Source organism: Camellia sinensis, chromosome 11 (genome assembly GCF_055761805.1).
Source record: "Camellia sinensis isolate YWXY chromosome 11, ASM5576180v1, whole genome shotgun sequence".
In the NCBI taxonomy this organism is placed as follows: domain Eukaryota; kingdom Viridiplantae; phylum Streptophyta; class Magnoliopsida; order Ericales; family Theaceae; genus Camellia; species Camellia sinensis.
Genome location: NC_138971.1, coordinates 174082810 through 174151880, shown reverse-complemented (window position 1 = coordinate 174151880; position 69071 = coordinate 174082810). Strand labels below are relative to the sequence as shown.

The window sequence follows — 69071 nt, the reverse complement described above, 5'->3', positions numbered from 1 at the left end:
TAAGGTTTGATGAGATTTGGCTGAAGCGAAAAGTTATCACTTAGATTCATCGGTCCCTTTGATATCATTGAGCGAGTAGGAGAGATTGCCTATCACCTTGCTTTACCTCCATAGTTATCCGGGATACATGACGTGTTCCACATCTCAACGCTCCGCAAATATGAGCCAAATTCTTCTCACATTCTAGATTGGAAGATCTTAGAGGTAGACAAAAATGTTTCTCATGAGGAAAAACCCATAAAGATCCTAGACTCCCCCAGGAACAAGTATTGAGAGGCAAGAGGATTCCCTTAGTCAAAGTACTATGGCACCATCACAGAGTAGAAAAAGTAATTTGGGAAAGAGAAGTTGAAGTTCGAGAGAAATTCCCTGAGTTGTATAGAAATGTGTAATATTATTGACTTTATGATGTTGATGTTTGTAATACGGCATAAAGAATGTGAATAAACTTTTTGGTGGGTAACATGTGTTGTAATTATGAGAAGTTCACGAGTTTGAGCTATTTATAATTTGAATTATCGTGTTGTGATGATGTTATGATGATTAGAGATAGTACAACAGTAATGTCGGTCTTTTTGGAAATTGTTGGAGTTGCTTTTGACTGGAATTACAGTAATTTCAGGGTGAAATTCTTTAAGGAGGGTAGGCTGTGACATCTGGGTTTTTTGGATCGCTCGAGCGATGCTTTTGTCGCTCGAGCGTAGATCTTCAGCTCCTAGTAGTTGGTAGTTTTGCAGGCAAATCACTGGAGCGAAGAAATTGTCGCTTGAGCGGAGAAATTGTCGCTTGAGCGTAGAATGTTAGCTCCCAGCAATTTCACTGTAGCTCTGCAAAACTTCTAGGACCTCTCATTTTTCGCTCGAGTGTAGGAAGTGTCGCTCGAGTGACCCTTTCGAATTTTTGTTGTTTACTCGAGCAAAGGAAGTTGCGCTCAAGCAGTCAGTAGGGACAACAAATTTTAAAAGTCAACCCTTACCCATTTCCTTTCCACTTTTCACACTCTCTCCCTTTCTAACTCTATTTTTCCGAAAACCCTAGCCTATCCACTCTAGATTTCTCTAATTTCAACCTAGGATCCACCCAAAATCTTTCAAGAAAAGTTGAAGGGAGGCTTAGGTCAACATTTGTACAGATTGTTTCGCGAGTTCATCAACATTTCAAGAGTGGTTCTCAAGCCTAGCTTCCTATTTTGAGGTAGGGGTGTCTTTAACTCGCTATATCTTCAATTTGAACTACTTATGTGGTAATTTCATTAGCTATTCATGTTATCTATATATATATATATGTATGTATGTATGTATGTATGTATATGAATGGATTGTGTTGGTAGTAAGTAATTTGGAAAATTATGAGTAATACTCTATGATTATGAATGAAATTATGTTTATTATTGAAGACTATTGTAAGTGATGATGAGAGTTGATCTTTAATTTGTATATGAGAGAGAAACCCCAAATTTCCCTAAACCCTAACTTTGAGACTCATTCAATAAAGAGGGGTTTTGCTCAATTGGTTTCAAAACCATGAAATTGAATGTATTTATTTAACTTTAAGGGTGGAATGCAAGATTTGAAACTCTTTCCCTATATAACCCTTGATGATAATGAGAATTGCTTATGAGGTATTCTTTATTATTGATGTGAGAAATGTTGAGTTGTTATGATTTGGGATTATTTTAGGAAAATCAAAGGCTTTCCAAATTCATGCATCATATGCATCTTACATTCTCTCTTGACCTCATAATGAAATGAAAGTTAAAATGTTGTAAAGGGATAAATTGTCTATGAGTCCGGGTAGTGAGTCGGGTTAAGTTGAGTTGTGTATTGTAATTGGTACCCCGCATAGGAAGTTGAGGTGCCCAATTACCCTTACTGTGCATATCGTCAGACGAATGTGAGAAAACATTTTTGGGTGTCTACGAGCCCGCCGTTTCTGGAACAAGCAAATGTGGGACTATTTTCAATTTTCAAAACTACAATTATATATATATTTTTTGACTTTCGGCTTTTACTTGGGATGTCATAGCATGTTTACCACCCGAAGTGAATGTGGGAAGATGGAACAAATTTCATGCATCATATCTTTCTTTTACATATTTGACTTTTGTACCCACCTACATATCTATAATTTCAAATGTTGCATTGCATGATCATAAGTCTTTCAATTGGCTATGTAACTTGTTAAATTCATCACCTACTGAGCTTAAGCTCACCCCAAAACTAACAATATTCAGGATATGAAGATGAAGTGCCCACCAAGTGATTACTTTGATATGAAGGAACCTTTTTGGGAACTTGATGGCATGTCTTATCATATTTTGTTGAACATGGTTTACAAGGGTTGTAATTATATGTTGTTATATTTTGAAGATGTACTTTTGTAAGGAGTTCAATTAGGACATAATTGTTGTAGACATTTCTTGCCTTTTTCTGTTTTGTTTTATTTGGGATGCAATGGAACAATGTTGTAATTGTTGAAGAATATTTCAAAAGGATAGAATATTTCAAAAGGATAGAATATTATGAATGTTATATTCTTATTACTATCTCTCCTTTTATTTGTATAGGTTGTATGGTAGTAATGCCAAGTGGACAGGATTCAGAAAGGATCTTCCAGGGTGTTACAAATAGAAGCCGTGCAGAATTGGGAGCAGCCTAAAAATGCTTCTGAAATTCATAGTTTCTTGGGTTTAGCCGGTTACTATCGTCGGTTTGTAAAGAACTTCTCTTCCATAGCATCATCATTGACTAGATTAACCCGCAATGGAGTGAAATTTGTTTGGAATGAAGCTTACGAGAATTCTTTCCGAGAACTAAAGCTTAGATTGACTACCGCTTCTATTCTTATTATTCCTGAACGCGGCCTGGGATATACCGTGTACTGTGATGCCTCTAGAGAGGGGTTAGGGTGTGTTTTGATCAAGAGGGCAAGGTGGTGGCGTATGGATCGTGCCAATTGAAGACTCATGAGAGAAAGTACCCAACGCATGATTTAGAACTTGTCGTCGTTGTCTTTGCCTTGAAACTTTGGAGATATTATTTGTATGGTGAGAAATTTGAAGTCTTCTCCTACCACAAAAACCTTGAATACCTATTCTCCCAGAAATATTTGAATCTACGCAACGGAGATAGATGGAGTTTTTAGAAGATTATGACTTTGAAATACACTACCACCCTGGTAAAGCCAATGTTGTAGCAGATGCTTTGAGTAGAAAGTCCATAAGTACTATAGCCAGCTTAGCGGTGAGGGAATGGAAAATGACAAGGGATGTTAATGAATTTGATTTGCAACTCCAGGAGTCTTTTGAACAAGCCATCCTACTCACCACTGTTGCACAACCGACCCTTGCTGCGCGAGTAGCAGAAGCACAATTGGGTGATTCAGAGGTGGATGCAATTCGAGAGAGAATCTCCAAAGGGAAAGAAGAGAGGGGCCTGAACATTTATACCGATTCTAGTATTCGTTACCTTGATCAGTTACTTGTGCCTAAATCAATGAGAGATAAAGTTTTACGAGATTTTTATCATTTATATCTTGCAATGCATCCGAGAGGCACCAAAATGTATCATAACCTAAGTCGACAATTTTGGTGGAGGGGTACGAAAAAGGATATAGCTTCATTTGTGTCCAAATGTTAAGTTAAGGCCGAACACCACCAAAGACCAACAGAATTACTATGACCTCTTCTAGTTGCTGAATGAAAATGGAAGCATGTTAACATGGACTTTGTCACGGGCCTTCCCATAACGCAAATAAGTAATGACACAATATGGGTGATTGTCAACAAAGTCACTAAATTAGCCCACTTCCTCGCCATGAGCATGGGGGATTCTATGGAATTCCTAGCTGAACTTTACATCCGTGAGATTGTTCGCCTCTATGGGGTTCCAGTGAGTATAGTGTCAGATAGAGACCCCCACTTTATAGCAAGACTATGGCAGTGTTGCCAAAGTGCTTTGGGTACCCAATTGAATTTCAGTATTGCTTATCACCCACAGACCGATGGACAATCTTAATGTACTATTCAAATTTTAGAAGATATGTTGAGGGCGTGTGTGCTAGATTTTAAAGGGTCTTGGGAGAAACACCTACCCTTAGTTGAGTTTGCTTATAACAATAGCTACAAGGCTAGTATTGAAATGGCACCTTTTGAAGCTCTTTATAAATGTCCCTGTAGATCACCGGTGTGTTGGACAGAAGTTGGAGACTCTCTTATGCTTGGGCCTGAGTTAGTTGTGAGACAACTAAAAAGGTAGCCCTTATTCGACGAAGATTAGTCACTGCTCAAAGCCAACAGAAAAGCGATGACGATCGTTGTCGAAAGCCTTTGTTTTTCGAAGTTGGAGATCATGTGTTCTAGAAGATCTCTCCGAGGAAGCGATTAATGAGGTTTGGCATGAGTGAAAAATTATCTCCTCGATTTATTGGCCCCTTTGACATTATCGAACGGATTGGAGAAGTTGCATATCGTCTTGCCTTACTGCCACAACTCTCCGAAGTCCATAATGTGTTTCGTATGTCTATGCTTCGCACGTACAAACCAGACCCCTCTCACGTGTTAGATTAGACGGAGATTGAAGTGGATAAAGATGTGTCTTATGAAGAAAGACCAATCCAAATTTTAGATACACGGAAGCAATTGTTAAGGGGTAAGACAATTCCGTTAGTTAAAGTATTGTGGCTCTCTCACGATGTTGAAGAAGCGACATGGGAACGTGAAGCTGAGGTCCGCAAGAAATACCCAAACTTATTTTCAAATTTGTGATGTAATTGTCTCCTTGCTTTTTTCTTGTATATGATAAATTGGAAATGAACTATAATCTTCTAATTCTCCCTTGTCTTTGGTTTTGGTTTTAAATTGATATATTGTTTATTTGGGTGTTGTTAAGGATTGATAAGTATATTGTTGTTGCCATACTTATTATCAGATTAGGAGTGAATGTTATTTCGGGGGCGAAATTTCCTAAGGGAGAGAGATTGTGACATCTTGTTCCAGGTGACCGCTCGAGCGAAGAAAGTGTCTCTCGAGCGGAGAATTGCTGCTCCCAGTATATCACAAGTTTACAGGCGAGACCGCTCGAGCGAAGAAAGTGTCTCTCGAACGGAGAATTGCTGCTCCCAGTACCTCATAAGTTTACAGGCTAGACCGCTCGAGCGAAGGAATCATCACTTGAGCACAGAATATGAGCTCCTAGTAGTTTCACTGTAGCTCTGCAAAACTTCTAGGACTTCTCATTTTTAGCTTGAGCGGTGGAATGATCGCTCAAGTGATCCTTTTGTAATTGTGTTGTTCGCTCAAGCGAAGGAAGTTGAGCTCGAACGGCCTACACGATTTTAGCACTTTAAAAAGTACATTTCTAGATCATTCTTTTCACTTTTCTTTTCCCTCTTGCTCCCTCTCACCCTAAGTTCAAACACCCTAGGTTTCTTTTCTATCTCTTCTCCCTGACATTTTTGTCTTAAGGAGGATGAAAATGACGTGTCTAGAATGTGTTTGTAAGCCTTATATGGGCTTGATTAAGAAGTTTAATTAAGCTAGACTTACAACTAATTAATTGCTATTATGTTATTCTAATTATTTGGTTCCGAATCGAATTCTAATTAAATCTTCCTTAAAATTCTAAAAATCCCAAGTAATACATTGACGTGGTCAATTTCATATTCGAATGCCGATAAGGCTTTCAATTCGCATATTGAAACAGAAATTCAAATAGATATTTCTATGTTAGACATATATAAATACATATAACACATAACACATGCAATTAACTTGGGGTTTCATCTTAATTACTTGTTAGGCATTCTTAATCAAGGATTATAAGCAATCATGGGTCGGAGTTGTTACAGCGACCCATCTCATCTACTGTTTGATCCAATCTTTGTTTTTCTTTATGAGAGAGGGAGAGAGAGATTGATTCAAATTTCCAAATCTAGGGTTTGAAGAGAAGAAGAAGAATAAGGAGAAGGGGTTCGGGTGGAAATGGAGGGGAGGAGAGGGCTGATGGAGATAAGGGTTGTGGCCAACTACATGGGGGAGGCAGGGATGGGCATCGACCAACCCTTATTTTTAACTCAGTCCGACCCACTATTAAATTAATTATAATATATATATATATATATTTTGTTGGGATCTAAATTTTATTTTTGTTAATATTCTTAAAATTCACATTTGTAGTGATGATAAATATTATTGTTGATGATGATATGATTTTTTTTTGACTTTTTAATATTATATAAGTTTTGTTGGTATAACATTATATTTAAAAATATATCATCACTATTTTAAAAAATAAATAAATATAATAAAACCATATAACTAAAATTAAGGGTAAACTACCAATAGGTCCTAATAGTTGGACTTAATTTTCATCAAGTCCTATTGAAAATAAATCTTGGTAAAATTGTCGCTAAAAATATCTTTTTGTGACAATTTTTTACATATGTCGCTAAAAATTGACAATTAGTGACTTTTTTGTCATAATTTTTATAAATTGTCGCTAAAACTTACAATTAGTGACCTTTTTTATGACAAATTTTTCTCATAGGACCTATTAGACAATAAGTTCACTTATTAGGATCTACACGTAAGTACCCCTAAAATTAATACACTGTATAATATTTTTCTTCATACATGATCTATAGTGAAGCATGAATTGAATTCAATCTCCACCACATATATCCATTTGTGGATAAATTTGGGGTGCCAGATTTTGAGGCTTAGTTTTTTCGTAAAAAGAATAGTCTATTTGGTTTGTCTCCAAAAACATGTTTGGTTGAAAATTTTTAATTTTTTTTTTCAACTACACATTAATAATCACTTTTTCATTCTCTTCTCTTTTTCTCAGTCACTTTTTCTCTTACACCCATTTAATCAACTACAAAAAATATAAAAATAAATATTAAATTATCCCAAACTCCAGCATTTGAAAATTATTTTCAAAATATATAATTAAACAAATTTTCAAAATTTTTAAATTCTCTTCAAAATTTTATTTTTAAAATAATATGTCAAAACACAAACCCAATATTTGCTTCCTTTACCTCTCTTCTCTCTCTCCTGGTACACTGAAGACATACTTGGTTCTTCGACATTGACTGGATTCCCAGGAAGACCACTCCAGCCACATGGCACAATCGAAGATCGGTGAGCTCAGCTGCACTTGATAAATTTTCCCATTTTTCTCTGTTTGGCATTCTCACTCAATTCATGCTTTTATATAAGTAGGTGATTGATTACATTTCCCACAAAATCGCATGAGATTCTCTACAGATTTGTGGGTTTTATTTTCCTGTTCGTTTCTACCTAACCCCTTTATGATAAACATTAAAACCCACCAAATTCATTCATATTTACCAATTCAACTTTCTTGATTTCTTTCTATTTGATTCCACATTTTTATTTTTTCAATTTTATTTTATTTATTTATTTTTCCTGTGAGTTTGCTGAGATAAGTGTGGATAACTGGATGTGTAGTTATTGAGAAATAGTTTGTTTTTGTTAGAAAATGTAATTTAAAATTGGATTTCCTAGAAAAAAAATAAAAAAAATGCCATGTTTGGATATAAGCATTTTGCATTAGATGGTTACCATGTTAGGTAGGGACTGTTTTGTTGAGAAATGTAATTGGGAGGTTTTGATAGGCAAGGTGTAGGCAATGGAGATAGTAGGGGCTAGGTGCAGGCTAGGCGTCAGCTAAGAATCGTGTGCCTCAAGCTTCTGTTCAGGTAAACAATTTGATTCAAATTTTAACTATAATTTACGTTGCTTGTTGTGGTTGATGACTTATCTCAATTAGATATATGAATCTCTTGAGTTTCGAATTCTAATTCTAAGCTTTGTATAATCTGAACCTTTAGGTTTTTGGAGAATCATGTTCTGGTTTGATTCATAATGTTTGTTATTGAACTCAAACTGTTACGCGACAATCATCAATCATTATTGTTGCTCCCATTCAAGGTATTTCCCTTGCAACTAACTTTGGATTGTTGAGTTTTGCACTAGTTCTTGGGATATCCATGGTTATATGATATGACGCACGGATATGAACACGAGACACGACACGGACATGACACGGACACGAGGACACGTAAATTTTTAAAAAATAGGGGACACGACACACTGGGGACACGTTCAATATGTATAATTTTATTTATTTATTATATGTCTAAAATAAAAAGAAAATTATTAATTTTTATACAATTACAATAATCATAAAATTAATAAACATATTTTTTAAATTTTTTAATAAAAAATGAGTTTTTTTAAATAGGGAAAAACACTAATACATCCCAAGTTTAGATAGTTTGAACCATATAGTCCTGCAATTTATTTTGTAGACTGAAAGGTCCCAAGTCAATGTTATTTACAGTTAAGCCTATGAATGTAACCCATGGGTTGACTATTTGGAGGGGTAAATTGGGTGTTTAGGTGATATTGTAGTTGCCAAAACGCCCAAAAACATACTATAGCAATTTTTTCCTTTTCCCTCCATTACGAACAAAACGGAAGCTCAAAAATTGAAACTTCGACTTTTTCTTGTAGATGTTGCAGTGTTGATCCTCATTTTGTGTGAGTTAGACGCTAGATTTGGCAACGTTGCACCTAGCATTCTTTATTTCTCAAATAACATTACAGAACCCCTTCAAAACCTTAGAAAATTCAAAAACCCCTTCTAGTAAAATTTATAGAGGTGAAGCGACGTGGGCACTGAGACATCTAGAAGTGCGATTAATGTTGTCAACGTAACATCGGCGATTTCACATCAATCCATCGGCGGCAGCGTTGATCGTGTATTGGTGTGATGACAACAGATATGGGTGTCTTTGATGTTACTTTGGTTGTTTGTGGAACAATATGACATCAAAGTCGATGCTCGAAATGGGATGTTTAAATGGTGTGTAATGTGGGGTTTTAGGTGATGTTGTTAACATCGCGATTTTGGGAGTTACTAGTGACACCAAATGTGAAATTGTGCATGTACGTAATATGACAGACGCGTGATGTTTTAGTTAATGTTTGTATGATTGGTTGGGTCTCGTGTAATGTTATTATTTTTGCGGGTATAGGGGTTACTAGTGATTGCAAATAGGGATGGCAATATCAACCTGGCTCGACGGGGACCTGGATCGCCCCATCCCGATAAATAGGTTTTTTCCCAAAAATTATTCCCCATAGGGCCGAGGTTGGTATTGAAAAATATATTCCCGATGATTTTCAGGCCGGGGACGGGGATTAATTTCTCGGCCCCAACCCCACCCCACCCCGCCCCGAAATTTCCCCGAAGCTTCCCCGCGTGTATACTACCTATTGTTGTATTATAATTATATTTGTATTATAATTATATATCTCACTTTCATACATCTCTCACTCTCTCTCATCTCACTCTCTCGTCTTTCTCTCACTCTCTCAAGTCTTTCAGTTTCTCGTTCAACTCTCGTTCTTTTCTCTCTGTCATCACACAGTCACGGTGACACCACCACCACCACAGCTGGCCCCGACCCCCCATCTTTCTCTTCTTCTCACCTCAGTTTCTCTCTCTCTCTCTCTCTCTCTTTCTTCCACTTCGTCTCTCTCTCTATTCCTCATGGCCACCGCCACTGCTACCGCCGCAGGTCTGTCTCTCTGTCACCACCACCGAACCCACCGCCACAACCAGCCACCGTTGATCTCGCGCCTGGTCAAAGCCGTCGCTCAAATCTGTTAGATTTGAACCCAGATCTGTTATGTCTCTCTCTCTCACTATCTCTGTGATATGATCTGTGTACTTAGATCTGTCCCTCTGGTATTGTTGTTCAAATCAGATTTTTTTTTCCCAGATTAATTTTTTTTAAAAATTTTAATCTGTGTGTGATTTGATCTGTGTACACATATTGATTTATTGATGATGATAAAAACATATTGTTGTTAAAAACAGATTTTTTTTTTAGATTAAATTTTTTTTAATTTAAATCTGTGTGTGATCTGATCTGTGTACACATTGATTTGTTGATGATGACAAAATATAGTGATATATATTGATTTGTTGTTGTGTTGAACAAAATTCAAAAAAAAGCTCGGGGATTTTTCGGGGTCGGGGAAACCCAATCCCTGTTAGGGGACGGGGACGGGGATGGGTTCCCCCGCTGGGGATCGGGGGCGGGGACGGGGATTTTTGAGCCTTCGGGGATCGGGGACGGGGAGTGTAGTCCCCGGCCTCGGCTCCAGCCCCCCCGTTACCGTTCCTAATTGCAAATGTGATGTTATGCGTGTATATAATGTAACCGACTCATTGTTTTTATTTAATGTTGTTATGATTGTTTGGATCTCTTGCAATGTTAGTATTGTTAGGAGTTAGTGGGAGGATAACATCAATAATATGACACAAAGTAGGTAATATCAACAATCCCCGCAATCACTTCACGAAATCCCTAAAAAAATGGAAATGTTAAATCATACCTTACCCACGTACACCCAAATCTCAAAAAAAAAAAATAAAAATAAAAACCAAATCTCAAATAAGAGCAAACAAGTAAACTCCAATATTACTAAATCAAATCAATAACACATATTACAAATAAAAAGGACTAATTGGTTTATAAAAAAATATGTAAGACTAAATGGACTAACATTTTCCCAAATGGGATTTGTGAGCAATTTTTCCTTTTAAATAAAAATAAAGATAAAAAAGAAAAAGGGTAAATTACACTGACACCCCCTGAGATTTATGTTTATTATCGTTCCCCCCTCATCTTTTGAAAATTACATCTCCCTCCCTGAGGTTTAAAGTTTCATTACAGATTCCCCTCTCAGCAATTTAATTTTTTTAAATACCAATTTTGCCCTCACTGGGTAAATTAAATTGACACCCCTCACATTTTAGAAATTACAATCCTCTCCCAAAGGTTTAAAGTAGCATTACCAATTGTTCAATGTGTTAGTATTAGTTGGAAAAACAATTCATTGAAAAAAAAAATTAATTAGAAAAAAAATTAATTGAAAAAAAGTTTTGTTAGTAAAATTTTTAAATTTTTGTTTAAAAACCAACGTAAGCTCATTTTTTGAATTTACGTTTTTTCCTCAAATTTACAAACTGAGACAACTATTTATAAACAAAAAAAATTATTAAACAAGTTTTTATGCCAGTTTTTAAAAGTTTTGAAAATATAAATTGAAAAATAAAAACGAAATGGGTTACCAAACATGCTTTAGATGGTAAAAATGTCGTAAAATTAACAAATAATTAAATAAGTTACTAACATAAGAAATGATTTATTTAATTATTTATTAATTTTACGACATTTTTATCATCCGAGGCATGTTTGGTAACAATTTCATTTTCAGTCTTCAATTTATATTTACAAAAATTAAAAAAACTGTCATAAAAACTTGTTTGATAATTTTTTTGGTTTATAAATGGTTGTCTCAGTTTGTAAATTTGAGGAAAAAACGTAAATTCAAAAAATTACATTGGTTTTTAAATAGAAATTTAAAAATTTTACTAATAATTTTTTTTTCAATGAATTGTTTTTCCAACTAATACTAATCTAGGGGCAATTGATAATGCTACTTTGAACCTTAGGGAAGGGATTGTAATTTTTAAAATGTAAAGAATGTCGATGTAATTTACCCAGTAAGAATAAAATTGATATTTAAAAAAATTAAATTACTAAGAAAAAATCTATAATAAAATTTTAAATTTCAAAAAAGGAGATATAATTTATAAAAGATGAGAAAAAAACTATAATAAATATAAACGTCACGAGTTGTCCGTGTAATTTACCAAAGAAAAAGAAAAAAAAGAGGGGGAAGAAAATAAAGGAGGATCGAGAACTAGAAAGAGAGAGAGAGAGAAACGGGTGAATCAGCAAAATGGGAAAAAAAAAGAAAAAAGAGAGAATCAAAACAGGGAAAGTGAAATGTGAGAGAGAGAGAGAGAGAATAGGAGAAGAAGAAAAGGGAGAAGAAGATGGAGACAGAAGACGAAGACGAGGAGGAGAAGAAGAAGAGAGCAGGCGAAGAATACCTCAGCTTCTTCAATTGATCTGAACGGGTTAGGGCTCCTCTCCTCTCCTCCCCCATCTCTTTCTCTGTCTCTATTTCTCTTTCTCTGTCTCCTCTCCTCCCTCGATCTCTTTCTCTGTTTCTTTCTCTCCAACTGTTAGGGCTTCGATCCACCTCATGCGTGTCATTTGCATTCGATTCGTAGATGTTGGATTTGAGATCAAACTACTATTCGTTTGGTTATTTATTGTTGTGGCCTAACATTTTAAGCTCAAATATGGACATGGCTGATGTTGTTTTTGATTTGAATGAGTTTGATCTGGATTGAACAGATGCAGATCCTGAGCTAGCTAATTCGAAATGCTACAATCTAGAGTTTCTGGTTCTCTTAGATTTAGGGCTTTGATTTGGTATTGACCTAGAGTTCTCTGTACTATCTTTTTCCTTTTCTTTTCTATCTTTCTTTCTTTTATTTTTCATTTAAAAAAAAAAAATTAGCTAAAGATTTAAAGACTGATGTTAAATTTTTTCGGATGATTCCAAAAACAGAGGATGGTACATAATTACCATAATGCCGTAGTTTTATACGCAAATATTTTTGTTTTTGGGTTGATTTGTTATCTTGCTTTTTATGAATCCATATTAAGAAATTAGACCAAGTTATGAGCTTTCTCTCTACAGTGAATTGGCTTTTCCTTGAGCTTCTTATGGGCTCATGAATTTGGCAACAAAGTGATTATGATGGGTCAAACAGATTTATCTCATCTCATGCTTATGTTTCCTGTGGTGCCGATCTTATATTTGTGTTGTTTACTCTATTCTGGGGTGGTATGACCTCACTTTTCTTATAAAAATACAATGACATTCACCATGTGTTGTTGGTCCTTATCGAACATCTCTTTAATATTGGATTCATTGCAGGGTAGAAATGTCGATGCCTTGATTTTGTATTGACAAGCTGTGCCCTCTCTGTCTCAGATCCAAATATGATTTTCCTTTGCCCTATAGGTATGTGTATGTATTGTTTCTATCGATTTTGCTGTCAATGCTACTTTCTGAATGTGTTTTGTTTAAGTGGAAGTGTTTTAGCTTTTCATTGAAGTGGATAGGTGAGGTTGTTCAACCATAATTTGATTCAATTTACACTTCTTCTATGTGTCTGCAACATAATAAGACTTGATTCTTTCACTCTTTCATTTTTGATTCAGATAGAAAAATTGAAGATCTAATGATAAATTTTTGGTGAAAATCCAATAAAATTTTAGCACATTTTGCAATAGAGTTTGAAGGCAGTGATTTATTGTGCTCCCCTAGTACAACTTCAAGAAATTTGACTTATTTTGAATTGTTTCAAGTGTCTCTTCGACTAAAAAACTTATAGAAAGCAGTAGGTTAAAATAGAATTCAGCATAGTAGTAAAACAAAACACAACCTAGTTTGAGATTTATTTAAAATTCATTTATTGGAATTTTCTTCTATTACACAATACACTAGACTCATGGAGGGATTGCTTGTTAAAATTTCATGAAATTACGAGGTAGAGAACTATTTTTAAAAATTCATCAAAGTTAGGCCTCAGCACAATTTCAATTCTGCGTAATCATGAAAACTCACTCCCAAAATAGCTATGCTTTTGCTTTACTAAAGCCTCTTTTCATTCCATCTTGTAAACATGATTTAAACTACATAAAAGATCAATAAATTCATGCCTGAAACAATTTAACTACAAATTAAAAATTGAATTGAAAATTTTACCGACTAAGAACTTTTTGTCAAGCTCTCAAGAAATTGAGTGAAGTTCTGCTTAAGGACTTGTACCTCATCGTGTTTTGAATTATTTTGCAGGGGAAGTGTGGTATTGAGAAACAATTTTTTTATTTAATTAATTTTTTTTTTTGGGGGGGGGGGGATTGCACTAATTGAGACTAGGTGAGGCACAATTTTTAAGGTCACAATTTTCTGGATAAGGAAAATTGCTTCTACGAATCATCTTCTTCCTTTTATTGGTGCTTTCGCTCTTTCCAAATATTTAGTTAATCGTGAATAGTAGAGTAGAGTCCAATTATATCTTTTGTGCTTGTATAGTATGTTGGTCCTTAATTCTCAAATCTTGGAAGCCCTTTTAACTGTGTCTCTTTGCGATGCTAGCTGTTTAGACATAATTGATAGTTACCTAAATCATTTTGAACTGAAATGACGCAAAAGTGGCTTTGGCAGAGTTAGTACTAGTCGTGGAGAAACATGTGTTAGAATCTGCTTCTCTTGATTTTGTTGTTAAAGCCATATTTTTCTTGTTACCAGATATATTCTTGGTGTTATATGGAAAATTCCATTTTGTGGGGTGCTCAATAATTATCCACTTTATTTTATTTATTTATGTATTTATATATTTTTTGGGGGACTTTTAACCTCTTTTCCCTTTTCCTACTTAACAATAATTCCTCTGTTCCAAGGTATTCTGGTGCCGCATCCTAGCAGCCCAAGCAAGTCACACCTGGAAATGGGTATGTTGCTATTGGTGAACAATACCTTATAGTATATAGTCTGTAATATTATACCACAACGTATTTTCCAAACAGATGATTTGTGCTGCTAATCTCATATATTTTGGTCAAGACGTTCCAAATTTTTTTCATAATTTTTTCTACGAGCTGCAGATACATGAGGCAGTGATGAACACTGAAGACACAATGTGATTGAGAAAATCCTTCAATCTGCTTTAAAATTGTAGTTTAGGATCCACCGGCCCTTTCTGATGAATCGATAGTGAAAGCAATGGAAGCTTCAACACAAGAGCTAACCTTGCGTGCAAGTTGATGATTAGTAGAGCTTACCTTGATTCCATATTTAATAATATTAGTGTTAAACTAAATATTGATGTATGTTTTTGCATGTATGAAAGTTTATATTTTGTTTGCACACTGATATATATATATATATATGTATGTGAATATAGGTTAATAATTCTATTATAAGTTTAAATTAATTTGTTAATTTTTTTTAAAATTATTTTTCATTAAAAAAAATTGTTAGGTACTTGCAATTGTTTTTTTTTTTGTTTTTTTTTTTTTGTAGCAAATGTATATATGATTTTTATAATAAATAATTCTTTGCGACGGTAAAGTGTTATTTATTTAAATTTTTTTTTTTGCGATTGCAAAATAGCTGTTGCAAAAAGTAGTTTATGCTTTGCCATTGCAAAAAATATTTGCCACCACCATATTTGGGTCCCCCATTTGTGGTTGCTTGGCAGTCGCAAAAGGTCATTTGTGACTACATTTTCATTATTTGTGACGGCTTGTGACGGTTGCAAAAAGTACTTTTTTTAGTAGTGTGGCTATCAGTGTGTGCTTGAAACTAGTTTCTACAAAGGCGATTTTGCAACTATATTTTTGATTTCTGGCTTTTCTTTTCAGTGTTTTTATAAGAATTGTTGTTAATTTGTTTTGAAAAATAGTTGAATCTAAAGAGAAAAATAAGAAGGAAAATTTGGGCCAGTGAAAGAAAATGTTGACATTGAACCTCAATATGATTATTTTGTCTCAGAAGATGATTCAGGAACTAACACTGAGCAAAAGAGCTGTTTAACATTGAAGGCAATGAATGGGGTCAATGCCCTTGTGGTGGTGACCGATTGTTGCTTCCATTTCATTACTGATAAGCATAATATGCAGAAGCAACATGCTGCATCTGAGCTGCTTTCAAACATAGAAAGGATGGCGGATAAAAGATTCAGTAGATCAACTCAGGCCCACAACATTACCTCTCCAACTGCAATGGTCAACTTGAACCTGACTTCATCAACTCGGCCCAAAATTCAAACATCTGGTTTTGAGCAGGCAATGGAAACTTTCCTTGCAAATATTTCAGTAAAGAGGAAGGCATGGCACCAACTTCAACCAACCCAATCTCATCCGGAGCAAATAAAATGCTTTTGCAAGAGCACAAGGACGCTTGATATGATTATCAACAATACTCCATGAAGGCAAGAGGTACCTATTAAACACATAGAACACAAAAATTTCCAAAATATTGAATCCACAGTAATAAAGCAACTTTTCTGGATGTGTGATGCAGGCAAACCAGAAAAACAGAAGCGCACAGTTACAATTGATGAAATGGTGGGAGGAAGAAAGGAAAGTATTCTGTGGACGAGCAGACTCATTCATTGCACTCATGCATCTTGTCCAAGGTACCCAAACAAGTTCTCTCTATACTTGACCTAGAAGTTTCAAATCCTTACAAAAGTTGCTAGATTTCATCCTTAAAAGCCTAGGTCGATTTTATGTAGTAGTTATCTGGTGCACAAACCTGTTATTGACTTATTCTGGTTTGCACATATCATTCTAGGTTACCAAAAAATGAAGCCTACTAAAAAAATAAGTTCAAATTATGTGAATACACTCACAGTAACACAGTACTAGCTAGGCACCGCTACAACATGAAAGCAAAATACAAATCTTAAAGAGTTCACAAGCTATTAACTAAAATGGTGAATATAATTGACATCCAAGCAGTGTAGAAATTCCAGATGTAGGAAGCAAAGATAGAAAAGTGCACTGTACAAAAATGCCTAAGCAGCTCATGCAAAGAGTAAACTGAACATTGTCAGTCTTGCACCCGACCTTACAATTCTGATTCGTTTCAAAGACAATGCACTAAGATCATTATTCCTTTATTTTTTTTTGGGTGAATTTTCTTCAAAGTAGCATTTATTTTCCATTGCTACTGTCGGAATCTCTTGGATAGAAACACTATCTCTGTACCAAGAATGAACATACAAAGAAATTATATGATATTCTATGTCAAGTGCATGTAAATTAAAAGATATATTTATCTAACCAATATTTCAGGAAATAGATGCTTCTCACAGTGGAAAGGCTCAGCTGTTGACTCAGTAATAGGAGTGTTCCTTACTCAGAATGTCTTAGATCTTAACCATGATTTTTTTAATTTTTTTTTTCGGAAACAAATTTCAGTATATAGAGAAAACAAATTGTATTGAAGAAAAGCCCTAGCACTGTAAAACGTAGCTAAGGTCTTGCATAAACGATGAAATTCGGATACAAGGAATGAAACAATTACTCATGATAGAAATAAAGGAAAGAACAACAGAACTTCAAAAATGGAATATCAATACTTAAGTGATTTAGAAAACCTTAAGTGAGGTGTTTAAGTTAAAAGTAATGTCGTTAAGCTATAATTATTCAATAAATTCTCTTTCTTAGAGACTAAGCGTGATTAGTTTGAGTTAAACTTGGTTACTTAAGATAATGAAACAAGTGGCCTAAGCTAATTATTTCATACAACAAAAGAGAGAAGAATGGAGAAAGTTGGAGAGAAACTTTCTTCTTGAGAGGTAGAAGAGAAAAGAAAGAGAAATAAGAAGAAAATCAAAGTGAATTAAAATTCATCTATTTGGACTTGAGAATTGAACACTTAGGTGATTTAAAAAACCTTAAGTGAGGTGTTTAAGTTAAACTAAGATCGTTAAGTTATAATTAGTCAGTAAATTCTCTTTTGTAGAGAATAAACATGATTAGTTTTAGTTAAACTCGGTCACTTAAGAAAATGAAGTTGATTATATATAAATTTTGGTTTAAATTCACTTAAATGAGTAGCAAAAGCAACCCTACCAATGAAAATCTTTCCCCACATACAAACAAAATACCTGATGAAATACATGTTATAGCAAGCTCTCTTATCATGGTTCATTAGATGTTTCACTGTTTATACAAAATGGTAAGGTTTATGCATGATTACAAGTCTGGGGTTCGAGATGACTTACTTTGCCTTGTCTGGAGGAACATCTCTCAACCACTCAAGGTCAATACTTCCATGTTTTCTAACCATTCGGTTTTAGGAAATCCTGCATAATTATGTAATCATTATCAACTTTTTTTTTTTTTATAGGTTTCTGCATTTAGCTTGTTATTACGCACAGCCAGAGCCATTTGAAGCTGGTTTTGACAAATATGAAAATTTTAAAATATGATTTGTACTTGTACCTTGATTCACTCTGCTAGCAAGTTGTTCATTCCTAGTTCTCTGATAGAATTAGAAATCTCATTGACATCTGCACATTGTACTGCTTCGTAGTCCAGGGAGTCCATAGTAATAACCGATGTACCCTTTTGTGACCAAACTTACCACCTTTTGCATGGAGGGAGCATTAGTAGCTTCCGAACTAGGGCAGGATACCCTCCTTTCCAGGATTGTATTATTGCCTCTTTGAATGATTTAGTGAATCCTAGGTCTGACTTCTAAATTAGGACAGGGCAACCCTTCCCGCCAAATAGGCATGAATGCAAATTATGTGCTAATGTGATATTTTGGAAATGATTTGATTTGATTCCAACGATCTAACAACGAGAAAGACAGTGATTTCATTCCCAAAATCTGGGGAGTCTGACGTGGCAATGATTTGATTCTGTGGCAATCCGAGTTATTTGGGGGCAATGATGCAGTTACAAAGATTTGGGGGTTCAATTTAGGCAGTGATTCACATTTTGATCATGATTTGAGTAATCAATAGTAAATTAGGGGGGTGGTTTCCCCATTTTAAAGAATTTGAGTTTGAATTTGGGTTCTTACCTTAGAGATCAAAGAAGAAGAGGAAAAAGCAAGGTATGATTGCCTTTTTAAAATTTAAATCTCCAAGAAAACATGTTATTAAAGAATAACTTCTAAAAAAAAAAGGAACTTTCCAGCCTAAGTAGAGCCTCGGAGATTATGGAAGGTGTTTGATTGACTAAGAATCTTTAAGTCATTGACTTTAGGGGGAATTTCGAGTTTGATGAAAAATGGGAGATAAGGAAGTGGTGACCAAATCTTCAATTTTGAATAAAATTCGAAATCCCCTAGAAAGACATTTGACTAAGGAGACAATTGTTTGATTAGATACTTGGAATCAGATCGAGAGCTCCTTGGGAGGAAAGAATTGTGAAAGAAAACCCGAGTAGAATTTTAGAAATTATGGAAAGTTTTTGATCAGACAAAAATCTTTAGGTTTTTTACTTTAGAGGGAATTTGATTTTATGGAAAAGTGTTGATGAGGACGTGATGACCGAGTCTTTCACCTTTAAGTGAAATTTTGAATTTCCTTACAAGACATTTGACTATAAGATAACTGTTCGATTGATTTCTTGGAATAAGATCTAAAATTCCTTGAAAATTTTTTGAAAATAAAATTTGAATAGAGTTTCGAAATTATGGAAAGTTCTTTTCATTAGGTAAAAACCTTTGGGCCACTGACTTTGAGGGAACCTTAATTTTATGGACAAATGTTAGACAAGGAAGTAATGACCAAGTCTCATTTTGAATAAAATTTTGGTTCCTGTACGAGATATTTGGCTAAAGGGTGATCGTTTGGTTGATTCCTTGGAATAAAATCCGAACTCCTCAGAACTTTCGGAAAAAAAGAGGAAAGGGGGTAACATTGAAATTTTAAATAAATAAAAAAAAAACTTCACTTTATTTTGAAAAAAATAGACATTGAAATTTGATGACGTACTTTTGAAAATAAATTGGGGCACATTTCGGGAAACAATAAATAACGGAAAGACAATTGTTTAGATTGATCACTCTGGTAGGAATCCTTTAAATTCCTCAGAATTCCCTTGGTCGGGCAACTATCACCCAATGGGTGATGACGATGACTTCGAGACCCAATGGTAAGTGTTGAACAAAATTGACTGGTTCCATTCACCTATCCTCGGGTTTGTTGCATAGTATCCCGGACACTATTCGTGGGTTATGTTATGTCAATAAGGCAAGCATGAGACTATGCTACTAGTGCTGTTTGATCATTCCCTTGTGGAAGGAGTGGTATATTGATAGTAATAACTGATGTACCCTCTTGTGACCAAACTCAACCCCTTTTGCATGGAGGAAGCATTAGCAACTTCCGAACTAGGGCAGGATACCCTCCTTTCCAGGATTGTAATATTGCCTCTTTGAATGATTTAGTGAATCCTAGGTCTGACTTCTAAATTAGGACAGGGCAACCCTACCCGCCAAATAGGCATGAATGCAAATTATGTGCTTATGTGATATTTTGGAAATGACTTGATTTGAAGCGATCTAACAACGAGAAAGACAGTGATTTCGTTCCCAAAATCTGGGGAGTCTAACGTGGCAGTGATTTGATTTTGTTTCAATCCGAGTTATTTGGGGGCAATGATGCAGTTACAAAGATTTGGGGGTTCAATTTAGGCAGTGATTCCTATTTGGATCATGATTTGAGTAATCAGTAGTAAATTAGGGGGGTGGTTTCCCAATTTTAAAGAATTTGAGTCTGAATTTGGGTTGTTACCTTAGTGATCGCAGAAGAAGAGGAAACAGAAAGGAATGATTGCGTTTTTAAAATTTAAATCTCCCAGAAAACATGTTATTAAAGAATAACATCTAAAAAAAAAATGGAACTTTCCTGCCAAAGTAGAGCCTCAGAGATTATGGAAGGTGCTTGATCGAATAAGAATCTTTAAATCATCGACTTTAGGGGGAATTTCGAGTTTTATGAAAAATGGGAGATAAGGAAGTGGTGACCAAATCTTCAATTTTGAATAAAATTCGAAATCCCCTGGAAAGACATTTGACTAAGGAGACAATTGTTTGATTAGATACTTGGAATCAGATCGAGAGCTCCTTGGGAAGAAAGAATTGTGAAAGAAAATCCGAGTAAAATTTTAGAAATTATGGAAAGTTTTTGATCGGGCAGAAATCTTTAGGTTTTTGACGTTAGAGGGAATTTGATTTTATGGAAAAGTGTTGATGAGGAGGTGATGACCGAGTATTTCACTTTGAAGTGAAATTTTGAATTTACTTAGAAGACATTTGACTGTATGGTAACTGTTTGATTGATTTCTTGGAATAAGATCTAAAATTCATTGGAAATTTTTTAACAATAAAATTTGAATAGAGTTCCGAAATTATGGAAAGTTCTTTTCATCAGGTAAAAACCTTTGGGCCACTGACTTTGAGGGAACCTTAATTTTATGGTGAAATGTTGGACAAGGAAGTAATGACCAAGTCTCTCATTTCGAATAAAATTTTGGTTCTTGTACGAGATATTTGGCTAAAGGGTGATCGTTTGGTTGATTCCTTGGAATAAAATCCGAACTCCTCAGAACTTTCGAAAAAAGGACAGGGGGTACATTGAAATTTTAAAAAATAAAAATAAAAAAAAACGGAACTTTATTTTGAAAGAGGATTTTGAAAAAAATAGACGCTGAAATTTGATGACGTACTTTTGAAAATAAATTGGGGCACATTTCGGGAAACAATAAATAACGGAAAGACAATTGTTTAGATTGATCACTCTAGTAGGAATCCTTTAAATTCGTCAGAATGCCCTTGGTCGGGCAACTATCACCCAATGGGTGATGACGATGACTTCGAGATCCAATGGTAAGTGTTGAACAAAATTGACTGGTTCCATTCACCTATCCTCGGATTTGTTGCATAGTATTCCGGAAACTATTCGTGGGTTATGTTATGTCAACAAGGCAAGCATGAGACTATGCTACTAGTGCTGTTTGATCATTCCCTTGTGGAAGGAGTGGTATATTGATAGTAATAACTGATGTACCCTCTTGTGACCAAACCCAACCCCTTTTGCATGGAGGGAGCATTAGCAGCTTCCGAACTAGGGCAGGATACCCTCCTTTCCAGGATTGTATTATTGCCTCTTTGAATGATTTAGTGAATCCTAGGTCTGACTTCTAAATTAGGACAGGGCAGCCCTACTCGCCAAATAGGCATGAATGCAAATTATGTGCTTATGTGATATTTTGGAAATGATTTGATTTGATTCCAGCGATCTAACAACAAGAAAGACAGTGATTTCATTCCCAAAATCTGGGGAGTTTGACGTGGCAGTGATTTGATTCTGTTTCAATCCGAGTTATTTGGGAGCAATGATGCAATTACAAAGACTTGGGGGTTCAATTTAGGCAGTGATTCCTATTTGGATCATGATTTGAGTAATCAGTAGTAATTTAGGGGGGGTGGTTTCCCAATTTTAAAGAATTTGAGTCTGAATTTGGGTTGTTACCTTAGTGATCACAGAAGAAGAGGAAAAAGAAAGGAATGATTGCGTTTTTAAAATTTAAATCCCCCAGAAAACATGTTATTAAAGAATAACTTCTTAAAAAAAAAAAGGAACTTTTCAGCCTAAGTAGAGCTATAGAGATTATGGAAGGTGTTTGATTGAATAAGAATCTTTAAGTCATTGACTTTAGGGGGAATTTCGAGTTTTATGAAAAATGGGAGATAAGGAAGTGGTGACCAAATCTTCAATTTTGAATAAAATTCGAAATCCCCTAAAAAGACATTTGACTAAGGAGACAATTGTTTGATTAGATACTTGGAATCAGATCGAGAGCTCCTTGGGAGGAAAGAATTGTGAAAGAAAATCTGGGTAAAATTTTAGAAATTATGGAAAGTTTTTGATTGGACAGAAATCTTTAGGTTTTTGACGTTAGAGGGAATTTGATTTTATGGAAAAGTGTTGATGAGGAGGTGATGACCGAGTCTTTCACTTTGAAGTGAAATTTTGAATTTGCTTAGAAGACATTTGACTGTGTGGTAACTGTTTGATTGATTTCTTGGAATAAGATCTAAAATTCCTTGGAAATTTTTTGACAATAAAATTTGAATAGAGTTTCAAAATTATGGAAAGTTCTTTTCATCAGGTAAAAACCTTTGGGCCACTGACTTTGAGGGAACCTTAATTTTATGGTGAAATGTTGGACAAGGAAGTAATGACCAAGTCTCTCATTTCGAATAAAATTTTGGTTCTTGTACGAGATATTTGGCTAAAGGGTGATCGTTTGGTTGATTCCTTGGAATAAAATCCGAACTCTTCAGAACTTTCGGAAAAAAAGAGGAAAGGGGGTACATTGAAATTTTAAAAAATAAAAATAAAAAAAAACGGAATTTTATTTTGAAAGACAATTTTGAAAAAAATAGACGCTGAAATTTGATGACGTACTTTTGAAAATAAATTGGGGCACATTTCGGGAAACAATAAATAACGGAAAGACAATTGTTTAGATTGATCACTCTGGTAGGAATCCTTTAAATTCCTCATAATGCCCTTGGTCGGGCAACTATCACCCAATGGGTGATGACGATGACTTCGAGATCCAATGGTAAGTGTTGAACAAAATTGACTGGTTCCATTCACCTATCCTCGGATTTGTTGCATAGTATTCTGGAAACTATTCGTGCGTTATGTTATGTCAACAAGGCAAGCATGAGACTATGCTACTAGTGCTGTTTGATCATTCTCTTGTGGAAGGAGTGGTATATTGATAGTAATAACTGATGTACCCTCTTGTGACCAAACTCAACCCCTTTTGCATGGAGGGGGCATTAGCAGCTTCCGAACTAGGGCAGGATACCCTCCTTTCCAGGATTGTATTATTGCCTCTTTGAATGATTTAGTGAATCCTAGGTCTGACTTCTAAATTAGGACAGGGCAGTCCTACCCGCCAAATAGGCATGAATGCAAATTATGTGCTTATGTGATATTTTGGAAATGATTTGATTTGATTCCAGCGATCTAACAACGAGAAAGACGGTGATTTCATTCCCAAAATCTGGGGAGTTTGACGTGGCAGTGATTTGATTCTGTTTCAATCCGAGTTATTTGGGAGCAATGATGCAATTACAAAGACTTGGGGGTTCAATTTAGGCAGTGATTCCTATTTGGATCATGATTTGAGTAATCAGTAGTAATTTAGGGGGGGTGGTTTCCCAATTTTAAAGAATTTGAGTCTGAATTTGGGTTGTTACCTTAGTGATCACAGAAGAAGAGGAAAAAGAAAGGAATGATTGCGTTTTTAAAATTTAAATCCCCCAGAAAACATGTTATTAAAGAATAACTTCTTAAAAAAAAAAAGGAACTTTTCAGCCTAAGTAGAGCTATAGAGATTATGGAAGGTGTTTGATTGAATAAGAATCTTTAAGTCATTGACTTTAGGGGGAATTTCGAGTTTTATGAAAAATGGGAGATAAGGAAGTGGTGACCAAATCTTCAATTTTGAATAAAATTCGAAATCCCCTAAAAAGACATTTGACTAAGGAGACAATTGTTTGATTAGATACTTGGAATCAGATCGAGAGCTCCTTGGGAGGAAAGAATTGTGAAAGAAAATCTGGGTAAAATTTTAGAAATTATGGAAAGTTTTTGATTGGACAGAAATCTTTAGGTTTTTGACGTTAGAGGGAATTTGATTTTATGGAAAAGTGTTGATGAGGACGTGATGACCGAGTCTTTCACTTTGAAGTGAAATGTTGAATTTGCTTAGAAGACATTTGACTGTGTGGTAACTGTTTGATTGATTTCTTGGAATAAGATCTAAAATTCCTTGGAAATTTTTTGACAATAAAATTTGAATAGAGTTCTAAAATTATGGAAAGTTCTTTTCATCAGGTAAAAACCTTTGGGCCACTGACTTTGAGGGAACCTTAATTTTATGGTGAAATGTTGGACAAGGAAGTAATGACCAAGTCTCTCATTTCAAATAAAATTTTGGTTCTTGTACGAGATATTTGGCTAAAGGGTGATCGTTTGGTTGATTCCTTGGAATAAAATCCGAACTCCTCAGAACTTTCGGAAAAAAAGAGGAAAGGGGGTACATTGAAATTTTAAAAAATAAAAATAAAAAAAAACGGAACTTTATTTTGAAAGAGGATTTTGAAAAAAATAGACGTTGAAATTTGATGACGTACTTTTGAAAATAAATTGGGGCACATTTCAGGAAACAATAAATAACGGAAGACAATTGTTTAGATTGATCACTCTTGTTGGAATCCTTTAAATTCCTCAGAATGTCCTTGGTCGGGCAACTATCACCCAATGGGTGATGACGATGACTTCGAGATCCAATGGTAAGTGTTGAACAAAATTGACCGGTTCCATTCACCTATCCTCGGATTTGTTGCATAGTATTCCGGAAACTATTCGTGGGTTATGTTATGTCAACAAGGTAAACATGAGACTATGCTACTAGTGCTGTTTGATCATTCCCTTGTGGAAGGAGTGGTATATTGATAGTAATAACTGATGTACCCTCTTGTGACCAAACCCAACCCCTTTTGCATGGTGGGAGCATTAGCAGCTTCCGAACTAGGGTAGGATACCCTCCTTTCCAGGATTGTATTATTGCCTCTTTGAATGATTTAGTGAATCCTAGGTCTGACTTCTAAATTAGGACAGGGCGGCCCTACCCGCTAAATAGGCATGAATGCAAATTATGTGCTTATGTGATATTTTGGAAATGATTTGATTTGATTCTAGAAATCTAACAACGAGAAAGACAGTGATTTCATTCCCAAAATCTGGGGAGTTTGATGTGGCAGTGATTTGATTCTGTTTCAATCCGAGTTATTTGGGGGCAATGATGCAGTTACAAAGATTTGGGGGTTCAATTTAGGCAGTGATTTCTATTTGGATCATGATTTGAGTAATCAGTAGTAATTTAGGGGGGGTGGTTTCCCAATTTTAAAGAATTTGAGTCTGAATTTGAGTTGTTACCTTAGTGATCACAGAAGAAGAGGAAAAAGAAAGGAATGATTGCGTTTTTAAAATTTAAATCCCCCAGAAAACATGTTATTGAAGAATAACTTCTAAAAAAAAAAGGGAACTTTCCAGCCTAAGTAGAGACTTGGAGATTATGGAAGGTGTTTGATCGAATAAGAATCTTTAAGTCATTGACTTTAGGGGGAATTTCGAGTTTTATGAAAAATGGGAGATAAGGAAGTGGTGACCAAATCTTCAATTTTGAATAAAATTCGAAATCCCCTAAAAAGACATTTGACTAAGGAGACAATTGCTTGATTAGATACTTGGAATCAGATCGAGAGCTCCTTGGGAGGAAAGAATTGTGAAAGAAAATCCGAGTAGAATTTTAGAAATATGGAAAGTTTTGATCGGACAGAAATCTTTAGGTTTTTGACTTTAGAGGGAATTTGATTTTCTGGAAAAGTATTGATGAGGAGGTGATGACCGAGTCTTTCACTTTGAAGTGAAATTTTGAATTTGCTTAGAGGACATTTGACTGTAAGGTAACTGTTTGATTGATTTCTTGGAATAAGATCTAAAATTCCTTGGAAATTTTTTGAAAATAAAATTTGAATAGAGTTCCGAAATTATGGAAAGTTCTTTTCATCAGGTAAAAACCTTTGGGCCACTGACTTTGAGGGAACATTTAATTTTATGGTGAAATGTTGGACAAGGAAGTAATGACCAAGTCTCTCATTTCGAATAAAATTTTGGTTCCTGTACGAGATATTTGGCTAAAGGGTGATCGTTTGGTTAATTCCTTGGAATAAAATCCGAACTCCTCAGAACTTTCGAAAAAAGGACAGGGGGGAACATTGAAATGTTAAATGAAAAAAAAAAAAACGCACTTTATTTTGAAAGTGGATTTTTAAAAAAATAGACGTTAAAATTTGATGACGTACTTTTGAAAATAAATTGGGGCACATTTCGGGAAACAATAAATAACGGAAAGACAATTGTTTAGATTGATCACTCTGGTAGGAATCCTTTCAATTCCTTTGAATTCCCTTGGTCGGGCAACTATCACCCAATGGGTGATGACGATGACTTCAACACCCAATGGCAAGTATTGAACAAAATTGACTGGTTCCATTCACCTATCCTCGGGTTTGTTGCATAGTATCTTGGACACTATTCGTGGGTTATGTTCTGTCCACAGGGCAAGCGCGAGACTATGCTACTAGTACTATTTGATCATTCCCTTGTGGAAGGAGTGGTATATTGATAGTAATAACTGATGTACCCTCTTGTGACCACACTCAACCCCTTTTGCATGGAGGGAGCATTAGCAGCTTCCGAACTAGGGCAGGATACCCTCCTTTCCAGGATTGTATTATTGCCTCTTTGAATGATTTAGTGAATCCTAGGTCCAACTTCTAAATTAGGACAGGGCAGCCCTACCCCCCAAATAGGCATGAATGCAAATTATGTGCTTATGTGATATTTTGGAAATGATTTGATTTGATTCCAGCGATTTAACAATGAGAAAGACAGTGATTTCATTCCCAAAATTTGGGGAGTCTGATGTGGCAGTGATTTGATTCTGTTTCAATCCGAGTTATTTAGGGGCAGTGATGCCGTTACAAAGATTTGGGAGTTCAATTTAGGCAGTGATTCCTATTTGGATCATTATTTGAGTAATCAGTTGTAAATTAGGCGGGTGGTTTCCCAATTTTAAAGAATTTGAGTCTAAATTTGGGTTGTTACCTTAGTGATCACAGAAGAAGAGGAAAGAGAAAGGAATGATTGTGTTTTTAAAATTTAAATCCCCCAGAAAACATGTTATTAAAGAATAACTTCTAAAAAAAAAGGAACTTTCCAGCCTAAGTAGAGCCTCGGAGATTATGGAAGGTGTTTGATCGAATAAGAATCTTTAAGTCATTGACTTTAGGGGGAATTTCGAGTTTTATGAAAAATGGGAGATAAGGAAGTGGTGACCAAATCCTCAATTTTGTATAAAATTCGAAATCCCTTGAAAGACATTTGACTAAGGAGATAATTGTTTGATTAGATACTTGGAATCAGATCGAGAGCTCCTTGGGGGGAAAGAATTGTGAAAGAAAATCTGAGTAGAATTTTAGAAATTATGGAAAGTTTTTGATCGGACAGAAATCTTTAGGTTTTTGACTTTAGAGGGAATTTGATTTTATGGAAAAGTATTGATGAGGTGGTGATGACTGAGCTTTTCACTTTGAAGTGAAATTTTGAATATCCTTAGCGGACGTTTGACTATAAGGTAACTGTTTGATTGATTTCTTTGAATAAGATCTAAAATTCCTTTGAAATTTTTTAAAAATAAAATTTGAATAGAGTTCCGAAATTATGGAATGTTCTTTTCATCACGTAAAAACCTTTGGGCCACTAACTTTGTGGGAACCTTAATTTTATGGAGAAATGTTGGACAAGGAAGTAATGACCAACTCTCTCATTTCGAATAAAATTTTGGTTCCTATATGAGATATTTGGCTAAAGGGTGATTGTTTGGTTGATTCCTTGGAATAAAATCCGAACTCCTCAGAACTTTCCGAAAAAAAGAGGAGGGGGGGGGGAATATTGAAATTTTAAATATAAAAAAAAACATGGCACTTTATTTTGGAAAAGGATTTTGAAAAAATTAGACGTTGAATTTTTATGACGTACTTTTGAAAATAAATTGGGGCACATTTCGGGAAACAATAAATAATGGAAAGACAATTGTTTAGATTGATCACTCTGGTAGGAATCGTTTAAATTCCTCAGAATTCCCTTGGTCGGGCAACTATCACGCAATCGATAATGATGAAGACTTCGAGACCCAATGGTTAGTGTTGAACAAAATTGACTGGTTCCTTTCACATATCCTCTCGTTTGTTGCATAGTATCTGGGACACTATTCATGGGTTATGCTATGTCAATAATGCAAGCATGAGACTATGCTACTAGTACTGTTTGATCATTCCCCTGTGGAAGGAGTGGTATATTGATAGTAATAACTGATGTATCCTTTTGTGACCAAACTTAACCCCTTTTGCATGGATGGATCATTAGCAGCTTCCGAACTAGGGCGGGATACCCTCCTTTCTAGGATTGTATTATTGCCTCTTTGAATGATTTAGTGAATCCTAGGTCTGACTTCTAAATTAGGACAGGGCAGCCCTACCCGCCAAATAGGCATGAATGCAAATTATGTGTTTATGTGATATTTTGGAAATGATTTGATTTGATTCCGGCAATCTAACAACGAGAAAGGCAGTGATTTCATTCCCAAAATTTGGGGAGTCTGAGGTGGCAGTGATTTGATTCTGTTTCAGTCCGAGTTATTTGGGGGCAATGATGCAGTTACAAAGATTTGGGGGTTCAATTTAGGCAGTGATTCATATTTTGATCATGATTTGAGTAATCAGTAGTAAATTAGGGGGTTGGTTTCCCAATTTTAAAGAATTTGAGTCTGAATTTGGGTTGTTGCCTTAGTGATCAAAGAAGAAGTGGAAAGAGAAAGGAATGATTGCGTTTTTAAAATTTAAATCTCCCAGAAAACATGTTATTAAAGAATAACTTCTAAAAAAAAAAGCAACTTTCCAGCCTAAGTAGAGCCTCGGAGATTATGGAAAGTGTTTGATCGAATAAGAATCTTTAAGTCATTGACTTTAGGGGGAATTTCGAGTTTTATAAAAAATGGGAGATAAGGAAGTGGTGACCAAATCTTCAATTTTGAATAAAATTCGAAATCCCCTAGAAAGACATTTGACTAAGGGGACAATTGTTTGATTAGATACTTGGAATCAGATCGAGAGCTCCTCGGGAGGAAAGAATTGTGAAAGAAAACCCGAGTAGAATTTTAGAAATTATGAAAAGTTTTTGATCGGACAGAAATCTTTTGGTTTTTTACTTTAGTGGGAATCTGATTTTATGGAAAAGTGCTGATGAGGAGGTGATGATCGGGTCTTTCACTTTGAAGTGAAATTTTCAATTTCCTTAGAAGACATTTGACTATATGGTAACTGTTTGATTGATTTCTTGGAATAAGATCTAAAATTCCTTGGAAATTTTTTGAAAATAGAATTTGAATGGAGTTCCGAAATTATGGAAAGTTCTTTTCATCAGGTAAAAACCTTTGGGCCACTGACTTTGAGGGATGCTTAATTTTATGGTGAATTGTTGGACGAGGAAGTAATGACCAAATCTCTCATATCGAATAAAATTTTGGTTCCTGTACGAGATATTTGGCTAAAGGGTGATCGTTTGGTTGATTCCTTGGAATAAAATCCGAACTCCTCAGAACTTTCGTAAAAAATAAGAAGGGGGAACATTGAAATTTTAAATAAATAAAAAAAAATGGACTTTATTTTGAAAAAGGATTTTGAAAAAAATAGATGTTGAAATTTGATGACGTACTTTTGAAAATAAATTGGTGCACATTTCGAGAAACAATAAATAAAGGGAAGACAATTGTTTAGATTCATCACTCTGGTCGGAATCCTTTAAATTCTTCAGAATTTCTTTGGTCGGGCAACTATCACCCAATGGGTGTTGACGATGACTTCGAGATCCAATGGTAAGTGTTAAACAAACTTGACTGGTTCCAATTTTAAAGAATTTGAGTTTGTTCACCCATCAATGTAAATGTTCACATTGTCAATGTAAATGTTCACACCATCAATATGAATGTTAAACATGTCAATGTGAATATTCATATTGTCAATGTGAATGTTCACAATATCAACGTGAACATTTACACATCAATGTGAATAGTCACATTGTAAAATATGAATGTTCATATCCCCAAATTGTTATCCGTTCAAAAAATATTTGTAAGGGTAGAATTATTCATAAAATACCTTAAATATGAGAATTTTGATTTGTTAGATCAAATGTTCAAATAATAGAACTTATTGAAATATAATAATATCTTATGGATTAAATGAGATACAAACACTTGAAAAATTATTTTTTTAGAAAGTCTCCCCAAAATTAACCTTTCTCTCCTAAGCCTATAAATAGAGGCTCTCACTATGGGGATATGGATAGATTGTTTTTGGCTAATGGTCTTGCAAACTTCCAAACAATCTTGAGACGCTATCAAAAATTATTTCTAAAGTTCTTCAAACATAAAATTAGAGGATTATCAAGCTCTTCAAATTTGTGCCAATCCTTTCAAGTTAAAAATACAAATTTGGTCTATCATTCCAAAGAGATCATTTCAAGACTCGTTCGAGATCATGCCGTTCAAACTCTCGATCAAGCCTCTTTTCTCTGAGTTTCTCCATTCGAAGACTTGAAGAAATTCATCAACTTGTCTCGTTCAACAAAAAGCTTTTACAATAGTTGAATTTCAACTATTTCGGAGATCGAATCAGAGGATCTATTCTTTTGTAATAGAGCAAATTTACAGAGGATTGTACCAATTTTTTATAATCAATAAAATTAATTATTTGTGCATTTATTTTGTGTCTTAATTGCAAGATATGAAATTTGTGTTTAGGACAACTCCATACTCAAATCATTACTCTAAAATCAAACGGAGCCAAATATCTTATTAAGACTATTTATTTTCTCACAAAAATTGATGAGATTTAGTGATAAACAAATTGCTTGATTGTAAAATATTTATAATATCAAAATTATTTCGTAAAATACAATAACAATAAAAATCTCACTCGTATCTTTTTTTTACTTAATTAATTTTTTACTCATCCAAACATCATAATAAAAAATACAATGGTTGCGTTTGGTAGAGTTTTAGAATTATGATTTGATAATAAAGTTCTATTGAGTTTGTGAGTTTTGGAATTATGATTTGAGTGTGGAAAATATGTTTGGTTATGAAATTTGAAAAGTGTTTTGAATTGAGTGATATTTCATATGATATTTGATTCAAAAATTTACAACTCGTAACCAAACATACAATCCATAATTATATTCAAAATTCATAAAAAAAAAATTTAAAAAAAATTCAAAATATTTTTTATTTAAAATATAATAATAATAGGTGCTAAAAAAAAAACACAAACACTAACATTGTTCCGGTTAACCGGCCGAACATCCGGGAGAATGACCGAGTAGATCCAAAATTCAAAAATCCTCAGCTTTTCAGAATAGAGTACACGAGAATGAGAGTAGCGAAATAGGAAAGAGAAATATGTTTTGAAATGTGTTGTGGAGTCAAAATTTCAAAACTCCTTCCAAATAATACATACAAATAGAGAGGTGAAATTAAGTTTTCAAAGTTGCACCAAACACAATCAATAATTTAATTTATTTTCTTTTCTCCAAACCCAAACAGGTCAATGTATGGATGAAAAATGATTGAGACCACTAAAAGTGGTGCTCTAATAGCACCACTAATGACGTGGCAATGGGGCCCGCCCACTGCCTATGCCTTTTTTTTTTTTTTTTTTTTTTTTTTTTTTGACACATTATTTTTAAGTTTTCTGTGACTCTGCCTTTGCATTGATAGGTGATGAAATAGCCAAAATTGTTGAGGAGTAGGCTCCCCTCAAGACTACATCTTCTCCATACTCCCTCAGGACTCTATTTTGTGGGGCTCCATAGTTTTGTGATTTGAACAGTTCATCTCGTAGTTCAAAGAGAAGAATGTATTTATAAAAATTTAGCTTGATCGGACATTGATTGATACACCAACTAATCATGTTTCATGCTGATAAAAAAAAACTAATCGTGTTTCATTTTATGAAATGGGTGGTACATATGAATCTTAATAAAAACCATTGATCTTATAAGACAAAATTTGATAAGTTAGTATGTTTATCGATATTCAATAAAGTTAATTTTTTGCATATATGTTCTACTCTATTGGGCATACAAGATGAGCAGTTTGGATCACCTTCCTTGGTTACATGGAGCCCACAAAATGAAGTCTTGAGAGATAGGATGAAGTCTTGAGGGGAGCTGCTCCCAAAATGTTTGAGTGAATTTCATGAGACTAAAAGTCCATGTGGTTTGGGACTTGGGAGGGTAAGACTAGATGTAGACCTTGTCTTTCCTCTATTTGCGCAAAGTGGTTGCTCTCTGACTCGAGAAAACATTCTTATGCTTGTTAGTATTGTACTAAATAATGATGTGGACACATATTTGACAGAGCCCTATTATGTTCATCAAATTGATGAAGTTGTATATACTTAAAAATGAATGTTCTTGTGGTAGGTACACAATGGTTCCAGCTTCCTCGTACCTCGGATTTTCTGCTTCAATAAAATGGGTTGCGGAGGTACAAGTCCATCTTTTAGATTTGGTTCGTCACTTTGTTGTGTTTGATGATGTAATAAGTACATTACTTTTTCCCTAACAATATTATAGTCCATCAGGGTACATATCTTACTTCTACAGCACGCAGTCATGCACATGATTTAAACTTAGAAGAAGGAAACGTGATTGGTAACTTCAATGGAGAATTTTGGGGAATGTTTGCAGGCCACCAGGTGCTGCATTTTAGTTTTTGATGACAATTTTAATGATCTTTGGTTCTAATAAGAATATATTCAATTTGTTTTGTATGGATGTTGTGCATCTGGAATAATCTTCATTTTTTTATTGAATTTTGCAGTTCGTTGGAAACCTCATGTCTCTTTTTCTATTGAAAGATGGAACGGTTTGTGCATGCTTGTGATTCCAAGCTGATTTCCATGTCCTATATTTTTCTATGTTGTTTGTTGTATTACCAGTACCAATTCATTATCATAGATTTAGTTATTAATGCTTGCATTACACTCGAGAAACTCTAACCTTCGTTGTACAAAAAAAATTATTTAATGTTAAATTTCTCTTTTGCATCTCTAATGCAATTTTAGCTATAAGTTAGCACTGAAAAATAAAGATGGCAGAAAGATGAGGAAAGTCCTATTTATTATGAAGTGAATGATTTTTATTTCCTTTTTTCCCCATCTTTGGCTATGGGAGGCTTTCCCTTTTTCTTTTGTTTCTTTAATAATTTCTTTGGTGGACGTTTTAATGATAGTTTTTTTTATTTTATTTTTAAAAAGGGATAAAATCAAGGGTCCCAAACCTTTTTCGATAGTCTCGAAATCAATCAATGAAGAGAGTTTCAGGAGGAATGACTTCCCTTAGTTGGTTTGAGTGGCATAGCCCATTGGAGTAGTTGTCTAATCGTGGGAAACAGTTGTATAGCCATGTCGACAATTAGAGCTATAGAGTTTTCGACATGGTTGACTCCCATTTTTGGCATTCCTTCTGTTAGAAAATTTTGTCAAGTTGACAAACTTGACCATTCCATTCTGCGAATCCTTCACACCTCTACCCAAGTATTTGAAAGGTATCAAGGTCTAAAAAAAAAGTTGATACAGTATCCAACACATGTCAAAAAGTGTTTGATGAGTGCTAGTGCCGGACATGCATTGAACACAGATATGCACCTTCTTAGTAGTGTCAAGAAGTGTATGTGTTTCTTGGGTTGTTCAATATATATATATATATATTTTAAGATAGCAAATAAAATATTAAAATATACATAAATTACTTGTATTAAAAAAAATAAATAAGGATATTCAATGGCACACCTTTAATCCTATGTAGTGTCATCCTTGACAGCAATATACCACTATCTTTCATTTGGTTGTGGAAAATTTGAAGCATTGTAGATTCTACCTCAGTGTCAGAATCTATGATTTTTTAATTCTTTTAAAATACTCGCATCTTTAATTTGTTATTCTTTCTTTCACATCACTGCAGGGGGGAACTACCAGTGGCAGTGGCACAACTTTACTATATATTATGTTCGTTTGTAGTATGACCTTAGGTACCATACTCATGTGCTTCTTACAAAAGAGGGATGCTAAAGGAGAGGAGACTTTACCAGATTCTTCTGTCAGTTTCTACTCTTCCATTGTTTGACTTACGAATGCTATTAATCATCCCCCTTATTGCATATTCAGGCTTACAACAAGCATTTGTATGGTAATTGTTGATTAACTTATGACATTTTACCTTTTTATTGTCCTTTGACCATTCAATTTGTGCACTATATACATTGTAATATTTTCTTCAATTAAGCGTGGAACACATTTACAATTTTAGGGCTGAATACACCAAGTACATTGCGGAACCTGCACTTGGTGAGTCTGGTGTAGGTGGTGCTATGGCAGTGTATTGGGCTTTTGATGCAATTGTAAGTATGGCACTGCAGAAATGAGTAGCTTTATGGAATGGTTTACATGAATTAGCTCACTTGGTGAGTCTGTTTTTGTTTTACGTACATTAATTCATGTTTTACGTACATGAATTAGCTCACTTCGTCTCTTTCTTGTTGAGTTGGAGAAATAAAAATGAATTGAGTGAACAACTTTAAATTTCATTTACCCTTTCCTTTTGTAAGCAACAAGAATAACAAATAATAAATATCCTTTTCCATATTTATTCTCTATGAGTTGTGTTGTGTTTTTGCAACAATATACAAAATTTCATTTATTGCCCTGGTGGTACTTCACATGGATAATATGGATGGATAATCATATCTTGTGTTCTGTTGCATACTTATTTTTCCCACGGTATGTGCATTCAAGTTATTACTCACAATCTCTGCTATGATCTCTATCCTCATATGTTTTGTAGGAAATTATTCAATAATAATGTGGCATAGGATGTAAATATTATTACACCTCAAGTTCGCTAAAAGTTAAAAACCCAGGAAAACCATCTTTGTTTTATAATTTGTCATTTGTTTGATTCATTAAGTTTTTCAGACTCAGTTTATATCTGGAATGTGTTAGTGTTCGCTGGCTATGGGTCGACTCACCTCTGGTCTCAAGTCAATCACTCTAATAGTTTGTGCTGGAGCTTTCATTCAGTTAATTGTACTGCTTTGGCTTCTACTGAAGTACAGGTTAGGTTTCTTGTTGATTCCAATTAAAGTTATTTAGAATCTAAAGTTTTTAATTATATATATCTGATTTGAAGCTGCTATGACTTTATCAGTTCTTGTTAACTGTGCCATTGTGCAGCGTAACTAGTGGAGTACTCGGTATTTTGTACCCCCTTATCATGGCAGCCGCATTGGGAATTGGGGATGGAATATTCAACACACAGCTTAATGCTTTGCTTGGGATGCTCTTTAAGCATGATATGGTAGTGATTTATTTTGTTTGTTTTACTTAGCCTTTTTTAGTTTGATTTATACTCTTTTTCACGTAAATGTTGACACGAGAAGTGCATGCCTTGAGTTGAGTGTATGAATAAGTGATGGACGCGTGTCCAAAGCGTGTCTAGATCTAAAAAATATAAAATAATAATAAAATTAATGACACATTTGGATGTGTATCCGACACATTATCTTCTTAGAGGTGTTCGTGCTTGGGCGATCTAATTGAGAGGCAGGTGGGATGAAACTATGTTTTTTTTTATTTATAAAAAAAATAAATAAATCAGTGGATGTAATTGTGAAAACGTATGTTTTATGGTTGAAGACAAGGTATATTGAGATTCTTGAGACGTAAATTCCATATATTGAAGGAAATTAGGAAAACTTATTCCTTTAGGAAAGTTAAAGATATGGGTTCCACAAGTGTTCTCCTAATTGAACAATTAAACAAATAGGAGAAAATTGACTTTTGTGTGTTGTACTCTCCTTTATAATGTTAGTTATCTTAATGATTTTCATACTTATGTCTAATTTATTTCTCATTCAAGTATATTAAAGATATTTGGCCCTCAATTTTTCTTAGTCGTTTCTTTGTGCAAATGCACTTGCATTTAATTCTCAAATGTTACTTTTGGGGTGTACAGGAAGGAGCATTTGCACAACTCAAGGTTTGGCAGTGTGTTTCGATTGCAGTTGTGTTTTTTGTGAGCCCTTACATTTCTTTGCATGCTATGTTAGTGGTTATGCTTGTTGCAGTTTGCATCTCTGTTGGCGGGTTTCTATTCCTCATTCTTATGGTCGAGAAAGCATTCTCTTGTGCTGATTGATTTTTTGCTACCGGATACGTAATAAATATTTATTGCCAAAACATGTATTATTCACGTCTTACACATTGATTGCCTCAGAAAGTTGTATTTGTCTGTGAAATCTATTAAATAAGAAAATATGTTCACCTGTTAATGTTTCTTCAAAAGAAAAGTATTGAAAGGCTAATTTGAATGTAATTATCATTATTGTTCTTTTCTATTTGAGAATAGAGTCTATGAGAAAGTTGGCAATTAGTGCAAGTGGAATATAGACATCTTTTGTGTGCTAGGCCTGCCTAAATTGGAACCTAGATTACCTCTTTTAGATTTTTATTGATTTATGAAAGAGATTGTTTTTGCTTGCACGAACAACTGCATAAATAAAAGGGTAAATTACATTTTGCCCCCTTAAAGTTTCACCCATTTTTCACTTTGGCCTTTTAAGTTTAATTTTTCTCACATTGGCTCTTCATGTTTGTAATATTTCTCACTTTGACCTTTAAGTTTAATTTTTTTCACTTTGGCTCTTTATATTTGCAATCCTTTTCACTTTATTCCTACACTAACTTCCATCCAAAAAAACTAACAGAATCTGCCACATCACTAACACATCAACTTCATGTGATGTAAAAAATTCACTAAAGATGTAAAAAATAAAAAATAAAAAACAAAAAAAAATTGGAATTTTTTTTTAATCTTTAGTGAACTTTATTTTTTAAATTTATTCATAAACATTATTACATTATAGAGGCATTTAGATTAGATTCAGTTAAAAAAATTAAAATGAATTTAACTAAATTTATTCATAAACATTATTACATTATAGATGTATCAAGAGTAGATGCAGTTAAAAAAATTAAAACAAATTTAACTAAAAAAAAAAAAGTTTACTGACTCATATCCCTGCATTGTCAGTTCTGAAATGAAAAATTTATTATCATTTTTTTTTTCGTCTTTAGAGATTTTTTTTTTGGAAATTAAATTTGTTTTTATTTTTTTAGTTGTATCTAATCTAAATTTATTTATAATGTAATAATGTTTATGAATAAATTTGGAAAAAAAGTTCACGAAAGATTAAAAAAAAATTCAATTTTTTTATTTTTTATTTTTTGCATCTTTAGTGAATTTTTTACATCATATACGGAGCTGATGTGATAAATTCTGTTACTTTTTTGGATGAAAGGTAGTCTAGGAGTAAAATGGGAAGGATTACAAATATGAAGGGCTAAAGTGGGAATGATTAAAAATATGAAGGGTTAAAGTGAGAAAAATCGAACTTAAAGGGCCAAAGTGAGAAAGATTGCAAACATGAAGGACCAAAGTGGGAAACATTGTAAACATAAAGGGTTAAAGTGAAAACAAAATCAAACTTAAATGGTCAAAATGATAAATGGGTAAAACTTTAAGGAGGCAAGTAGTCAAGAATTACAAAAATATGTTAAGTTGGTTCATATCTTGTCTTTAAGACCATTTTCAATAGTTCATCAAATTTAAATTTGGAGAAAAAACTCTTTTTTTGTTGTTCCAACCCTATACCAAAATTTTCATAAAATTCAGGATTTCTCAAATCTTTCATTAAATTGAAGGTAGATGTGACTTTCATCAAATCACTGTTCATATCTGTTAGATTTTAACCACTGGATATCCCCCAGATGACCACCTCAAGATAAAAATTTGTGAAAAAATTACACTGGCCGGTCGATCAGCTAGACATCTGCCCAATCGTTCGCCACGTCAATCGGTGTTTCGATGAAGTCTTAAAAATCTCCGTTGGAGCACTTGATATCAAATTGAACTTTTATTCAAATAGATGAACAGTTGGAAATGTTCTAACTACTTAACAAATGTGAACTAACATTATTTCATTCGTAAAATTTTTTGTTACATTATTAGTTGCGAGTATCATGTGAATAGCTTTTTATATAAAGATACTCTTTTCATGCAAAATTTTTCACAAAAATAATATGATAATGTCATTTTTATATATAAATTTAAATTTATGAATTATACCTATTTTGTTTTAAAATGAAACATCTATATATCAAACCGCATTATAATAAACACACACACACACACACACACACACATAATTTAAAACCTCTTTAGTGTATTTTTTTTTACCAATTGTAACACTCTAATCAATGTAACACATAAAAACTCCTTATTGTATTTTTTCAAATGTAACACTCTAATATAACACTCCAATGTAACACCGAAAAATTACACTACCAGAAATGTAGATTTCCATGTTCAACACCAACACTTCAGCCACCAATTCCTTCAAAAAGAATCTTTTACACCTCACATTTCCATTCTCATTCCAAAAATGAATCGGAAAATTAGAAAAATAAATCATAAAAAGGCATTTACTTAAACTCAAATGGTATCAAATCAAATGAATACAATTTTTTAAAACAAAAATAACTAATTGGTTCATAAGAAAACTCTTAGAATTAAATGGGTCAACATTCTCCCGTATGAGATTTGTGAGTAAATTTTTCTTTATTTTTAAAATCTTAAAAGAAATAATTTAATTTATCAATATAAAAAAAGTAATTAATTAGATCCCAAACCATGATAAAAGCCAATCACTTCCACCTCACAAAATGCGTCTTCACTAACACAAAAATTCCTCCATTGATGATGTTCACCGTAATTTTTTGGTATTATACTAATGAACTCAACTATTCTCTTTCAAAACTCAACACTGTATCACAAGTCCATTAGGGTTCAACACGGCCTTTTCATGGGGTCCACACCAGCTAACTTTTAAGATTTGAAGCCAATTATTCATGTTAAAATTAATCTAGAGGACATGGCTAATGCTGGGTAATTCTAGTGACGCTATGCAGAAATCTTTCAATCGAATTTTAAGCTTGTTTGCGACATATGGTTGAATTTCCCTGGAGTTAGGTGGTGAGTCTCTTCTTTTAAGTTGGGTTAAATCAAGCTGGCAACTAGTTACCATGGGACTTGAGTCCACCGATGCAGTGATGACACATTAGAGTATCCCTTTTTTTTTTCTTTTTTTTTTTTTACGTTTACAACAAAAAAAAAAAAAAAAACACATGGCTAATCATATAATTAAATTCTATTTGTAAGTATCCAGTACAGATACAACATGTTTGTCAAATAATCTATGCTTTATAGTCTCAAAATATTTCAAAATGAGAATTTTTATTTTTTTAATTAATTTTTTGCAAAGTATATATTATTTAAGATTTAATTTTTTTTATTATTGAGATAAAAAAAATTATTTATTAAATATTTAAATTTAATTTGTTTATATTTGGGGAGCAAATTGATTTTTAAGGTATAGTTTGGGGGGTAAGATGAAATTCCAAATGAACTTTGGTGTCACGTCAGCACATTCCGTCTAATTGTAGACGGAATATGATGACAGGGGTTAAATTGATCAATTTGTTGAAAGTTCATGTACTAAATTGAAATAAATCGAAATATGGGAGTCAAATTGAAAAACACGTGATAGTTAGAGAGCAAAATGATATTTCCTCTATAATGTATCTTGTAGTTTGCCTATTGTGGATCAATCTTAATAATTTGAATTATTTATCTTACAAGGCCTGTTGAGTAGATAATTTATACAAAAAATTAAGTTAATCGAATATTATTTGCCACATGATTGGAACAAAAAAAAAATCGAAAAAATGTATGGCATGCATCATTTCTGGAATTGACAGTTTATTTATTTATTTTTTTAAAATGTGATTCGATCGTGTGGATATTGATATCTAATTAACGTGATTTTTGGTATAGATGATTTACTTGAAGGGTCTTACAAGATGAATGATTCGAATTATCGAAATAAACTCACCATAGACAAATTTCACCGTGCAGGCTATATCCTTTCAAAATATTTTTTGTTGTTTACTTTAGGGTAAATTATAAATACACCTCTTGAGATTTGCTTAAAATACGAATTGCCCCTGTAGTTTGGAAAATTACAAATACCTTGTTGTCAAAATTTTTTATTTAACAAAATTAATTGAAAAAGTGAAATTTCTAACTATTAATCTATACAATAATAAAATTAGCTGAATTATTAATTGAAATAAAATTTTAACATTCTTAAAAACTGTTAATTAACTTAATGATTTATTAATAAAAGGACCTATTTGTTATGAAATTAGAAACCTTAGAGGCCATAATGTAATTTGTAGAACTATAGGGAGTAATTTATAATTTAAGTAAATCTCAGGGGTATGTTTGTAATTTATCTTTTACTTTATTTATTAACTAGTGTTAAGCCCGTGATCTGCATGGCTAATGTATATATATTTTTGACATATTCATTTTATCTTAATAAAATACAATAAAAATCACTGTATAGTACATAATAAACACAAAGGATTAAAAATTATGTGAAACATTGATAATGTAAGGATAAATTGTAAATCAGTTAAACAAATTAAATTATTTCAAAATTAAATGCAAATCAATCCAAATAATAATGCAACTAAATATACACTAATTTTTCATCCATTTAAACCAAAAGTAATAATAAAAATTGTTTGATGATGAAATATCATTACATTTATTTCATACGTTCAAAGTTTTTTGCAATAGTTGCCGAATATAACAGGCCACTAAACAACAGGGGAAAAAAATTAAAAATAAGTTAAATTATGAGTAAGAAATTAACAAAACAGAAACAAATTATATTAGTAGTCCCTACATTTTATCTGTTATATCATTTTGCTCTCTACACTTTTAATTTAATCAATTTTGACTCTTAATTTTAAATTTTGTGCCTCTTAATCAATTACTCCTACTATTTCCAAATTTATGTAGACATAAAGTTACAAAAATTCCACGTCTCTTCCATTTTATAATTTTTTTCCAATCTAAAGAAATGTACTCCATCAATTGGTCTTCCCTTAAAAAAATACTTAAACTAAGAAAAAAAATATACACATACATACTTTGATTTTCAAATAGCCACATGATCAGTAAAAATTCTAAGTAAATTCTCTTATATTGATAGTAAAAATTCCTTAGAATTCCCTTACGTCATTATAAGAAGGATGTCAAACCCAAGATTATCATCACTTTTGTTTTGTCTTTAGGAGGGAGCTTGGTGCTCTTGTTGTACTAGAGCTAGATTTCGCCGGCTATAAAAATAATATTTTTGTATTTTGCATTTTTTTCATTTATACAAAAATAAATATAAAAAAACTTTATTAAAATAAAAAGGATATGTACAAAGAAATTGGCTAAAATAACCCAATAACAACTCATATTAAATATAGAATATGAATATCCATGCGTCATTTAAAATATGCGGATCATATTCATAATTTAATTTGCACAATTCGCTTGTTTTGCAAGCTAAAATCTCTGAATAATTATTTTTGTATTTCTATTTTTTTCCCATATACTTAAAGAATTATGTTGTGATTGTGTTTTAAAGAAGAAAAAAGAAAAAGAAAATTGAGGACCTAATATGCCGCTCTCTTCCCATTGTTATATTTCCTAAACTTTTTAAATATAATTATAGAAGTCTTTGAAATTTGGTATGTACAATCATGTAGATTATGATTCCAATTAGAATAAGGTAATTCTAGGAATAATAATCTCAAAATTTAAGGAAGCAATACTTATAAATTTTGGTAATGATTTAGGGGATTTAAAAATTACCTTAATTTATATAAATTATATTTTGAGCTAACCATAGAATGACATGTGTATTTTAAGTGTTATAAAACTCAAAAAAATTGAAAAAATTGGGGTGAGACTCTCAACTTCAAAGAGGCTACAACACTTTTACTTAAATTATTTAATAATAATATGATTTTATCATCTACCAATACTCTATTAATTTAATTGTTTACACGAATGATTTGTTCGATAAATTTTACAAAATAAATTATTTACATATAGAGATAACATGAATTGCGTTGTGATGGAACTAGCATATCACCCGTGCTATGCACGGGATAAAATAATATATAATTTATTAAAAATACGATAATTATATTTAAATTTTTTATATTTTGTCTCTTGTAAAAAAAAAAAAATTATATAAGTTTAAGTGTTTTGTTTCAAATATTCCTTTACTATAACATATAGTATAGATAAATAAAAATTGTTGCATTAACAATTAATAATTAAAATTATGCTTTGTTATAAAAAAAATGACATAGTTCTAATATTTCACTATTTTAGAATAAAAATATATGAACTTTAAAAATTGGTCATATTGATTTTTGAAAGGGAAATAATTAAATAAATTTTAAAAACTTAACGAGTAAGAAATAATCATCGTAAAAAATAAAATTTCTAAATGCTCTACCATTTAATAATAAAATTGGTTGAATTATTTATTGAAATATAATGTTGACATCAATAATAGCTGTGACTAGATGATTTATTGGTAAAATGACCATTTGTTATAAAATAAAAAACTTCATGGGACATGATATAATTTTTAAAATCACGTGAAATAATTCATATTTTAAATAAATCTCGGATGTGTATTCATAATTTATTCATTTATTTAACTACCTAAAAAAAAATAACTCAACATGTTTTATCTATAACTTCTTTTTTTTTTTTTATGTACATATAATTAAAACATACAAGGCAGAATTAGAAATGAGTATATTCGGGAAAGGGTTGGAGTAGCACCGATAAAAGATAAGTTTAGAGAAAATCGATTGAGATGGTTTGGTCATATTCAACGAAGACCAACAGAGGCAGTAGTGAAGAGATGCGATGCTGTAACGGTAGATGGAAGTGTTAGGGGACGGGGTAGGCCTAGATTAACGTCGGTTAGCATTGTAACCAGAGATATGGATCTACTTAATTTGACTAATGAAATGGCCTTTGATAGGGCCGCGTGGAGAAATATGATTCATGTAGCCGACCCCATTTGATGGGACTTAAGGCTTGGCTTAGTTTGGTTTATAATTAACACATAAGCCATGTCACGGTATTAGAAAGGATTTTTTTTTTTAAAGTTGTTATTTAATTTAAGAGAGCGTTTGGATTTAGTAGGTCTATTTTAGAATCAATTCGAATGATTTAAACTGTTCATTTTTTAAAACTCTTCAATTAAAATATTCATATAAAAAATTAAGATAATTGAATATTAGTAGCTATATATTTAAACCATATTTGTTTTAAAAAAAAAAAATAGACGACAAATATAATTTTAAAAATAATTATCTATTTTTTATAATATAAATTTAATTTAAATATATAACAATTAATGTCTAACCATCTTAATTTTTATATAAATATTTTACCTAATAATTCTTAAAATAAAAATCATTGAAATTATGTACATTAGGGGAAAGGGGTGTCTGCTGTACGGTAAAACGGCATAATTTTGTGCGTTTTGTTTTTTTTTTTTAAACATAATATTTCTTTGTTTTGTTTTTTTGTTGGTGTGCGCTGCAATTGGTTACTTTCTAGTTTGCGCACACCTGTCAACATTACATTACTTTAAGAAAAATTAACAAAAATAATAAGGGAAAATTATAAAAAATAAAAATAAAAAAAAATCTCAAATTTTGGTTTTTGTAACAAAATAAATAATGAGTTTTTAATTTTATTAATTTAAACTTTAATTTTTTATTTGTTTTTAATTTAAACTATTGACCTATTTTCGTTAGGTAAATTGATAGAAAATGATATTTTAGACATTTTATGTATATCTATATTGAGTTTAATGACTAAAAAAAAATTGTGAGTTTTACCTAACAAAAATAGATGAATTGTTGAGATTAAAAACAAATCAAAATTTTAAAGTTTAAATTGATAAAATTAAAATTTCATAATTTATTTTATCACCAGGATCACTATATGAATTTTATTTTTATTTTTTATAATTTCTTCAAATAATAATAATATAATAATAACAACAACAACAATAATAATATTGTACTCATTCAGACAAATCAATAAAAAAAAAATCATAAAATCCTTAAAAAATTACAGTTAAATTTACTTGCAACGATGTGTATTATTACATATTATTTATTGATTTGTTGAAAAATCAACCAATATACTCTGATAAATATCAATGTCAAATAAAATATAACTAGTCTCATTTAATGTTTAAAAACATTAAAAATGTAATACTCAATAAATAATAAATTTCAATTCATGTGAATTTTCAAAAATAAAATAAAAAATATGCAAGTAGATATTCCTCCTTATTACAATAAATGTCTATAAAGATTTGTAAAATTTTATTTTGTTTTGTTTTAAACCCAAAAAAAAAAAAAAAAAAAAATTGGAGGAAGAAGAAACTGTGTCGTTTGGCAAGCTGCTGTGATTAGGCGCGGATCACTCCTCCCTCCATATTGAAATTATGGAAATCATATTTTACCTAAGCAAGCTGATTCATATTTTACCTAAGAATTCTTAAAATAACAAGTAATTCTCTTTCAAAAATACACAGCTTTTGCCTTTCCACTCTCTCTCTCTGTGTCAAAGATGGCCGCACAGAATTCCAAGTTCAAGCTTTTCTCCGGCATCCTCCGCTGCCTACTCTGCGTCGGCAGCCTCCCATCCGACCCCACCACTGACATCCCAACCACCATCACCACCACCACCACCGACGTCCCAACCACCACCACCACCACCACCACCACCGACGTCCCAACCACCACCACCCCCACCCAAGTCAAGACCCCAGGAGTAGTCGCAAGACTCATGGGTCTAGACTCACTCCCACAGTCCAAGAAGGTTTTTAGGAGGAAGGAAGGTCAGACGAAAAAAGGTGGAGTTTCTGTGTTCTAATTTGTTTCTGTGTTTTGTTTGCTTGATTACTTTTTTTTCTCCACTTTGTGCAATGTGATTTCAATTTCACTTTCTTTTTAATTCACTTTCAAACAAAGATGTGAGCCTCTCTGCAAAAGTTAAATAAATAAATAAAGTAATTCACATCTGCTTAAAAATTGACAGATAAATTATGAATACATTCCCTGAAATTTAGTTCAAATACATATTGTCTCCTGTAATTTTAACCATTGATAGAGGGAGGACATTGGGTTAAGGAAAACTCATCTAATGATGATGCAGGTTTTTTGAGGCCCAAGTCTAGAGAGCCCAAAGAAAAAGCTAAGGAGATTACTAGGAAAATGAGAGGAAGTTTATGCGGTGAGCCGATGGATTTGCCCTCCATACTTGAGGGATATGCTGGGGATGAGAGCTCATATAATGTGTCTGGAAGTGATTCTGGAAGTGAATTAGAATTGACAATATCGACTCCCAGAAAGTCCTTTCACCGGAGTAACCGACCTAGACCTTCATTTGTAAGTAGGGAGGCCAAGAAGAGACTCTCAGAGAGGTGGAAGATGTCCCAAAGGTATCAGAATGTTGGAGCAGTTGGTAAAGCCAGCAGGCCAGAGAATTTTTATCCAATGTCTGGTTTGGATGGATCCAGTGACAGATTTGTTAGCAATAATGAAATTGCTGAGTGGGATAGTCCTTTGGGTATTAGTCTTAGGGATGGTTGGAAGGATAGTATCAGAATTTCATCCCCATCGAGATATTTTGCTGCTTCATGTATTAGCTTTGGTGGCCCTAAAACAAACATGCAATGTGAAACTCTTGTCCAGGACAGTTATTTGATGGCTGGAGAAGCCATGAATCAGGGTAAAAATAAGGCAATCAGGAGAAATTCCAATAAGAAAGAAGATTGTTCATCTAGAAAAATAAGATCCAATAATAAGAAATCTCAATCCTCTCGCCGCACTTATCGTGGTAGTACTGATTCCTTCGGGGAAGAGCAATTTAACCTATCTCAGGTGGAGATCAACCTTGGAAAGAAAGATCCTGCAGAACAGAATTCTTTAGTTTCTCATATGCAGACTCATAACATCAACGGTAAAAGTTCAATTAATGATGCTGAGGTGGATGGTGGACATGCGGATATGTATTCTGAATCTCTTGATGAGGAGTTGCCCTCAAAACCATCATCTTGTTTGTTAGGAAATCCTACTTCTTCTACCCCTGGTCCGGAGGATTCAAAAGCACAGGATTCAAATGCAGATGGACTAATGCTTACACCAAGTGACAAAGATGTTGGCCAAGGATTTGTCTCGGTGTCCGAGGACAATGAAGTATTTAATGATGAGAGTTGGGAATCTGTCTATCTAGCTGATGTGCTAATCGACTCTGGATATGATGATGCTGACCCCGACACTTTCGTGTCAACATGGTACTCTCTCGATTGCCCTCTGGACCCTCGTTTATTTGACAACGTCGAGGAGAAGTATTCCAATGAGACAACGTCATTGAGGTCTGAAAGGAAGCTCCTGTTTGACCGCATAAATTCTGGGCTCTTTGAAATGTTCCATCAGTTCGTGGACCCACTCCCGTGGGTGAAGCAGCCAACAGGGAAGGTGGGCCTTACAAGGCAGAAACATGGGATCGGTTACGAGCTGCATAAGTTGTTGGCAAGTGAAGAGAAGAGCATGCATGAGGACGTGACAGAGAGGGTGTTGGATAGGGAGATGCAGTGGCTCGATCCTGGGGATGGCGTGGACGCGATAGGAATGGAAATTGAGAAATTGTTGATGGATGACCTAATAGTGGAGGTTGCGAATATGTTAAGTATCGATCAGAACTCGATCTTTGAAATGTCCCATCAGTTCGTGGACCCACTCCCGTGGGTGAAGCAGCCAACAGGGAAGGTGGGCCTTACAAGGCAGAAACATGGGATCGGTTACGAGCTGCATAAGTTGTTGGCAAGTGAAGAGAAGAGCATGCATGAGGACGTGACAGAGAGGGTGTTGGATAGGGAGATGCAGTGGCTCGATGCTGGGGATGGCGTGGACGCGATAGGTATGGAAATTGAGAAATTGTTGATGGATGACCTAATAGTGGAGGCTGCGAATATGTTAAGTATGGATCAGAACTCGATTTTAGGCAGAGCTAGAGACAAGCGAATGGAATTGAACGGAATGGAATAGTAGGTGGAGAAGATGGGGAATAAAAGATCGAGAAAAATACTCGATGTTCATACCATATATTAGCATATGTTTTTTTTTTACTGTTAAGTTTAGTAGTTGTAGTCTTGTTTTTTTTTTGAGCTGCAGTCTTTCTGGAGCTGGAGTCTGCACTGCAGTCTTACTGGTGTATGTTGCTCTTATGTTTGGCCTGCTAAGCAAACTTGAATCCAGTAATCAAAGGGGATCCTCATCCACATGCAGAGTTATGCTAATGATTTGTGGTTGCTGTTGGGTTTCTGCAGTTTGCAATTTTGGTGTGCCTGCTGCTGTAGGATGTCTTGGGGCTACCTCCAGCTGCAGTATTATGCTAATCTGGCTGTGCCTGCTACTGTATGCTAATTTTGCTGTTTGGGAGTGCAGGATTGACGCTGATGTTTAGGAGCTGGTTGTTTGCTGGTCTGCCATATGGTATTGGAGATTTTAGGAGGGAAGCTGGTCTGCTTTGTGCAGCTGGTCTGCTCTGTTTGCTGTATGCTATTCATATAAGGCTCAGAAAGTGGATGGGTATGGATGGCTGCTGTGGCCTGCAGATGGTGTGCCTCAGTCAACAGATTTGGCCTACTGCTGGCAACTCAAGGAATGTGATGCTGGTGTTCTGCTTTTCAGTTCTGCTTTTTGATCTGAATTGGTGATCTGCTGAGATCTGAATTGGTGATTTGCTGGTCTGCTATGCTTAGGTGCTAGGTTTGGTTGGTTGGTTGTTTTATTTCAGATGTTTGGCTGGTGGTCTGAATTGGGTGGCCGTTCTAATGTTACTATGGTCTGTTCTTTATTCCATCAATAAAGTTTTTTTTTTGCCGATCAAAAAAAAAAAAAAGTCCAGTAGTTGTAACATTTGAGTTTAGTAAATCTTTATGACTGAGGATGTTTTAGGATGAAAAACTGTGGATGAATATAGGGTCCTTGATCAAGTTTAGTTTTTTGTTTCAATAAATTCATAGATTCTAGTGGCTACCCTCATGTTTGAATAATTCTTAAATTTTTATTTTTGAAAAAAAGGGAAGAGAGACATGGCACACCCTATCTACTTTGTTTTTTATGCAATTACATGTCAAACTGAATAATTTTGGGTTGAAAATCTACCATTGCTTTTAAAAATATTTTCTAAGTGATTCACCAATTTTATATAATTCACTCTAAAATGGATTCAGTTGGTTGAAAATCTACCATGGCTTTGAAAAGTATTTTCTAAGTGATTTACCAATTTTATATAATTCACCCTATAATGGATTCAGTAGTGAAGTCAATTGAAAATAACTTATGCATAAAATGAAACATTAGGGGTAGGATACTACAAACACGCCCAAAATCCACGCTCCCTACCTATGCTAATTTTATTATCCCGTACAATTGACAACTAGCACCCTCAATTTTTTATTTTCAGTTTTTCGTCCTTTGTATACAATATGATCATAAAAATTATTAAATATTTTTAGATTATCATATAACATTGTCTATATTTTTTTTTTATCTTCATATAACATTGTCTATATGATAATTAATCTCAGCAAATGAGAAAAATCACAACACATAGCCATCATTTGTCTTTTAATTATCTAATAAAGGTATAAATCTCCATATTTCAGTCATGCAATATTTTACTACATGATTAATTTAAAATATCACATAAATAATATTACATAATGTTTTGAAATTACTAAATAATTAACCTATGATCATGGTTTTTCTACCAAACTATATGTTAGGATTGAAATTTTAGCACTTCTTTAAAAAATAAAAATAAAAAGTAGCATTATATAAATGAATGTAAATCATCATGATAGTTTACACGAATCTACATTACTTGTTACCTCTTTTCTCTTCTCTATCCTATTGGATCTTATTTGATTCTTATGATGATTTTTGTGACATGAATAATTTATAAATTAATAAAATTTAAAGAGACAAAAAAAGAAACGTGTGATATTTGTTTCGTTTACCCATCAAGTGATATGAAATTAAGCTTAAGAGGTTGTTTGGGAAACTGATAAAATAAAATAAAATAAAAAATCATTAAAAAAGTTTTAAAAAATCATATAAAAAAGTTGAAGATTCATTTCTTTCTTTTTGTACTTCTTTTTGTAAAAATTCAAAGAATTATTCTCAAACACTTTATTTTTTTCACCTCATAATTTAACAAAATTACTAAAAAAACATTTCCTTCACAAGCCCCAAGTATAAATGCATATATATATATATATATATTTTTTTTCCTTACTCCGATAAGAGCGTCTCAAACTTTTACTTAGATTTTCCATCAAATTTAAATTTGTTAAAATACGCACACTTTTGTTGCTCCAACCATGGCATCAAACCCATATCAAATGAAAGGAAAATAAAAAATTTCATCAAATTGAGGGAGGCTTCATCGTTCATCAAATTTTTACAAATAACCGTTACTTTTGCAGAGGCTTCACCATACACCGGATGACCGGCCGATTGTCCTCCTGATCAATTGATTGTTTGATGAAAATTTACATAAGTTGGACGACCTCCTGGTCAACCAGTTGTTTGATAAAAATTAGAAAATTAGCATTGGAACACATAGTATCATATAAAACTTTTCATTATTTTTTTATTCAAATTTAATATTAATTTTTTTTTTGAGTAAGCATTAGAGATACTCTAATAGCTGTCTAATTGTCTAGCACATGAACTGGGTGCCCATTATCCCCCCAATACAGCCAAATGGAAAAAAGAAAAGCAACTCAATGAGGACACAAAGAGGAACATACCTATACATACATGGTTATTGGAGACTGGAGAGAGAAGAGAAGAGGAGAAGATGGGCTGGTTCATCTCCAAATTACAACAACATTATTTTTATTAGAATACCTTTAACCTAGATTGATTTTGTTATATAAATATATGAAAACAATTTTATCTCATATTCTTGTGAGCTTATTTGATAGCCTCAAAATTATATATTTGATTATTTAAAACAAACTTTTCAATTAATTAATGTGTATTTGATTTTGTTGTTGAGCCAAATAAAATAAAAATGATTGAATATATGTTTAGCTTTGGTTGTGAACCTTGGAAGAAAAAAAAGATAAAAAAAGAAGGTCATGTTGGGCTGGGAAAAATCCAAACCCATTAGGAGATGGAGAGGTTAGTACTCATGGGGAATGGGGAATAGGGAAAAATTATTATAGGGGAATGGGGATGAGGAATTAATATCCATCCCATTAACCCCATTGCCATCCCTAGCGATAGAGAGGGAGAGGAGAGGAGTAGAAAATAAGAAGAGGGAGAGGGAGAGAGACGCTGAAGAGAGAGAGGGGCGCTAGTTTGTTTAGGGTTCGGTTTGGAAACAAAATATATATGTATATATATATATATATGGGGTCATTTTACACAATTCGCGACTAAACATTTTGGTCGTCAATTAGTTTTATAAATCCCTCCAAAATTTGAAATGTCTCCCTCCAAAAAATTGAGTTTTTTGGCAACTAAAATTTTTTTTAGTCACTGAAAATAAATTTGTCGACCAAACTTTTGGTCGCCAAAGATAAAAATTTATTTTTTATTTTTTATTTTGCGACTAAATTATTTTAGTAGCTAAAACTAACTATACAGCGACTAAAATATTTTTTAATCGCTGAAAATAAATTTTTGGCGACCAAACTTTTGGTCACCAAAGATAAAAAGTAATTTTTTATTTTTCATTCGGTGACTAAATAATTTTAGAAGCCAAAACTAACTATACAGCGACTAAAAAATAATTTTTTTATGACAAAAAGAAAAAAAAGTAAATTTTTGTTTTTCATTCGGCGACTAAATAATTTTAGTAGCTAAAACTAACTATACAGCGGCAAATATTTTTTAGTCACTGAAAATAAATATTTGGCGACCATGCTTTTGGTCGCCAAAAATAAAAAGTTAATTTTTGTTTTTCATTCAGCGACTAAACAATTTTAATAGCCAAAACTAACTATACAACGACTAAAATATTTTTTTAGTCGCCAATTATGGCAAATTTAGCGACTAAATTTTTTTTAGTCGCCAATTGTGGTATTTTTAGCGACTAATTTTTTTTTTAGTCACCAATAATCAATATACCCTGACCAAAAAAATATAGTAGCTAAATATTATACTTTTGCCGACTAATACAATTTTTGGTCGCCAATTCCACAACTTTTGGCGGCCAAAATATTTTTAGTCGGCAAAAGTGATCGCCAAAAGTGTATTTTCTTGTAGTGTATAGTTATAAAAAATTTAAACCTTATTATGAGCACATAAGATTTGTGTGACTAACTGGTTCATGTGAGTTAGACCTTGGTTAGTTTGACTAATTAACCCCTAATTATTTAGTGTTTTATGATCAATACAAGTCTTTTAATTTTGTCAAATTAAAAGAAGTTGCAATATGAAATATGAACTTATGAAGAACCATTAAAATACCAAAAGGATGGACAAGCATGAGAGAGTATGGCCAAGAATTGGTTTCATAAAAATAAAAATAAAAGAAAAATTTTGATATGCAAATAAAAATTTGTACAAAATAATGTCATAGATTTGAATTCGTTCATTTCAAAAGAAAAAAAGAAAAAAAAAAGAGAGACCAATATTAAACTGATTTACTATTTTAAAAATGTCGTTGACATAGATAAAATGCATCAATATATGATAATGACATTTTTAAAATAATAAGTTAGGTCTTTTGGTTTAAAATCACTGATACAAATTTGCATGACATTTTTAAAATAATAAGCTAGGTCTTATAGTTTAAAATGAATTGATATAAATCTCCAAAATCATATTCTATATAAGTGATTTTTTATTTCTTCTTTTTGTTGGTACACTCCTTATGTTTATATATTTGTCCAATATACAAAGAATATAGGATATCAAACAAACAACATAGTAAAATCAATTATGGATTCAAAATTTATTGATTCAGTTCCACCCATGAGCTAGTTGGTATTTCAACTGAAAATGAAAGGATAAAAAATAATACATCAATATAAATGTTTTTAAAGACCCATTTTTATATCCAAAAATGGAATTAAGAATTGACTAGATACATAGTCTAATCACATGATTTTATATCCCAAACCAACACAATAAAACAGAATTATCATACAATTAAATTTTGAAAACTTTTCTAATTCCTCCCCCCCCCCCCCCCCCTTATGTACATGACATTTCTAATTTTCAATTAATAATATTATTGGGCTGATTATCACCCGATACCACATATTTTTAGCAAGTTCTAGATGCTGAAAGGTTCTGCTTTGTACTCACCATACAAAGCTTAGACCAAACTGTGAAAATTTTGTTTTCAATCCAAACAAAGCCATAACAAAAATCTCTTCTCAACAAAGACCATATGATAGGCAAATTTCGATTCACTGTTACTGTGGCATATATCCGACCCCAATTCATTGAACAAAAACAATTTTGAATTCATACTACTAGGTCTCACTGTCATACACAAGAAGCAACGAATCACTAGTCCTTACAATTTTCGGAACGGCGTTGCCTCGCTCAGCTCCACACACAATTTCTCCATGTGACAGCCAATGGCCTGCCGCTAGAGTTTTAATATTCAATGCATCTTTACACAATTTCTCCATGTGACAGCCAATGGCCTGCCGCTAGAGTTTTAATATTCAATGCATCTTTGCTCTACAACCATTCCCTTGACATTGACAATCCTACCCTAAAAACAGATCTAGATGACAGGTTTGTTTGTCTACCAAACTAAACCTAGAACAGCCAAACTAAGCAAAACATATTAGCAAACTGTAGTTTGTGGAGGGGTGGAGGGGAGAGAGAACTGAGCAATTACTTCCATAAATCCAAAATTCAAACACAGCCAAAAGAGTTTCATTGTTCTATGTCCACGTACATACTGTAACAAAAAGGGAGTATAAAATAAAAAAATGGAGTAGAAAAATAATTTCAAAGTGATGGAAGTACAAGTGATTTTTATGCATTAGATTGTGCAAGTCTATCTTGTACCTTCATCACTTTGAAATTATTTTTTTCTACTCTCCACTTCTTTGAAATTCACCCTAACAAAAATATCTTCCTGCAATGCACTCTAAAAGAGTAATTTTTCATCTCAAACTGTCCGCATACACGAAGAAAAAATGCAGAGATAAAAGATTTAAGAAAAGAAAGAAACAACATGCATGCATGCATATTAAAAGGTTAGCATGCATGGCTGCTGTGTGACACACCTCCCCTCCTATTCATACATGAAAACAAAAACAATTCTCAATCAGATCACTGGCATGCTAACCAAAGAAAATAGCAGCAATATTACATAAACAACCAAGAATGAACAAAATAATCCCTAATTCCTACACCTTTAACCGCGACGCGCTAATCTGCTATCTGCTGCACCTTCTTTTCTAACATTGATGTCCCCTTAAAAATCGTCAACTGGAGGTTCCTCGGATACTTCAATAACTGCTCAGACATGTTTATATCAGTTAGTACTGAAGCACTGGCTGTGAACATAAACATGGGACACAAATAGTACCAAAGTCGATGCCCAATTAAACCATGAAAGTACCCATTTTGCCAACACCCTTTTTCATAGTGGAAATGTTAAAAAAAAAAAATTCCTTCTTAAAAGAAAAAAGAAAGAATTTATAGTAACATCTTCACTTGTATAAATATGCAGTTGTTTCAATCCTATCTCATGGCATACATGCAGTGGTGGAGCCAAGAAATTAAATCAAAAGGGACACTTATTAATTATGACATTGAAAATTTTTACAAAAATATTTCACATAAATTTTTATGATTGACTTCAAGAAAGATAAATAAAAATATATACATATATATATATATATATATATTATTTGTAACTAGTATATCATGGACAATATACAAAAAAACAATCATGGATATAAGTTTTAAAATAAATTATATAATAATAAAGTAATTTTTCATAAAAAGTTTAGTAAAAATTCAATATAATAGTAATACCACGTCATCATTGACATATGATATTACCAATCAATAGTAAAGAAACATATAGAGGATGAACCCCAAATGTCAAATATAACTAACAATTCAATAAATTCCATATCTTCATTGAGATTAATTATAATTGTATGTCAATAATGATAGACATCACCATTGTATTGAAATTTTCATAGCTAATAATATGACTTATCATAATATCTTTATTTTCAATAAAAAAACAACCATTATTATTCTCATAATTTTAAAAATGTCATTGATATTTCACTCTAAATAATATTTTATAATTTTTTTACTTAAAATATTTTTTTTATGTTTGCAAAAAAAAAAAATTTATTCCAAAACCCAAGAGAGGCACGTGACCTCCCTAGACCCACTGTGGCTCCGCCACTGCATACATGTTATGTACCTCCTTCCGAGGCATACAAAACTGTAGAGTTGCGCATTAACTCAAAATTGAAGCAAATGTATTTTAAGGTTGACACTGTAAAGAAAGAACCTCAAACAGTGTCCGATCGGGAAAGACAAGATTTGGTAATTAACAAAATGTGATTTATTGATCACTTTGATAACTAACCCATATCATCTCAAACCACAATATCTATGTTCTTCCCTTACCCAATTATAAAATGGCAATGAAAAGTTCTGGCTACACATCTCTGGTCAATGCATTGACAAAAGTAACTAATATGCGGTGCCAAATACCGAGTGTAGCATAGAATGCATTCCCATTGCATTTTCCATGCAGACTGGAGATTCTATAAGTTTAAGGTAAAAACATGGGAGAAAAAAATTTGAGCCATTAATTAAGTTGTAGAAGAGCATTACCCTTTCATCACTCATCTTTCTGAAACCTAATTTTTTCGTCCAGATTGATTCAGCTTCCTCAGCAGCAGGGAGTACCAGGTTTTCAACATTCAGGGAATACAATAGGCTCTTGATACATGAAAACAATGCTTGGAAATATCCCCACAGACAAAAAAAAATCATCAACACAAACAAAAAGGAAGGAATAACTCCGGCTGCACAGAAAGGGAAAACATCAATAAATAAAGAAAATTAAAAAACAAAAGAAAAACTTACTTTTCCTTGATTCTCTCTAGCTGTAGCCACTAGAGGAAGCTCAGCAACCTCACGTCCAAAAATCCTCAGAAGACCAGCTGAAACAACTGACCTGTGCACGACATTTTGGAATCCAATGATTAAAAAATAATAAGAACATAAAACTAATAACAACCATTAACAAAAATGAAAATGAAAATGAAAATGAAAATGTAAAGTAAATTAATTAAACATGCAGAAACAACTTTAATGTGAAGCAGCTTACTTTACGATTAAAACGACGCAGTACATTCCACCAAATTCTTGCCCAGATATATTTCTCCTGCATTAAGTACAACAAAGGGCATTTTAAACAGGTTTGGTAGATTAACCAAAAACATAAAGATCAATAAGAAGTCAGGGAAATTTAACTAGTGAAGCAAACAATCTACTTACATAGCGCCCTTTTTCTCCTTATTTTTCTGTTCTCAAATTTCATTAAATAAAACCAATCCTTTTCTCCTAATTGAACCTTATGGTCAATCTTTGAAAAGCACATAATGTGAGTTGAACAATTCTAGGACATAAAATAAAGGTTTGTTTGTAAGCAAAATTCATATTTTCCTCCTCCAAAATGCATTCTTTTTAATAATGTATACTTGATTAATGTAGTCACAAGTATTTGTTGACAACCTACAAAATAACTTCATTTCACACCAATTCATTAATAGAGGGAAATGATGAAATTTTCCTCACAAAGCACTTAACTTTCTTCCGTATGGCATAAGTTTTGGTAGATACACCCTTCAGATGAAGAGCTACTTAAGCACAATGTACAATGATAACTTACCCACAGACCATAACAGGTACAAGATCACGACTAGAAGTTGCAACAATAGGATCAAAACATTCCTGCCAAAGATGAGACATACAAATAGGCTTAACCCCCTAATAAAATTAAGTAATAAAAGAAAGTATAACATAACAAAAAGGAGTATCTTTATACAACTGCTGTCAGAAGGACTATACAGCAAAAGAAAAAAGAAGTCAAAATCAAAACCATTTTTGGACAAAGATAAATTTAAGATATAGCATAGAGAATCAATATTAACCAACTGCCCCGAAGAGGTCCTGGCCCCCAGATCTGTTTCTTCTAGCACATCATGTTACATTATGTTGCTAAAGAGAAGTAGCACTAGAATAGATAAGAACAAAATTAGACAGGCTTTTACAAATTTTAAAAATCACGTTTTGCTATTCTACATGGTATCAGCAAAAACTTACTCGAAAAATTGCAGCAGCCCTAGACAGTACTGGCAAATGTTCTGGATAGCGACTTCTCCCACTTAAAATCTGCCATTGAACATCATTTGAAACTCCATCTGTAAATCCTTTCTCAACATGTTTTCTGTGTATTGCATATGACACTGAAGCTGGAATCATCTCCGCACCAACTAAAACTAAATTTTGTAGTGCCACATGGATCCTATTGCAGTCATCACAACAAAATCACTTATCCCTGGGCAGTTCCTGCACCAAATGTGAGAAACTATACTGAGTCGCTGAATAAATACATGTCGAAAGCATTACAAAGATTCTGAAACTTACTTTTAAATCACAGAGGCCACTGTCACGCAAGCAGCCAACATTCTCACACTAAACAGCAATAAACAGTCAGATTTAGATAATTAAAAAGAACACACATATGGTAAAATATATAAGGGAAAATACAAGCCCTACTTGGTCACAAAGCATAACTGTTCGTTCATCAAAATTTTCAACACCAAAATCGTGAGCCCTGTAAAGATAACAAAGAAAATCAGTCTTATTAACAACAAAGAAGTGGACATGACTTATTGAAAGGGCATAGATGGAGAGAATTGGGATAATTAATTTTCTGGAGGGAATAAATAAGCATATGGGTTAATGAAATAATAGTGAATAATTTTGTAAGTGACACAATTTGATGTTGTGTATAGCATGAAATTTCTATATTGGTATAATTTTTTTGTACTTTTACTGTTAAACTGCAAGTTAAAAGCAAAAGAGCTCCTGGCCTTCAAAACCTAAAATGGCCATATGAGGGAAGCCATGTTCAACCTTTGGGTTAAATGAAACTATTGGTTTCTAAATTTCTAATCATTACCATCGATTCTACATGGCCTTCTGAGTAAAGCCATGTTCAACCTTTGGGTTAAATGAAACTATTGGTTTCTAAATTTCTAATCATTACCATCGATTCTACTGCGGCCAGTTTCACTTTTACTATTATTCCTTCATTCTCGGAAGAGCCAAAATGACAAATATTCAAGAATTAAAAGTTCTTGTCATTTGAAACCAATAAGTTAGTCCTTCTAGCAGCGGTACACAAGTGAAGAAACTGTCGAAAACAAAATAAGTGCATACCAAATGACAGAATATGAATGGAGAAAATATTTTTTTTTTTAAAAAATAGCTGGCCTGCACCAACCCAAACTTCTTGTGAGTTCAAAACCATAAATGAGACTCTAAATGAAGAGATAACAATTAAAAGGAGCTAACATGAGATAAAAACCCATTCAGACAACACTGACACAGCAAACTGACCCTGATAAACATGGAACTATACTAATAATTAAATGTGTATATATTTAACAAATCAATGAACCTCAAGGAAAATATAAGATTGTGACCTTTTGATCAACACTCTTGAAAGAGCCCATCATACACAAAACTGCTATTTGGGTTCTCAGGATTAGAGCAATGTATAAAATCCATAGAAGAAGTAATTAATTTCTTCATTATAAGAGAACTTTAACCAAAATTTTATTGAATGGCTACACTAAACCAACCTGCAAACAACGCAACCACCTATTTCAATTTATGGGGCTTTAACAACTCGTGTCAACTGAATTATAATATGTCTTCCCGTATTTGAGGACTCTCCAGCAGATTTTCGTCCAAAACCAAATTTATCTCTACAATATGGGCAGTGCCAGTCACCTTTAGGTGCACACTGTAAATCCAAACAAACTGAAAGAAGCCACAAGAGAGAGTGGGAAAAGGGAAGAGTAAAAAATAATTGATAAGTATTTATATAACAGAAGAAAAACAATGAAAATGTATATTTGGTTAAACATAAGTTAGATACGCTTAAATATACTACCTTATTTTAGTGTAGGGCTTGTCATTTAACGCTTTCAAATTGTAATGTAAAGGTTGTAAATTGGTCTTGCCTTGCAATACTTCAATTGAGTATTAAAATAACCGATCAATAACGCAACCAAGAAGAAGCAAGTCATTTATAAATACTTCAAGACCGCTTTTAACAAATTGTGCTTCACTTTCACCACCATTATATGATTCCCTAAAAAGCACATTGGGCAAGCTTGGTATTACTCATAAGAGTTAGCTTTTATGTTTATAGTTTTCAAATTATTAGCTCAAAATAATTAAAACAAGTTGTAATTTTGTTTGGTGCAGATTTTGATAATATGTGAAAAAGTTGAGCGTGGTGTGGCTAAATAAGTTGTCACATAGTTTTTTTATTGTGCAAATATCCCAAATGCCCTCAAAAGTCTTTTTATACCAGTAAAAGCAAAAGATATGAGGCTCTTTTGTCCATACATATTTAATGGTTTTGAAAATTATTTTTTAAAAAAAAAAAAAACTACAAATTTTAACTTAAGAAAATCTCACTTTTTTTTGTCAAATAAGCTGAAAAAATCAAATAAGTTACAATTTAAAATTGCAACCAAACAACATTAGTCAACTTTTTTTAAGCAAATAAGCTAAAAAAGCTGACTCATAAGTGTTACCAAATGGGGCCATTAGACAAAATGAAACCAAAAAAATACAAGCTTAAAAAGTTGACATGAATTGAGAAAATGTATCCCTTAATGAATGACAATGAACACACAACCAAACCATGACATATCTACACTACAGTTTTTTTTATCAACTGTTCTAGTATCTACATAGGTTATCTTATTCTACTTTTAGTGTATAGTAGTCACTTCAATGGTGGAATGTAATTCTTAGAACACCAAATAAGAAATAAATTAAATGTCTGTTGTATAACGTAGAGATGAGAACCACACAATATGAACATCAATCACAAGAAGAACAGAGAGAGTACATTCAAGGGAAATACCCACCTGCATGAAAAGCCCGAGGGCATCCATCACAAATAATCAGATCCCCTCCAGCTCCACATGCTGCACACATATCATCACTGCTTCCAGTAGCCAGACTTTGTCCATTAGCCAATGACAGAGCTATATTGTGAAGCGTCAGTCCACTACAAGTATAGATGTTCCGGTAGCTGGAGTAAACAATGGAAAATATTAATTCAGCATAGCATACTCACAATCACCGAACCAATGATAAGTTTTTTTTAAGGCTACTCACGGTTGGCGTCTAGCAGACCATCCAGCATGAGCCTCAAACTGCGAAGGACTAATCTGCTCACAAAGGAAAATAATCTCATAACTGAGACCTATAAATGTTTGGGGGAAGGGGGGCGAAGAGAAGGGGATCCTAGCACTTTATTAAATAAGTGTTGTGCCAACAATTTACCTCAGTGTGACAACCACTACAAACTATTCCATTTCCTTGTTTGTAGCCCCCAAGTATTCTCTGCAATAAAAATAAAATATAAAATAAAGAAATTGAGAAGAATATAAACACATCAGCAAAAGAAGAGAGTGCATCGAAAAAACCACCTGTCCTTTGGAATAGTAAGCCAATTCAGCACCATCTAAAAGTCCGTTAGGCATGAAAAGTAATCGATGCAGATCATTATCCCTGTAATCAATGTGCAAAATTTCAATAAGCATAAGACTTCAAGCCAAGCCCAAAAAATCCCAGAATTAGAAGCAGACTTCTATATAAGTACCAAGAAAACTGAGACACTTGACCAGGGAGAAGGAGAATAAAGAGAATAAGTTTTACCTTTTCTTGGTACGACCTTCCGCAGTTTTTTTCTGTTTCACAACTGAACTAGAATGGTAGAAGCTTGGCCTGCACAAAAGATTGCAAAATCAGTGACAGAGAGAATGATGAATTTCATTTTAGTAATCAATTCTATGAAAAAGAATCTTGACTGCTTCAGAAATATGAATTAACTAATATAGATAAGAAAAAACAAATTGAGAGAGAACGAACTTCTTAGCCACCCCTTTTTCTTCCCCTCTAGAGCCTCCTTCATGCAGTTTTGCTGTTTAAAATCGTTGTTCTGAACATAGGAAGACAAAGTAGGGCAATGGCTGTCTTCTATCATTTGACCACTGCAGCCAAAAGCTTCAGTTTAGTGATGTTGTTGGCCGCTGAAATAATAACCTAACAATTCTTTGACCACACAAAGTATGAAAAATCAAAATCAAAATAAATAAATAAACTATAAGGAGCCTTCAAAAAACTATGCTTCATAAAATCCTAAACTGACAGAAACCTGCTACTTGGTGGATCTCTTAAGCGATTATGGCCACAAACCATAATCTCTAACACCATTAAGATCACCACAACCATGCATTAGTAGAATGGCAACGTACTGTCAAAAAGAACATCGTACAATTTTATACTTGCAAAATATATGACATGTATATACAGCATGAGTCTTCTAGCAGTATATGATGACACACATGTACTCAAGTTTCACCTTCCTGTTATTATTTGCACAGCACCAAACAGCTTTATTATGTACACAACACATCATATTGGATAATAAATTTGTAAGCTCGAAATGAACTTTTACATGTTAAACAAGTATTTTGAAAATCTGAAAAGAACTCTACCAGCACAAAAGGCCTAACCTTAAATTCCCAAATACAGGGGACCAAACATTCAAAACCAAATATAAAATATATTAATGAGATAATTCCCAAAAGAAAATATTTTATGTACCTTGTGGTAGCATGATGCATCCCAGGAACACTGATGTGACGTCTCTTCTCAGTTTTAACCATATGACTGTTTTCTTGGAGACTTTCTGCGGGTAAAAGTGAATTTCAAAATCAATTCAATAACTAAAAAGAAGAGCTTTTGCGAAATGAACAGCTTATGCCTAAGGCACTAAAAAGTAAATTAAAAGCTTGGAATCTGCATCACCTTTCCAAGCCTGGAAAGACTCTTCATTGACAGATGAACCGGCAACATTCTTTACCACTTCATCTAGTACCGGCAACGTTCTTTACCACTTCATCTAGTTCTTGGATTACACTATATATTGGCTTCCCATTCTCCAAGTATATGTGGTTGCTCGGGTGTCTAGTTTTGCCACCAGCATGCAACTCAAACTCATAGGCACTGAGTATCTGCTTATTCCATCCAATTGTATGGTAAACAAAATTAAATGCAAAAAACAGCCAAATGACCACAAAAAAAATAATAATAATAATTTTGCGATAAAACAACCTACTTTGGAGAAATTGCATAATGAGCAGCCACACAAATATCCACAGCCTTTTATGATTCCAGGAAGCTCTCTCTACAATCATTTGAAACAGAATAAGAGTTCCACATATTTTAAAGATTGAGTGAAATTTTACCAAAATAAAAATGGAACTACAACATACCTCCTGTGAAGCAGTAACGTACTTCACCCGAGCTCCTTCTAAAATCCCAGTAGATAAAAGCTTTTTAACAGTTGTGGGATAACTGTCTGGCAGAACCTTCTTAGACATTTTCAGTTCCATATTAGGCTGACATAAAAAAACCTTGCTGCTCATCAACAACCTTCCCATATGAACTTATTTCTGTATTCATATCATCTGATGCTGAATGATTCCACTGGGAAATTCCATCAGACCCAGATCCCACTGCTGTTGCAGATAACTGATTATCATAGTCCTCCTTACGCTTGCTGAATTTGAAGGTAATTTTCCTGATACCAGTGGAGCTGAAATCTTTTGGAATCTCGCGTACAAAAAGGGACGTAGACACTGCTCCAGATGTATCATTTTTACTCTCCTCTTCTTCATTCAGGCTCTCCTTGGAACTTGAATTCCCAGAACAAGTGGACGAATTCTCACTAGAAGCAACTTGGTTATTGCTCACCAACTCGGCCAGTTGACTACTAATAGTCTGAATGCTGCAGGCATTATCTCTTGGAGACAAATTTGGGTTTGAAACTTCTGAGAATATTTCATCGTTTGAAGTTTCCTTAACCTGCTTGTTAGCAGACTCCAATTCAGTATCACTTAAAGAATCCTTTGCCTGCTTCTTCGTGCAACTAGACTCCAATTCATGCTTGTTAGCGCAAGACTCCAATTCAGTATCACTTAAAGCATCCTTTGCCTGCTTCTTTGTGCAACTAGACTCCAATTCATACTTGTTAGCACAAGACTCCAATTCAGTATCACTTGAAGCTTCCTTTGCCTGCTTCTTTGTGCAACGCTCAACTTCAGTATCGTCCCCTAACCATTCATGATCACGCTTCAATTCAATTCTCGATGAATTCTCATTTTCCATTCCTCCATCATCTAACACTGCCACAAAGACTTCCCCTTCACCTTCACCTTCCCCCATCCAAACACACCACCTTTATTTTTTTTCAAATCCACAAGCTATCAGCAGTTCCAGACTTCAGACTCCTCCACAACAGCATTCAAATTGCCGAATCGAACTAAGAAACAAAACCCTAATCCAAATATGATTGAAATTGCACCCACACACACACACACTGATTGGATTAGGATTTGAACTAGCCTGAATGTGAAGCTGAAACAAATTTACAATTAAGTGGCACCCTCTATATCATTCAAGCAACAAAACCCTAGCCCAGACACAAGCCAACGCATAACACAAGGAAACAACCAATTCAAACCAATCAACTGCCATCCAAACCTTTTCGAACTCGAATTGGCGGAGAAAAGACACGGAAATCGATTCAACATACCTTTTACGTACCCCTGATTCCAAATTGACGCTGAAAAATCTGAATAAACAAGAACAGTTATTCGAGATCCAAAGGTATGAGCACGAACCACCATTCGAAAAAGCAAACTTCAATATGTACAGATCTGGAATTCACAAAGAAGACTGGGACATGTATATGTATATGTACTGTTGGAGTGAGATGGAATTGAAGGGAATGAAAGTTAGGGTTTTCTTTTCATTTCTAATTGATCTGTAAGAACAGCGAACGCAGAGAGCCAACAAACCAAACTGAAATTTTGGGTTCGCGGTCGACATTGAGAGAGAGAGAGAGAATTGGCGACCGGATTTGGAAGAAACGGGAAAGTGGGGAGTGGATAAAATTAAAAACAAATGGGACCTTATTGAATACTACTACGGGAAACGGTTTAGATTGAGCCACGTCATCCTCAGAGAGATGAATGATTTAGATTTGTTCATTTAAAAAATAATATTCAAAACATTCACGCTGAATACTACTCACTTTTAGCGTGTTTGTTTGGGTTTTTTTTAATCAATTTATGATTTTTAGTTTTTGAAAAGTTATTTTAGACTGTTTGGTTAAATTTATTTCAAACAGTTTATGATTCTAGCAACTTGTTTTAAGTCAAAAAAATTAATTCTGAAAAGCTGATCACCCTTTGTTTTTTATTGTCAACTCCTACTGTGGACATGTTAATTTATTGTTATACTCTTAGATTTTTTTATTTTATATTTTTAAAAAAATAAAAAATGACCCAAATGGACTATAGAATATTATTATTATTTTTTATGAGAAATGTAGACAAATAATGAATAATAAAAAAAAAAAAAAACTACTTCACAGCTTATTTAACAAATACTACTCAGCAACTTAAATCTATAATCCAACAGTTACACCAAACAGATTAATAGCTTCTTATTAAAGTCATAATTTATAATCTGTTTTAATAACTACACCAAACGAGGCCTTTCTCCAACACACTCAGTCCTCGTTTGGTAAATATTTGAGGGCTAAAAAAAATAAAATAAATTATATAAGGCAATAAGATAAAGGGGTATTTGGCAAGAGTTTTTTTTTTTTTTTTGATTAAAATTTATAAAATGATAAATAGGCTAAAATAGTTAATAAGATAAAATATCACATGAAACTCATAATCATTTTATTTTTTCTCTCACAAATATCATATCTAACTATAAAAAAATTCAATTATCTTCCCAAATATAAAAATTTTAACCTACTAAAATAGTCAAAAATTAAAATAATCTACTAAAATAATAACTTTCCAAACACTCACAAAATATCACATCCAAATCAAAATCATTATACTTTTTCTCTCACAAAAATTTTAAAAAAAAAACCCAAAAATAAAAACCAAATGAAGCTATAGCTTCACACTTTTTCTCTTCGTCCCTCACTCTCACACGCACTCAATCTCTCACATTTCTAATAAAAAATAAAAAATAAAAAATAAACTATTTTAACCTTTTTCATTTTATTTTAATAATATATATATATATATAATTTGTAATATAAAATTTTAAATTTTATAAATTTAATATCATTGAAAATATACATGTAAAATGAGACTAATATTAAATATATTTAATAACAATTTAAAATAAATAAAAATATGTTTAGTTTGGTTTCCAAATTATTATTTTTTAAATATAAAAACTATTTTGATAAAAACAAATACACAAAAGTTATATATTTTTTAAATTCTCAAAAATAATTTTCATTCCAAAAAAAAATCATATGAAAATAACAAATTTTAATTTAGTTTTATTAACCAAACGAGTTCATAATTTTTATAAAAGGAAATAAAAAATACACAAATTCAATCTATACATAGGTGTAAATCAAATATGTGTGTAGTACAAGTTTAAATTAGCATGGTGCAAGTCTAATCTATAGTGATATTTTTAAAAAAATTAGTTTTTTTTTTTTTTTTGTAATTTTTAGTATATCACTTAAATTATTTTTAATTTAAAAATATATAAATTATTTACAATTTTTAGGCACATTTTGGTCAATTTCTTTTATGTTTGTATTTCTTTTAAAAAAAATTATAAACTCGTCTCTAATAAAATTAAATTAAAAGTCATTATTTTTATATGATTTTTTTTATAATGAAGATTTTTTTGATAATTTCAAAAATACATAATTTTTGTGTGTTTATTTTCATCAAATTATTTTTTTATTTTAAAAATAATAATTTAAAAACATAACTAAACATAGTAATTACTTTTTATTTATTTAAAATTTTTATTAAATTATATTTAATATTAGTCTTATTTTAAAGGTATGTTTGACATATTTTCAATGATATTAATTTCATAAAAATTAAAATTTTATATTCAAAGTTTTCATATATTTTATTAAAATAAAATAAAAACGATTACAACATATTTTTTTTAGCGGGCCAGGCTGGGCCATGGACCAAAAAGTGCGGCTCAGGCCCAAGCCCAAGTCCACTCATAATAGGGCCTAGGACTTGGGCTGGGCCTAGCCAGGCTTTTTTAAAATAAAAATAATCATAAACGATAAATACATTAGCTATGTAGATTATTTATGGAAAAAATTAGTTTAACATCCCTCTTCAACTTTTAGTAATGGGAGAGGTCCGCAATAAATTTTTTTGTAGTCTAAGGTCCCTCACCCATACCCATATATAACACCCACTTTTTCATTCTCTCGCATCTCTCTTCTTACACCAAACAACTCCTCTCTCTCTCTCTCTCTCTCCTCTTCGTCCACAGCATTGTTCAAAGCTTCATTGGCATTGACTACGATGAAGGAATTCGCACTAGCAAGATTTATAAAGCTTTACCGATGGAGATTGTCGATTTATATGAAGATTCCTAATAGTGCTTTATACAACAAGATTTATATAAAGCAGAGCGCTAGTCCTCATTGTTGTTCCTCCGATCACTAGTCCTCCGATGAAGATTCCTCCGTCAACAAATATCACTACCCTTGGAGGACAAATGTTGAGCATCTCCAACGGTAATAGGCATTTTACCTATCTAAACATTACTATAAAGTATATATTTTATTTTGCCTATCAACTATTTCATGTTTCTACTCCAACCATGCTCTTTATTTTAGCTATTCATCTAAATACTATTAATTTTATAAAATGCCACATCAGTAACAAAGATGAAGGAAAATGATCCTAATGATTAAATACATTTTGCCTAATCTTGAAGGCTAGTTGCATGTAGCTAGTGAATGTGAGTTGAGCTAAAATGTCTAATCATATGCCTAGTGCACTGGAGTTGAAAAAAAATGAGTTATACTAGATATTTTGACTAATAAGCATGATATACCTAGTGGGTTGGAGATGCTCAATAGTAAGATTTATATAGCATTATAGCAGATATGAAAGCAGAAACAAAATGCATCAGTTACATATCCACAAGCACAACTGGAAAATATTCATCATTGCTTCTCTTACTTTTTTCTTGTTTCTTCTTCATTGTCTTTATTGTTGATCTTAACAAACTACGTCTTAAAATCTTCATACAACATTTAATGAAGAAATCCACATAAAAAGATGTATTCGAGAGCTGGGGACATGGATTTAGCAAATAAGGTGTTTGATGAAATGCTAATGAGAGAATGTCTAAGGTCTCTCAAATAAATCCAGAGAAATTTCAATCCAAACCAAAGAATGTCTCTAGACCAAACTAGAGAAAATTCAGTTCAAACCAGAGAATTTCTCTGGTCCAAACCAGAGAAATTCAATCCAATACACGAAGTAGAAGCAGAAGCAACGATCGTTATAGACAAAAGTGAAAGACAATCCCACCAAGAAAACACAACATCTGTCTGGTCAAGACGTACATCTACAAATGTGAACAAAGCAAAAAAAAATTGTGAACAAAGCTGGGACCATGAATTCGTTTAGTAACTTGCTCCTGTGGATCTTGGGCGGGGCTTCATCTGAAGGGTTCAATTCATTTCTTTCAACGTTTAGAGATGTGCGAGATCAAGGCGGCCAAATTTATGCAGATCTAGCCAGGTAGGAAAATCATACAACACAAAATGCTCACTAAGGATTGGAATGTTGGTTGGTCCTTGTATTTTTGTGAATGTTTAATTCTAATGTCATTGTAAAGGGTTTTGTAGAAATATTAGTTTATACATAAATGGTTGCATAAACTGGATATGGAGTAATGGTCAACACCAATAATATTGTTAATAAACAGAAGTTCAAATAAGAAAAGGAAAAGGAAAAAAATTCTCTAGTTTGAACTCAGAGAAATTTCAATTTTCTCTTGGTGTTGGTGATGTGTAAAATTTTCTCTGTGATGTGTTCAGAGAAATTTGGTGTTGGAGATGTATAAAATTTCTCTATGATGTGTCTAGAGAAATTTCGTGTGGGTGATGTGTAAAATTTTCTCTGTGATGTGTCCAGAGAAATTTGGTGTCGATGATGTGTAAAATTGTCTCTATAATGTGCCCAGAGAAATTTGGAATTGAAATTTTCTCTGTGATATGTCCAGGGAACTTTGGAATTTTCTCAGTGATTTGTTCAGAGAAATTCTCTAAATCGAATTTTCTCAAAATCGATGTTGAGGGACCTTAGACATTACGAAAATATTGAGTCTCCTTTATGCTATAAAATCTTAATATCAGAGATCTTAAAAAAAAATCCCCATGATATTTTTCTTCATACATGATCTATAGTGAAGCATGAATTGAATTGAATCTCCACCACATATATCCATTTGTGAATAAATTTAGGGTGCAAAATTCTGAGACCTAGTTTTTTTTTGTAAAAATAATAGTCTATTTAGTTTGCCTCCAAAAACATGTTTGGTTGAAAATTTTTATTTTTTATTTTCAAAATCACTTTTTTTTCAACTACACATTAATAATCACTTTTTCATTCTCTTATCTTTTTCTCAATCACTTTTTCTCTTACACCCATTTAATCAACTACAAAAATAAAAAATAAAAAAATAAATATTAAATCATTCCAAACTCCAACATTTGAAAATTATTTTCAAAATATATAATTAAACAAATTTTTAAAAAATTTAAATTCTCTTCAAAAATATATTTTTAAAATAATATGTTAAGACACAAACCCTATATTAAGTTAAGTTTAAGGTAGAGTGAGACAAAAGTTTGACTCTGACCCGGTCCATAAAACAGAGGTCCAACATTGTCCACAATATCAAATTTAGACCATGTTTGGAATCTTAATTCTTACTAATTTTTTTTTTATCTTTTTATAAAATTAAAAAATATATATTTGAAAATAATTTTTTAATTATATATAAAAAAATATAATTGTTTGATGTGTATGATTTGAATTTTATCATTATTTTCATCGTGCTTGTGTAGAAAATCAATGCATTTATAGTCTTTGACAACATGGGTCGGGCTTCTTTCAAGTTCAAAACTTGAGAGACTTGTGAGATTTATTACGAGTTCTACTACTAAGATGCAAGCTGTTTATTTTGTAAGACTTTTAGTTTATATCATTTATAAAAAAATTAAGTAGATCAAATAATTATAAAATTTTTATTTTATCGTATTTATTTTTAAAAAAATGGATGATAAGTATGTTCTTAAAAATAGATTATCTATCTTTTTGAAGACAAATATAATAAAATAAAATAAAAATATTACAATTATTAAATTGATATATTTTTTTTCATGAGTAATAGATATTAAGGATCTTACAAAATGAATAATTTGGATTATTAAAAGAAATATGTAATGAACAAATTCAAATTTAAACTTCAGAGAAACATAACCTAATAAGAT

The 69071-nt window shown here is 32.9% G+C and overlaps 2 pseudogenes across 2 annotated transcripts; one reads left to right on the top strand and one right to left on the bottom strand.

The window, feature by feature from the left end:
• The first annotated feature begins 11752 nt into the window (after positions 1 to 11752).
• LOC114272356 (UNC93-like protein 3) lies at positions 11753 to 36600 on the top strand (annotated as a pseudogene). Its single transcript, XR_014345144.1, has 14 exons — positions 11753 to 12029; positions 12902 to 12988; positions 14434 to 14484; positions 15655 to 15972; positions 16058 to 16172; positions 32694 to 32757; positions 32855 to 32968; positions 33094 to 33138; positions 34236 to 34460; positions 34581 to 34671; positions 35273 to 35385; positions 35504 to 35627; positions 36285 to 36308; positions 36397 to 36600. The product of XR_014345144.1 is annotated as an UNC93-like protein 3 (transcript).
• A 16874-nt stretch (positions 36601 to 53474) lies between these two features.
• LOC145803055 (uncharacterized) lies at positions 53475 to 63647 on the bottom strand (annotated as a pseudogene). Its single transcript, XR_014345145.1, has 19 exons — positions 61969 to 63647; positions 61812 to 61880; positions 61502 to 61707; positions 61298 to 61382; positions 60560 to 60681; positions 60347 to 60415; positions 60118 to 60199; positions 59972 to 60031; positions 59804 to 59856; positions 59551 to 59717; positions 58246 to 58426; positions 57155 to 57212; positions 57023 to 57070; positions 56699 to 56944; positions 56265 to 56326; positions 55701 to 55757; positions 55457 to 55547; positions 55202 to 55329; positions 53475 to 53851 (listed from the first exon to the last, which is right to left on the bottom strand). The product of XR_014345145.1 is annotated as an uncharacterized LOC145803055 (transcript).
• Positions 63648 to 69071: the final 5424 nt, after the last annotated feature.